Source organism: Myotis yumanensis, unplaced genomic scaffold, assembly GCF_028538775.1.
Source record: "Myotis yumanensis isolate MYYU_CA2020_CCGP unplaced genomic scaffold, mMyoYum1.0.hap1 SCAF_8, whole genome shotgun sequence".
Taxonomy (NCBI): Eukaryota; Metazoa; Chordata; class Mammalia; order Chiroptera; family Vespertilionidae; genus Myotis; species Myotis yumanensis.
The window spans coordinates 13761784-13833872 of record NW_027223759.1 but is presented as its reverse complement, the minus strand read 5'-3'; the positions used below and the strand labels follow the sequence as shown (position 1 = coordinate 13833872).

Here is a 72089-nt window from a genome sequence, read left to right as displayed (position 1 = left end):
GCCCGCGGGCCGTAGTTTGAGGACCCCTGCTCTATCCCTACCTTCTTCTTCCCTCCCTCTCTTCCTCCTTCCCTCCTTCATCCCTTTACTCCCTCTCCTTCCCTCCTTCATCCCTTTACTCCCTCTCTCTTGTCCCTCCTTTTAGTTTATTACTTACACCGTCAGAGGACTTTTAAGGAAATCTTAGGGCCATGAATATCTTACACTATAAACACTTCTCAAATAGATTTCTGTTGTTGCTATTGTTCAGATGCCTCTCTCTTTCTTCCCAAATAAATTTTAAGTTCTTTGAAATAAGGACACACTCAAGGGTCTTCGATTTTTATGAATTTCCCAAAGTGCCCAATATAACAAGGGGCATATAGGAGAGACAGTATGATAAATGTGGGATCAAACTAAAATGCTTATAGCTGGAGAAGGTTGTTGAGATAAATTTGCCCACCCAATATATTTTGTGACTATTCTTGATCTGTCTCCTTCTGTTATATGTATTCAGTTTATCTTCAGAGAACTAAAAATGTTTAAAGTACTCTGGGGAAGAAACCCTGAAATATTGCTAATGTTTTTTGTTTAGCTGTGTTTGGGGTATCAACTGTCATCCTGTGAAGTAACTGATAACATTTTTTTTTATTGTTAAAGGCAGTTCAGGATCAAGCAGTTTTCAGTCTGGACTGTATAATTAGGTGGATAAAGGTGAAAGATGAAGTTCACTAGCTTCCCTTAATAGGAGGTGATTCCAAAGAACCATCTGATGATTTGTATTGTGTTTGGGAAAAGCCCCAATTCTCAGCTTTTGGAGCCAGTGACAATTTTCTTCTTAATGCTCCTCTTTTGAGAGAAAAAAGATTTCATGCCCCTCAGGGAGATGGAGGAAGGGTGGATAACATAAATTCTCAGTCCTCAGATTTTAGGATCACAGCTTCGGCCACCTAACCTAAACCTGTGTAGATGAAAAGGGTTTTTATAGCAGCAGGCAGGTGCCAGAGCGCTAGGACGGTTGCTAAGGATGTCATTATCACTCTGATTGCGGGAATCCGGGAGTTAATTGGCATGACCTCATTTAAGTCCTAGGGGCCAACCTGTTCACAAATTACAAAGAAGACAAAAAGTTGATCTTTTTATAGTGTCAGGAGGCAGCACCTGTTAACATTTAACATAGCATTTGAAACAACCTATAACACTTTATTTATCGACCTGTTATCTTTTCCTCTCACTGTGTCTGCCTTCCTTCTCTTTACTACATAGAAGTAAGGCATGCCCTTCTTACAGTTTTTTCCTTGCTCTATTTTTCCTGTTTCCTGCAGAGGAAGGAGGAAAATTCCCCTCCCCCGCAAAAGCAGCCATTAAACTGAAGAAGGCTCAAGGAAATGAACTGAAATGTCTTGTAGGAAGAAAAATAGCACTGTGAAGATGAAAAAAAGCCCGGGGTAATGGAGATTGATCGCTCGATCTAGCTATGGCCTCAAATAAAACTGATTGAGTTTAACATGTTAGGTTACAGTTAAAAAGCTTAGTTGTTTCAGCCCGGGTAATATAGTTTCAGGTTTTCATAGGGAGCCATTTATTTATTTTTGCATTTGTGAGTCATTTAGTCATTCCCCTGTGAGTGAGAATACATTTATTTTCCAACTCCCTGCTGTTAGGCGTTCTATTAATACCACACTCGTTGAAATAAATGGAGCAGTCGGAATGGTTTCGTGGTGAATTTGTTTTCCAGATTTTTTTTTTAATATTGCTATTTTGGTAAGTTGGCTTTTCAACCTCTCCCGGGGTTGAGAGTCTTAACTTTGCAACCTTTCCTCCTTCTAGCTTCACTCTTGATTGTTGCTTTTGCCTCAATATTGACAACTTGAAGGCCACCTGAAGCCTTCGAAGCCAGGAAATGCATGCTAAAGTCAGGGTGTATGGCAAACACTTTCTAATCCAGCAATAGGATCGTCAAAAATCACGGACAAAGCGACGGGGCTTTAAACACAAGTTTTCTCTCCAAGCTTTTGTACTCTACCCCAAAGGAAAATCCAGCCCGAGAGAGAGGGAAATTGGTTCTACATACAAGGAAGTGGGCAGGGTGGTGTTGTCTAGGATTCTAAAGGGGATTTTCAAATGCACTTGATTGTGCAAGCACGATAAGGTTTGCTCATGCGCCTTTGCAGTGAAGCTGAGCAAAGATAACGTCCTTGTTATTCTGAGCAGCTAATTACTGTCAGTAATTGTTTGTAATGAACACCAGGCTGGATAAAGGCCGGCTTGTGTGGCTGGAGGTGGGGGCGAGGAGGCGGGGAAAAGGGTCCATCGGTTTTGAACCAAGTCCAGTCCCTGGGAGGCTGATGGAAGGAGCCGCAGGAGTGCTCCTTTGGGGACACATTCAGAAAAGCCCCAAAGGAGCATTGGAGGAAAGCACGTGGCTCTAGCTCCACGCTTTCCGGCACTTACAAGGGTCGGCAAACAATCGAATCACTCTTCCCGGGCTCTCATTTCTCCCACTGCACTGATGAGGATGGTGTGGGGAGGGGGGCCTGGGGAGGGGGTGGAAGAGGTGGATGAAGAGGGGGTAGTGGTAGGTGGCCCATCCTCGGGCTGGTGACGGGGAGGGGCTGGTCAAGGACATTCCCTCCCATTGGCTACTGCCACGGAAGCCTTGGGAAAGAACAAAGAAAGAATGACAGGGAAACAGACATGCTGGACACGCGTTGGCAAATGCACACACGCAGCACTTCCAATAGGGAGTCGATAGCTGAAAGGATAATTTATGCCCAGGCTTGCGACACTGAGAGGGAACCCACCCAGAAGTGGGTTTGGGGGGAGGGAAAAGGGATGAAGACAGGGCCTTGCATTTCTAAGCGATATGCCGCTCTCTATGATCTTAAATTATACCTATGCCCCAGGTAGGCATAAAAGGAGGCGTAGCATATGAAACTGACAGATAAGGAAACTGAGGCTCAGAAAAACCAAGGTGTTCGTGTAAGAAACAGTCAAAGCTGTGGAAAATGTTTGTGAGTTTATTTGAGCCAAACTGCAGACAATTGCCAGGAAATCGAATCTCCACGGATTGAGATAACGCTCCAGAGAATGGCAGTTTTGCACCTTGTTTTATACGTTACAATCAAAAGAGAAGACATCAGTGGGTCACATGAAATCCACTGATAGATTAGGGCAGTGATGGCGAACCTATGACACGTGTGTCAGAGGTGACATGCGAACTCATTTTTTTGGTTGATTTTTCTTTGTTAAGTGGCATTTAAATATGTAAAATAAATATCAAAAATATAAGTCTTTGTTTTACTATGGTTGCAAATATCAAAAAATTTCTATATGTGACACGGCACCAGAGTTAAGTTGGGGTTTTTCAAAATGCTGACACGCCGAGCTCAAAAGGTTCGCCATCACTGGATTAGGGAGTCGGGAGAAAGCAAAGTGGAGAAACCTCTGGGATAGGATAAAAGGTAAAATGATAGACACACCCTTCTTTTACACAGGTGGGTGCAGGATAGTTAACAGTCAACAGTTAGCTCAATAACAATGAGGGGATTTGTGGTCTCTGCAGAGTGGTGCCTGTGCTTTGAGGGGTCCAGAGGAAGGAAGATTACCCTGACATTCTGATGGTATTTTATCGTAGATGCAGAAAGACAATAGCCAGGCTCAGTTAAGGTAAAGATTGACTTTTGTCAGGGAAGATACTGGCCTAGGACATGACTATCCACCATTAACTGCTTTTCGTTTAAGTTTTCATTTCAGACCATCCTTTGTGGTTACTTTGGGTCTCTGAGTTTGCAAGGCCTTCCCTGAGCTTACCATGTTAGCATGTGGCCCCTTTTCGTCCACCAGGGACACAGATCAAGTACTACAGCTCAGATATTCAGGGAAGTAAGGACTGCAGCTCAGGTCTGTGTGGTGAGCTGGCGTTCAGTAGCTAGAAGCAGCTCATTGGCGGAGTAGGAGAGATCAGAAGCCCTACGGCTCCCTTCAATTTATTTCATAAAGAGACTCATATCTTGACAAGGCTCTGGACTGTGTCTGATTTCTTTCACTTGTTTTATGAAACCAATAAAGCCAGTGAGACATTTTACTGGCAGTTCCGGTGTATTCTAATTGGCCTGCAGTTGGAATTCCCGTTATAGCCGGGGGCGAAAGCAGCCACTCCAATTCCCTGAAGATAAGTCAGGGGTAGACTGATGAGGAGGAAACAGGACTGGGGTAAAGCCACTTTCAACATCCTAAAGCCACTTTCTTTGATTTGGAAGGAAGCTTTGGCCACCAATTTCCTGCCTACATTCCTAAAAATGTTCACCAAGCTCCCCCCTCCTCTCCCATTTTCATCAATGCACTTGAAATTTCCCATGATCACCTTTCAGGGCCTACCTCACCCAGAGGTGAGCCATCCCCAGAGATGGGGCCCAGTCACATTCCACCTCTGTTCACAGGCCAGGCTGGCTGCTGGCTGGGGAGTCCTAGTGTTTGCCCATCCCAGCCTCCCCCCAGGTTAGTTAATGAAACTGAAAAGGAACTCATAGCCTCTGCTGCCCAGGGCCACGGTGACCTTGCATTATGCCGGGGACAATGAGGGTAGCGTTTGCTGGCTGTGGCTTCCGCAAGCAAATGCCACTGAATACATTTGGAAGGAGCAGGCCTAGTTGGACACTACTATCAATTGGAAAAGGAAGAAAGAAGGGAGAAGAGTTTTATTTCTTCAACTTAGTGCACAGGGTCTGAACTCAGCTAAAGTAGATTTTGAATCTCAGTCAAGTTATTTCACCTCCTTTGTGCCTCAGTTTTTTTATCTGTAAAACAAAACAAAACAAAACAAAACAAAAAAATAAAACAAAACCCCCCACAAAGCACACACAGAATTAGTACCTAATTTACAAGTTTATTATGATGATTCAATTATATTATTTGTGTGAAGCAATTAGCACAGATTTTGAAACATAATTAGTACTTGCCAATGTCAGTTTAACAAGCCTCATTCCCTACATGTAACCTGTATCTTAATTTGTAGAATTTAATATCTTATAGGTAGAGTCATCTTCGGGAAATGAAGAGCAGAAAAAGATTTTGCTTTTGACTTTTGTTGTGGTTGATGTTTTTTTCTAAATACCATCCATTAAGGCAGTTAGAGAAAATGATTGTTGCAAAATGAGAGAAACTTTTATAGAGTCTTACAAATGACTTTCCTATTCGGCTTAACCTTATGATTTGATATAATCAAATGTACTGCCTTGTGAGTGATGGGTTTGTCATAACTAAATAAAGTGCCAATGTTGTTCCCACATCTATAATAATTCATAATAATAAAAATGTAATATGCTAATTACACTGGACAGCCAAATGACCTTCCAGATGTCATTCCGGACATCCTTCTGGATGAAGCTGCGGTGGTGGGGGCTGAGGCAGAGTGGTTAGGGGTGATGAGGCAGGCAGGCAGAATGGTTAGGAGCAACCAGGCAGGCAGGCAGGTGAGCTGTTAGGAGCCAGCGGTCCCAGATTGTGAGAGGGGTGTCCGACTGCCAGTTGAGGATCTGGCCTAAACCAGCAGTCGGACATCCCCAGAAGGGTCCTGGATTGTGAGAGGGTGCAGGCCGCACCCCCGCCCCCCACATGAATTTTGTGTACTGGGCCTCTAGTCTGTAATAATAAAAGCGTAATATGCTAATTAGACTGAGGTGGCCACTGTGGCGAGTGGGGACCAAGACAGTCACTGTGGTGGCGGGGGCCAAGCCCCTTGCACAAATTTCATGCATTGGGCCTCTAGTATTTTTCCTGGCCGGGAATAGGGCCTCTAGTATTTTTAATGTTTAGTAAATATTGTGGTCAAAATGAGTAGGCTCCATTTTGATGGGGTGTGGGACCATCCAGTATTGACTTAGAAATGACTCTATTTACTGCAGGAAGTTAGAGCAAAAATGGGGTATCCTGCCTTCCTGTGGGTGTCTGGGCAGATTTTTCAGAAAAAATCCAGCTGTTGAGATAAGAAACAAGTTCATTTGGCTGTCAGGTGGCAAATAACAGCCATCTCTGGAGGATTAACACAGAGGATCATCAGAAAACAACGTGAGAGGGTGGAGCCTAGGAGTAGAGAATTCAAAGCATTTGGACATCCTGGCAGGTGGGCAAGATCAGGGATGTGTTTGGGGAGACAGCAGGGGGATCTTTGGGGAGACAGATAGCAGGGCCACAGACCCTGGCTTCCCTACTAGGACAATGGGTTGAGATTATAGAGACTCTGGTCTAGGTTCCAGTTCTAGAGAAACTAAATACTAGGCAAGCTATCAAGACAAGAGCTTCCTGCCTGAGGTTAGGAACCAGCTGCCAGCCCTAGAGAGCAGGCAGGGACTAGATCTGAATGACAACATAGCAGCAATAATGCAGTACTTATACAGTACTGACTGTGACCCCAGCAGCAACCTGTATGCTTTAGCTATATTAGTTAGCCCTTACAATAAGCCCATGGGTTGGGTACTATTATCATCATGCCCATTTTTTAGAGGAGGAAACTGAGGCTTAGAGAGTAACTAGCCCAGGAATACACAACAAGTAACAGATTTGGACCCAGGCTGTCCAGCTCCAGCGTCCATACTCAACTATCACAGCAAATGGGCCCTCAGATCAGTTGCTTTTTAAAGATATAGAGACTGAGATGTTGGCCATGGCTGAGCCTACAGGTGAGTATGGAGAGGCCCCAGGGTGAGTGGGACCCAGGGTGTAGGAGTTAGGCTTGGCCTGTGTCCCTTGGAGAAAAGCATCCTAGCTCTTCCCAATAAAGGGCAGATTATATTCCAGATAAGAACTTCCTCCGTTCCAGTTCAGACCTAGGAATTTTGGCTCAGTCCTCAGTCCTTTCTAACCCAGAGATCCCCCAGGAAACCGGATAATTGCTGGCACTGAGCTGTAGAATGTAAGGCTGCTCTAGCAGACAGAGATCCATCTGCCATGTGGCCAGGCCATACTGAAGTTCGAGAGAGAAAGTGAACAGGTTTTTTCTGCTTTCCAATGTATAAATCGTTTTCTTTGAAAAAGAGAACTTAAATTTATTGATGTCTTACTATGTACTTTATATAAATAATTGCTTTTAATATTTACAATGAATTAATTCTCCAGAGCTGCTGTAATAAAATACCACAAACTGGGTGGCTTAGAACAATAGAAAGTTGTTGTCTCTCAGTTCTGGAGGCTGGAAATCTGAAATCAAGGTCATGGCTGGGCTGTCCTCCCTCTGACCTGTAGGGAAGGGTATCTCCTTGCTTCTTCCTAGCTCCTAGTGACTTGCCAGCAATCGTGGGCCTTCCTTGGCTTGTAGATTCATCACTCCAATTCTCCACCTTCACATGGTGTTGTGTCTCTTCACAGCGTCTTCCGTCTGTGTGCAAATTTCCCCCTTTTAAAGGGCACCAGTCCTACTGGGTTAGAACCGATCCTAACGACCTCAACTTAACTTGACTACATCAGCAAAGGCCCTCTTTGCAAATGAAGTCACATTCTGAGGTTCTGAGGGTTACGGGTTTGGGAGGGGTCACTTAGAACAACCCTTTCCAATTGGTACCCCCTCCTCTCTTTGGCAGACAAGGGAAATGAGGCTCAAGGTCACTCAGCTTGGAAGTGGTGGAGAACAAGAATCAAATCAAGTCTAATTCCACGGTCTGCTTTCTTTTTATCCCTGTCATGCTGCCTTCTCAGGAGAGCAAGCAGTTTGTTTGGCTCCTTTAGTGACACAGGATACTTTTTAAGAACCAGTGTGTTTCCTTGATGACATGTCTCAATCTTGCTAGTGACCTGGAAGGCCTGGTGCCTAGTCCATGCTGGTTCTTCGGACGAGCCTCTTGTCTTTGCTGGTGAATACACGTGATGTACTCCCCATGTTATCAAGGGGAGTCTTAGAGAACACGGACTGGGTACCTATAAAGGCAGATGTTGCACCCTGAGAGGTCTCCCCTGCTCAGGAGAATTTCTCACCCTGGATCAACAGCAGGTATCTTACGATATGTTTTACCCTGGAAAGATTTTCTTGTTGTACAAAGACTCGGAACTTGGAGAGAGAATTCCTTATTGGCACCTGCTGCCTCAAAATGAAATGTGTGGCCTGGGGAGATTCACTTAACCTCCCAGCCTCGACCCCTGGGACCTGGAGGCCATGATGGCCGGCTCCTTGGAGGCATCGTTTGGGCGGCTTCGGACATGACTAGAAGACTTTGGCAAATGGAAATGCCGCATTGACGGCAAAAACCTTAACTGAAAATGATTGGTATTTATAGGATGCCATTCTTAGGGACCCTAAATTTCTCATGGCTGATCTCCATTCCCAAGCCTCAGGAATTGGAAGAATTGGCCTGGAATGTTGTTAAAATGTAACTCCTCCTCATCTTCCTTACCATTCTGTTTTCAGTTAGAATCACAGTTTCAGTTCTTGCTGAAAAGTGAACCCTGGGTCAAGGGGGAGGCGTGGGATTATTAACTATTATGCATCTTCTGCATCAAATTCTTCTTTCGATTTCCTGTTTTAAAAATATTTTTGTTGATTTTTTAGAGAGAGAGGAAGGGAGAGGGAGAGAGATAAACGCCGATGATCCTACCAGGGATTGAGCCTGCAACCAGGGCATGTGCCCTGACTGGGAATTGAACTGGGGACCTTTCATTGCATGGGATGATGCCCAACCAACTGAGCCACACAGAGCAGGGCTCAATTTCCTTCTTTGGTAAAATGTCTGCAGCATCCAGCCTCCTCTCCTATAGTCTCCCTGCCTCATCCAAGTTATATAATTACATTGTCTTCACTATCCCTTACTGTCTGGCTTTTGGATACCCATGTAATTATCAGATTAGCTCCCATGTAAAATCCGTGCTTTTGGTTTTCCTTCCAATATGCTAAATATACCTCTAGTGACAAATCGCTGGCAGTGGTGCTTTAAGCAGTCCAGAATAGAATGGAGCCAGATGTAAAGGGCCTCATCTCATTATTATTAGAACCTGGGCAAGAGCTGAAGAGGCCCTTACTCATGTTGAAGATCTGCTTGGAAGAGAACCACATCATAACACTGTTTGCAGCATTGGTCCCCTGTATCTTCATTAATAAACAGCACATTTACAAGTTCTAAATAAAGAGGGCAATGCCATCCCATTACACTAATTGTTTCCTATGAAGAGTAGGAAGATGACTAATTAAAATTATACGAGGTGCCACCTTTGATGCACAGTCTGAACTTCCTATTTGCCCTTCTCGGGGTCTCTATTTGTTTTAAAAGAAGACTGAGAGAAATTTGGAGCTGCCTGACTTGTGTAGGAATGCTTTTAGTCTGCATATCTCATGGCAATCACTCATCTGCAGCAAACTTGTTTCAAAACCAGTAGAATAATTCTCCATCCAGATCAGCACTATTCCATTGCTGCATATAAATGAATGACTAGCCAGGATAATTTATAAGTGGCATTGTTTTCTGCAATTCTAGTTTGCTTCTTGCTGCAGAACTTCTGCAAGAACTTGAAAATATACCTTCTGATCATAGCACTTTTTAAAGTAGAGAGACTTGTTAGAGGAATTCCAATTGCTGTTTATTTATTACCTTAGGTATACAGAATCGAGACAATTCACAAAACACTATCAAACTAGCAAGGCCACTATTTTGTTTTATTATTTTACTAGTGTCCAGGTGCATGAATTCATGCACATTGAAAGGAAATTAATTAGAAGAAATATTTTAATATCACTATTCACATCTTGCTAATGAAAAGAAAATAGGATTCTACCGAGTCTCCTATGTCCCTACTTCAGGACTTCTGTGAGGATCAAATGAAATGAGGCACAGGAAAACGCTTCACAAACATTTGGTTAAACTGTGAAATGTTTGCACCTGGCTATAAAAGCAAGTCAGATTCCTGGGCTGGAGAAACTCCAAGGAGGCTAGTTGCTAAGGAGAGGAAGCGGGGTGTTGCTATGTGACGTCATTACCCGACGCCCACAGTCACCATTTCCAGGCTGCACTGGGCTGTGGGTCGCATTTTGTGCCATGGTGTCTTGGCAGTGTTGGCTGCAATTTGGTGGGGTTTCGCTCTGCGGTGGTGGTGGGGCCTATGTCCCACTTGGGGGAAGCTGAGTATTGGTTTGTCGGAGCCAGGTCTGTGTGCCATTTATTTTTAAATGGCCAGTGCGCATCATGGCAGCTCCTGCACTGAGCGTCTGCCCCCTGGTGGTCAGTGTGCATCATAGCTACTGGTCGGACAGGCTGACCCTTTTATATATATAGATTTCATTTTATTTTGTTTGTTTTCACCTTGGTCCCCACCCCCCATCAGCAATTTTTCAAGAGTGTTTTACATAGATTAGTCTATTCGACCTTTCACATATTTACTTAGTTTATTAGAATTTATTTAGAAGAGTGTATTATATCATGTATGTATGTTTTTTAAAGTTTTATAGATGGGAATGTGCTATAAATCTCATTCTCTTTCTTACTTTTCATCTAACACAGTGTTTTTGACATCTATACATTTTTCTCTATATACATTCAGTTCATTGTTTCTTAGTCCTATAGATTATTCCAATACATGCATATACCATTTATGGCTCTTGTATGTTTTACTTATTCACCTCCCTAGTGGATGTCTAGTGGATGTATAGATTCTCTAGTGGATATTTGATTGCTCTCAACATTTTGGTACCACAACTAATGCGCCAACAATCCTGTATCACCATGGATCTCCGAGCAAGAGACGCTCTAGATGTATTCCCAGTAGAATTTCTGAGTTGTGAGGGCATACACCTACTTTATTCCACTTCCAGATTACTATACAGTGCTTGTACCAACTTATAATTTCATCACCAGTGAGGGTAAAACTTCCCCACATCCTTGCCAGCACTTTCTAATTTTTTTGCTAATCTGGAGGGTGTAAAATAGTACCTCATTTTTTAAAATGTGCATTTCTCTGATTACTAATGAGTATGTATAGCTTTCATATACTTCGTAGCTGTTTCCATCTCTCCCATCTATTCATGCCCATTGCCCTTGCTTTCTTCTTTTTCTTCTTATTTTCTTCTTTGGATATCTTCTCTTCTTATTTGCAAAGTTTTTTAAAAAAATATATATTTTAGATATCAATGCCACATCACTTTTTCAAGTACTCCCCCCCGCCCCCAATATTTTGCTCATTTGTCTATGGAAAATGGAAGTCTGTAATTTAGATTTGGTCAAATCCACCAAGTTGTTTCTACTAGCAGATTTTCATTAGCGATCCTTATATAAAATCCTTGCTTGACATTTTTCCTTCAGCTGTGTTCATTCATTCTGCTATTCAATATACCCATTGAGTTCTTGATATTCTAACTCTAAGAGATCTCCAACTGGATGTTTGGAGGCAGCAGTGGGTGAGCAGAGATCTGCTAAGACAATATGTGGGAGAGAAAGCTGTCCCCGGTCATTCCCTCTCCTTGACTTCTGACCTGCCTTCCAAGGATGTTCTTACCACTTTCGGTCTTCCCAAGGACTATTTGCAGTTAGTGGTAAATTATTAAGGTTTGTATTCCTTTAGCTTCTTCTTTAAAAAAATATTTTTATTGATTTCAGAGGGGGAGGGAGAGGGAGAGAGAGAGATGGAAACATCAATGATGAGAGAGAATCATCCATCGGCCACCTCCTGCATGCCCCACACTGGGGATTGAGACTGAACTGTGACCTCCTGGTTCATAGGTTAATGCTCAACCACTGAGCCATGCCAGCTGGGCTCCTTTAGCTGCTGCTTCTTTTTTTTTAATCCTCACCCAATGATTTTTTTTCCATTGATTTTTAGAGAGAGTGGAAGAGAGAGGGAAAGTCAGAAAAAAATATTGATGTGAGAGAAACACATTGATTGGTTGCCTCCTGCATTGAGCTGGACCAGGGAGGAGCCTGCAACTGAGGTATGTGCTCTTGACTGAAATCAAACCCAGAACCCTTTGGTCTGCAGGCTGACGCTCTATCCACTGAGCCAAACTGTCTAGGGCTCCTTTAGCTTCTTAATCTCTCATGTCACATCTCCCAGGTTGAGTTGCAGAGGGGAGATTAGGGCAGCCAATAATTTGTGCTAACTCACTGTCTTGTCCAGACTGTTAAACACAAATTATCATTCTTTTTTTATTCTAGAGCCCTCATTCTTTTTTTATTCTAGAGCCCTCAGTGAGTAATCTCATTAATAGTCTTTTTCTTCTACATGTAAATTGAGAGTGATAATGTTCTTAATTTTATAGGAATCTTGAGAAAATTAAAATCTTATGAAAATTATAAAATTACTATAGGCCTGGTGCATGAATTTGTGCACTGGTGGGGGGGGTCCCTCAGCCTGGCCAGCAATCTGGGCTGATTAGGACCAATAGGGGTGGACAGCCGTGGGGAGGGACTGCAGAAGGTTGGCTATGGGAGCGCACTGATCACCAGGGGGTAGCTCCTGCATTGAGCATCCGCCCCCTGGTGGTCAGTGCATCATCATAACAACTGGTCGACCGGTCGATTGGTCATAACAGTTGCTTAGGCTTTTATATATATACTAGAGGCCAGGTGCATGACATTTGTGCACTGGGGGTGGGGGGGATCCCTCAGCCTGGCCTGTGCCCTCTCACAGTCCGGGACCCCTCAGGGAGTGGGTCTAAGATGACAGTTGGACATCCCCCGAGGGGTCCTTAGTGCTGCCACGGAGGCGGGAGAGGCTCCCGGCGCTGCACTCACCAGCCATGAGCCCGGCTAATGGCTGAGCGGCGCTCCTCCTGCATTGAGTGTCTGCACCCTGGTGGTCAGTGCGCATCATAGCGACCAGTCCTTCCGCCATTTGGTTGATTTGCATATTAGGGTTTTATTATATAGGATAGATTTTACAACACCTAGAGATGGCCCTAATTTTTAAAATTCCCAAAAATTTGTTGTCCTGATGCTAAAACACTAGAAAAATAGGTTTTATTCTGGTTCTTGGTCTCATTTTCATGTCTGGAGAAGTGATTCTGACCTAGGGATCTTCCATGGGAAGCATATAAGTCATGGCTTGTATGGGTTTAATTTATGGATCTGCCACTTATCTCCAGGGCCTAGCACAGTTTCTGGCAGATGATAAATCTTCAATAAATGTGTATTAAACAAAAAGTACTTAGCATCTCTCAACCTCAGTTTTCTTCTCTTAAAAAATGGGGATAATAAATTTCTAACATAAAGCTTGGCAAAGAGTATGTGTTCAATAAATATTAGTTCCTTTTTCTACTTCCCATTCCTGTGGTCTCAGCCACTATGTTACCCAAGTAGCTTGTTATCTGGGTACCCAAGAAAATCTGTTCTAACTTGCTGTTATTACCTCATAATATTACCTATATTAGCTATTCTTAGAGCAAGTAGGATGATTTCCTCCAGCTGTTATTCATACAATAATTTCCTAAAGAGTAAATTATGAATGAACTCAAATTACAAAATGCATCCTAGAGTCTGAATCAGGTTATAAGATACATTAAAGCTAATGAAATACTTAATTTGGAACAGGTTTTGGAATCTGCAAAGCTAAGGAATTGGCAGGGTCTGAGACAGCATTCAAAATTCATTTCATTCATAATTTCCTAATGTTGCCTTTTGAAGGGACACTGATGAAAAATGTCAAATGGAAATCTAACCTGGTCTTATTTTTTTGTTAAGTGATATATCTTGTTTGCTTTTGACATCAGAATTGGCTTGGTTACTGAGACTATCATCCAGGGTACAGAATGCAAAAAGGCAAATGCTGGAGAAGGTCAAGACTTGACTTTTCTTTAAGCGATTTGGTGGCTAATTAAAAGATTCCACTGTAAATTTTTTTCTCCCCCAGATGTTTCCAAAGCAATATAAGGGAGAAATGAGAGCAAAGCCAGAACTATTTAAAACAAGTCATCCATATCCTTGGCTCATTTAGATCTTTGTCTTAACATTATTGCCTTCAGTTCATCTTAGGGTCTTGAGGTCGTGTATTAAAGTTTGTGGATGTAAGCAAAAGGAATGGATTCTAGCTAACATAATGGGAATTTATAAAGGGCAAGAGTACCATTGAGGAAGGCTCATAGAATTGAAGGGAAAACTGAGGAAATGGACTAAAGGTGGGGAAAGGAATCAGTCTGCTTTAGAATTCTCAGTTTTGAGATTTATTCAGCCAACTCACCTGCTTCTGTGGCCAGGATGGGTGTGTGCCACCCTCAAGGTATTTAGGAGGGAGGCTCCAGTTGACCTGGCTTTAGTGAAGTTTTCATCACTAATCTAGGGGAAGGTGAAGAGCCTTCCTTCACAGTCCCACCCACACTATATACCTTGGAGTAGGGAATTGGGATTTTATTACCAAAAGGCAGTGGGATGGATTCTGGATAATAAAAAACAGAACAATTATCCACTATATATTATTCCAAAATGCAATTAAAAGAAGAGTCTTTTATATCAGAAAGCTTCAGATATAGAGTCCATTCATGAATTTAAAATTCAAATGTTAACAAGTCATGACTTACATTTAGTGTTCTCTTATTTGAATTATTGGGAATAATTTGAGAAAGTGCCAAAATATTTATAGATTGGATTAAAGATGGGAGTAATTTCCCTGAAGAAGAATTTCGGGTGGAGATAAAGGGTAGTAGTTGCTATGGTGAACAAGTTGACCTGCTGAGTTTGCCTATTAACCTACTTTATAATCAACTCTGAGTAATTCAATTTACCCAGCCTTGCAAATCATAAATAAGTAAATAGGCCTGCAAAAATTCTGACGGGCCTGCAAACGTGCTTGGCTGTCATCCTTATTGCCAATACTCCCCTGGATCCCTATGGCTTCTCTTATGGACACACTAAGACAGTGATGGCGAACCTTTTGAGCTCGGCGTGTCAGCATTTTGAAAAATCCTAACTTAACTCTGGTGCCGTGTCACATATAGAAATTTTTTGATATTTGCAACCATAGTAAAACAAAGATTTATATTTTTGATATTTATTTTATATATTTAAATGCCATTTAACAAGAAAAATCAACCAAAAAAATGAGTTCGCGTGTCACCTCTGACACGCGTGTCATAGGTTGGCCATCACTGCACTAAGAACATAAAAGCTTTGATCTACTCATGCCTACTTGAACATCTGTCCTACATGGCTTCCAGGGGACCAACCCCTCTACTGACACTCCCAACAAACAGAAATGGGGGCGTGTAGAGGGAGGGAAGCAATTGTTTTCTCATGAGGCTTAGCATAATTTCCACCCAGAGCGTGTGGCAGGAGGTGATTTTTGCAAATAAATTAACCTCTGTGCTCTTCAGGGTCAATAATACTTCCTCACTTTACTGGGAATTTGAATTATTGACTGTCTTGTGTCTTCATTCCCTAGAAGCTAAATGGAAGAAATTAATGTTTTGGAAGTAGTTTTTTTTAAAAAAGAACTGGTTTCTATCTTTCTAACAATTAGTATTTTACTAGTATTATTTAACCCATCCTTGACCATTTTGCAGAATGAGGCAATGCCTGAAATAACTAATCCCATTTTCTAGTTAGGCACAGAGAAGGGAAGTGTCTGACTTTGAGAACATGAATATTTCAGGATATTCATAGACCCTTTTGCACAAACTGGCCCAGCATAAGATACACGAAGTTTCCTCTACTTCACCATCTACTTTCCCTGGCAGCTAATTTCTGAGACTGTAGAGAGGCTGTCTTGAAAACTGATCACATGATGATTTTCTAAGGCCCATTTTAACTAGTTATGCCTTTACAACCCAACTAAAATATTTGGAGCACTCCAAAAGGGAGAAAGCAAATGATCAGACATCGCAGTGTTTATCTGAGAGCCTTGATACTGATTTAACTCAAGAAAAACATATTTTAGAAGGCCATGATTGAACTCTTTGTTGAAATAGCATCAACAAAATACCGTTACAAATTGTTGAACAAAGCCTGGTGATGCAGAATAAGAAGTGGGAGGCTTGGAATTCTGGATCAAAATTCCAGCTCTATGTCTTGCTAGCTGTGAGCAAATTACATATTTCCTCTTAAAGGAGCAGTTTCCTCATCTATAAAATAAGGAGACTACATGCATAGTGCCGGTGTTGCGGTAAAAATGAGATAAGGCTAATGCATGCAATGAACTTGTGAACTCCCTGCATACAATATGAGTTCAATAAATGATAGCAATTAGACAAGAGAACAAGTCTAGTATGCAGTTAAAATGCTTTGGGATTTAATATCTGGCGGGGGAGGGTGGGTGGGAGGTACCAATTAACCAAAGACTTTGTATACATAGATGCATAATCCATGGATACAGACAATAGAGTTGCGAAGGCCTGGGGCGGGGGGCCGAGGGCAGGATAGAGGGGGCCAATGGGGGGGGGGGAGGGGGAAAGGGGACATATGTAATACTTTCAACAATAAAGATTTTTAAAAATTTGCTCTTTTACAGGAAGTAGGTCACCGAATTATTTTTCTTTTGGTGAAGGGCGGATGGGTTCAAAGCAAATTTCAAGTTCATCAAACGCCCTAAGGCAACTCTAGGAAAGGGAAGCTTTTTCCCTCCTTTGCAAGGTCAGCCTCTTTTTATCCCCGCCCCCAATTCCTCCCCACTCCCACACCCACTTCTCCTTTATACTTTTTGTTACTTCATAGCTTTCCCTAGAGCCTGTGTTTTATGCTTTCTTTTCCACCCATCCAGGAAAAATAGCTTATCTGGTGATATTTCTCATTCACTAAAGAAAGTGCTAAGTCCAACAGCAATAGAGTCTGAAGAGGTGACACTCCTCCCGTCATGAGAGACACTGGCTAAATAGCCATCACACTAACTTTAAGTATAGATTATTATTATTATTGGGCTTTCAGCACCTTGGCTGAGTGCCCAGCATGTCCTTGCTAAGTCAGGGTCACAAAAAAAGGCTAATTTTCTGCCACAACTCAATAAGACATGGGGTCTGCAGGATGAATATGGCCTTAGCATTTGGAATCCTGAAATAATGGCACTCCAAATTAAATTAAAAATGGGTTAGATTGCTTTTCAGTCAGAGGCACTGCTATTACCCTGTACCTTTCTTCTTGCTCCTTCCCAAAATCCTGATTGATTTCACTGCTGCTGGATCTGATAACATCTGTCCCATTGTTCGGAGGAATTTTAGATGCTCACAAAGACTAATGAATTAATGGAGGGAGGTTGGAGACACAGAAAATGAGGTGACTTCAATATATATGCACACACATCCCTAACAGGGTTTGCTGCTGTGGTGGACACTTTCCTTGATCAAACCGGAGCAGAATTTTTTGTTCAGTAGTCACTTTCTAGGTGAATGTGTTTAGTCAGGACATGAGACCAGTGGCCCTTGGGCGACTCAGCTCATTTGCCCCACAGCGACCACCATGCCCACACAAACCATTTTGATAATTAAATTCCCAGAAAACCTGTTCTGAATCACCCAATAATTGACTAACTTTGTATTTGGATGCCGTTGCTGACAAGCATGAAGAACTACACAACAATGCTTTCAGTTTCACCATGGTTTTATTACCTTATTGGACCACCAGGGACCTGGTACACCCCAGGGGGGAAACTTTTCAATTCAATTAACCTGCAGACATTTAGCTTAAAGAGTCGTAAATAATGGACAAATACTCCCCTTCCCCTTATGTGTCTCTTATGGAGAATTACAACTACTGCTAATATAATAATAGAAATCCCAAATAAAGTTACACAGCCAGGGAGGTGCTCCGAAAATGAGGAGAGTGAAGGGAGGAGCTACAGAGGGTGAGTTGGGCCGTCTGAACACTAGACACAGTGAAATGGGGTTCTCCTTTGCTTTAAGCTACTAACCTGGAGGCAGGGAAGAGGGAATTATCTCCTTTCACGGGTAGGATTTCAGGAGCCTCAGGAAGGGGACCCGGCTCTGAGCAGCCTCCTTATTATCCAGCACACGGAGCCTTTAACCAGAAACAAAGCCATTCTTTTCTATTGTTACATAAAAGGCTTGGAATGTGAAATCTCCCTGGTGAGGCTGGGGATGATGTAAGCTCATTACCAAGGAGAGGCAAATGGCTGATGTCACATCCTCTCATGAGAGCTGGTTTTGATGATGAAAAGAGGAGAGAAAAGCCTGGGCTTAAAGAGGCTTGGGGAGGGAAGCAGGGTCCAGGGTTTGTCGTGCTTCACAGTTTCACCTACGGCTGTTTTGTTGGGGAAATATCCCTCCATCAAGAAGGCTACTGGTATGCAGTTCAGTTTTTACTGTGTGCCAGGTTCTGTGAGAACTTTCCCTCACAGTGTCTCATAATTATCACAACACTGCTGCAGAACAAGAGTCTCAGTCTCCCTTTGCTAGAGAAGAAATTGAAGCTGGTATGAATAAATTCATTCATTCCAGACCACCTGGCTTCTAAATGGCAGAGCAAGGATAGGATGCAAGGTCAGCCGGATTCCAAAACCCACCATGAGAGCTCACGATAGAGCTTGATCTTAAGTTTGGGGATAATGTTTTTTTCTAAAATACAAACCAAGTCAAAATTTTGCTATTAACCTTGAAGCATTTTGGTGAAAGGAATCAGGAGGAGTAAGTCCATTTTATAGGTGAGATTGAAAATGCTTCTACTACAAAGGAGAAAGTAACTAGCATTCAGTGTTCTGATGCTATACCCATTGCCTAGTTGACCTCTTCCTTTGAGTCTCCCTAAGGAACCTTACTCAATCTGTGCAAAGCTGAACCCTTCATCTTTGATCAGCCCATTACCCATACCCCTTTCTTGTCCTGCCTAACCTATTCCCTCTAATATATTTCCTTCTTGATCACTGGATACCATCATTCACCTTTAGTCACTTAAGACAGGAATCTAGAAGTCCGTCTGTAGTTCTCGCTCCACTGTGTCTCCTTATCTGCCCCCCCAAGTCTAATCAATCCAACTGAGTATACTTTCCAAATTTCTCTCAAATCAGTTTCCCTTTCTCCATCTCCTTGGTTCGTGCCCCAGTGATCTATCCTCTGTGGTAATGCTATAATCCTAAGTGAACTGACCACTCTGTATCCTACCCTTGAGCATGCTTCCCAGTCATGCTCAAATTGATGACAGATTGTTTTCTCTAAAACCCAAAGCCTGGCACATAGAAAATGCTGAATGAATGAATGAATGAATGATAAACAACAAATTAAAAACAAGTCTACTCTCAAGGACAAATATTAGAATAGCAACAAATCAACTAGAAAATATACAAGCCTTTGTATTCCTTTAACTTGAGGTTAGATATATACACAGTGAGATATAAATCTTAAGTGTAAAGTTCAACCAGTTTTATCAAAATATACACCAATGTAAACAGCACCTCAATCAAGATATAGAACATTTCCATCATACTGGAAATTTCCTTCAGGCCTTTCCCTGGTGATTATTGCTACTGAGCATTTTTTTTCACATGCTTAGTGGCCTTTCACATATCTGCTTTTGTGAAATTCTGTTCATGTTTTTGCCTATTTTTAAATTTGAATGTAATTGTGGGTTTGTAGGAGATTTTTATAAGGATGCGACTTTTGTCAGTTAAAATTAATACGGATATATTTTTCCAGGCTTGCATTTTTGCTTACTGAATTGTAGTGTTTGAAAAGGAGAACAATTTGAATTTTGACGAAGTCCATCTGATCTTTTAATTTTTTCTTTTATGGTTGGTGCTTTTTGTGTCTTGTCTAAAGTCTTTGCTGACTCCAGGATTCAATCATACTCCTGTTTCCTTCTAGAAATTTGAAATTGTAGGTGTTATAAATTATAGTCACTTAAAATTAATTTTGAGTGTGGTGAGAGGCAGGGGAGTGTCAGTTCTGTTTTTCTTTTTGTTTTCCCACATGGATATCCAGCATCATTTGTTGAAAATACTTTCTTTCCCTATTGAATTGCCTTGCTGCCCCAGTTGAAAATCAGCTGATTTTGTGTGTGTCTATGTCTGGACTCTGTTACATTCTACTATCCTGATATCAATCTCACACTGTTGATTAATATACTTTATAGGAAGTTTTAAAACTGGTCGTGCAAGTATTCCAACTTTGTTCTACTCAAACTTGTTTGAACTACTCTACGTCCTTTGGATTTTCTTATATATTAAAAAATATTTTTCTTACCAATTTTCACAAAGAAAATCCAATTGAGACTTTGAGATTGCACAGAAGCTTTAGATTTGGTTGAGGAGAACTGACATCTTAGCTACAGTGATTTTCCCAATCCATGAGCAATGATATATTTTTCCATTTCTATATGTTTTACTTATTTTCTCATAGGTATAAGTCTTCCACTTTTTATTAAATTTATTCTTAGCTATTTGATGTTTTTTATGCCATTTTAAATATTTTTTAAATTTTATTTTCCAATAGAATATTTTATTTTGAATATTTTACATAAACAATCATGTAAATATATGAATCAACTTAGTTTTGCTTTTTTCTGTTCCAATTTTTATGCACTTTATTTATTTTTCCTTCCTTTGGACTTCCAGAGCAATTTAAGAAGTGATGGAATTTGCATGCTCCCAAGTGTTAGAGAGAAGAGAGTCAGTGATTCACCATTGAACATGATGTTAGCTTTAGGCTTTTTGTAGATGCAGGTGTAGATCAGGTGAGAGTTCCCTTATAGTTTTTATCACGAATGAGTGCTAAATTATGTCAAAGTTTCCTGCCTCTATTAAGATGATTAAACAGGTATTCTCTTTTTTTCACCTGTTAATGTGGTGAGTTATATCGAATGATTTTTTTAAATTATTATTTTAGAGAGGGAAAAAGGGAGAAAGAGAGAGAGAGAAACATGGATATGAGAGAGACACATTGATCTGTTGCCTCCTGTATGTGCCATGACCTGGGATCAAACCTACAACCGAGGTATGTGCCCATGACCTTCCAGTGCTCTGGAGAATGCTCCAACAAACTGAGCCACACCAGCCAGGGCTGAATGTTTTTAGTTTTTTTAAATCTTAAACTAGCCTCATGTTTTGGGATAAACCTCATTTGGTCATGATGCATTATTCTTTTTATATTTCAAGAAATTCAATTTGCTAATATTTTATTAGGGAATTTTGCATCCATATGCCTGAGACATATTGACCTGTAATTGTCTTTACTTGTAATAGCTTTGTCAGATTTTCACATCAGAAATATACTGCCATGATTAAATGAGTCGAGGAGTATTTGCTCCTATATTTCTCTCCATTGCCTTAGGAACACATCTTTTATAATTTTTTTTTGTTTTTCTTTTTGTTGTACCAAAGCAGCGATTCTCAAGCCACCTAGAATGCTTGTTAAAACAAAAATTGATGGGCCTTTCCCCCCAAGTTCCTCATTCAGTAAGTCTGGGCAGAGACCAAGAGTTTGCATTTTTAACAAATTCCTAGGGGATGCTGATATAATTATTCTGCACATTTGTTGCTGTTGTAGTTTTCACCACAGTTAAGATGTCATTTCATTGTCTTTTTATGTCAATAGTTTCTGGTGAGATATAATCCATTTTCAAATTATTATCTTGAATTTAAGATATCTTCTTGTTTCTTCTGTCTGCTTTTTAAGATTTTCTCTTTATCTTTTTGGTTTTCAGTAGTTTGCTATGATGTGCTTATATGATCTTTTAAAAAAAGTTTCCTTGGATTTGCCAAGCTTGTTAAATTTATAGAGCGATATTTTCCTTCAAATTGAGGAAACTTTTGTCATTAATTCTGCATAAATATCTTCATATATTCATCTGCCCCATTCTCTCTTCTTTCTTATATCTCCAATTACACATATGTTAGACTGTGTGACATTGTCTTACAAATCAATAAATCCTTGTTCATTTTTTCCGCTCTGTTTTTTCAGATTGGATAATTTCTCTTGATCTGTCTTCCTATTCACTAACTCTTTCTTCTATACTTTTGAATATACTGTTAAACCAATCCAGTGAATTTTTCATTTTAGTATTTGTACTTTTCAGATCTAAAATTTTATTTTATTGTTCTTACAGTTCCTATTTGTCTGTTGAAATTTCCCCCTTTTTTAAATTGATGACCACCTGTTCCTTTAACATATTTAAGCATATTTATAATTTTAAAAATATATTTATAATAGCTGCTTTCATGTTCTTGTCTGTCTTGTCTAGGGTATCAAGGAATCAACTTACTGTTATTGCTTTTGTTCTTTATTATGGGTCACATTTTCCTGCCTTCTCCCTATTTCTTCATTCTGTATTGTATGATGGACTTTGTGGATGATTTGTTGTAGAAACCTGAATTATGTCATCTTTTTTTAAAAGGAATGTTAAGTTTTGTCTGGGAAGCAGTTGAATAACTAGAGGATCTTTTAGGTTCTGTTAGCTTTTGTTTTATATATTTTTTAGGGACAGGTCTATTTTGGTTTTTACTGTAATCTTGTGGGGTGGCCCCTACTCTAGGATATGATCCTTACTTTTCAAGTGTGGTCTTCCAGAGTTCTCAACTGAATGCCCAAGGTGCTCAGTGAGGTCTCTCCATTCTGGATACACCAGAGCTCCAAAGTGTTCTGGCACCGCACAACTTCCTACTTCTCCATTCAGTTCTCAGCCCTGCAGCAGCTGCTCTCTGCTAGACTTTGTTGATTCCTGCTCTGCAAAGTCTCAGCCCAGCCTTCAGTCAAGGACATAGGGTGAAGCACCACACAGACTTCTGGAACATCTCCTTTAGAGCTCCTCTTTTCTAGTACCCAGCCCTGAAGATTTCAAGGACTCAGCAGGGTACTAGAAAATCTCAAGTCTGAAATTCTGATCTCTGCCTTTTCAAATCAGCAACTTGGGCTCTATTTTTCTACATTGTGGAAAAGAAAATGCTCCCCAGCAGAAAGTCATGGATATTCACCTTGTATGTTCCTCTTTCTGTAAGGGATTATAATTGCTTATTGTTCAATGCTTGAAATCAGGTACCTCTTATACTTTAACCATCTTGATTCTTGTTTATGATGGAAGGGCAAATCTGGTACCAGTTACTCCCTTAGGGTTGGGAGCAGAAGTTTGAAAGTTGTTTGTGTCCTTAGTAAAGATTTTATGACTAACTACACATGTGCTTGGTGAAAACAATGCAATAGAAACTCAAGTCTTTTTCACTGCCTCCCCTGCATACACATGTGTACAACAATCATTTGTAAATTTTGAGCCCTGACTACCATTGGGTATTCTTAAGTGGCTAAGACTTTGACATCAATGGTGGTTTAGATTTTTTCATGAGTTTTCATCAATTAAAAAATTGAGAAGTTTGACATTAAAATCTAAAGTTTCTATTTCTTTTTTTTAAATGGGAAAATCTGGTAGCACTCAACAAGTATGGCAACGATAGCCTGGAGCAGAGTAATGGTTTCTGTCTTTAGAGAGGATATTTGTTTTCTGGTCTTCCACAGCCCCAAGCCAGTTCATTTCACTCAGTTATGTTGTCTGTCTGATTCCTATAGCTATTTATGTATGTGGTCTAGAGATGGGAGCCCATAATCTTATACATAAGTAACATGCCCACAGTATCTAACATGATGCCACATTCCTCATGATAGCTTTAGTCCATGAATACACTCATTTTCCCAAGCTCCTTCTAGAGATGCGAATAGCTCACTAAAAGAAAAAAAAAGAAGGAAAGAGGGACCAGAGATATGGGATGGAGTTAAATTTAGCCAGCATACCCTGGTCTTCATGCAGGTAGAAGTTCATCAGTAGGTGGTAAGGAGCCAGTCATGCTGTCTGCTCCCACTTTGAGTCCAAAGTTAAGATATGTTCATGTCTTTCAGCCAACAAACCTCTCTCCTGCTTAAAAGCTTCTCAGATATTACATTCCTGGAAATTCAATTTGGGCCTGCTCTGAGTTTTATACTCACAGTTTTGCTTGAAAATTCAAAGAAATGAAAAACCATAATTGCTTTGATTATGCAACAGGGAAATGGTCTTTGTGTTTTATAATCAAAACGTTGCTTTTTCGTGTGTGTGTGTGTGTGTGTGTGTGTGTGTGTGTTGAGGAATAGTAATGTTAACTAGCATGTTTTAGATATTTACTGTGTACTAGGCACTCTGCTAAGCATTTTATATGCAGGATAAAATTTTATATTTTATTCCTGTAAAGTAGGAATGAATGTTCCCTTCATTTTACAGATGAAAAAGTGAGGCACAGAGACATTAAACACCTGGCTTGAGATCAACTGGCAAGTAAGTAGTGAAGTTGGAATTTGAAATCACTGAATTAAAAATAAAGTATCTAAACCAGTTGTGCCCCTTGACTCCCTGAGTGTGATGGTTATGAGCAAAGGTGTCAGAGTCATGCCACAGAGTCACCCTCCACCACTCCAGCAAGTCCCTGAGTTGCACATCCCAGAGGGTCTTTCAGAGCTAGAGTTGAGCTTGTGTGGTGGCTCTGCTGACTCAAGTATTTACTACGAAAAGGAACCTGTGAAAGTGCATGCCTCTGTAGAGTAGAAGTCAGCAAAACATGCCACAAAATGTCACAATGAAATGTACACACCACACAGGAAGTGACTATCACTCAGTGTGCTCTGCAGCCACTCTGCAGCTCTTCCGTATGCATTGCCCTCACAGCTCTTAGGCTTGGAAAGCAGGCAGGACAGGGGCTTGAACAAACTCCCTTTAGTGTTCCCAGGGCCCAATGCCCCGGAATGACTGGTCTGAGGAGACGAATTAAACTTTGAGGAGTGTCCTGTCATGAAACACTAAAGCTGGAAAGGGCCCAGGGAGCTAATGTTCTCCAGCCCTGTTAGTTTACAAACGGGGCCATGGAAGTCCAGAGATGGGGTCTCACTTCCCTGCAGCTAAGTCAGAGATGGGAGAGTGGAGTGCGGAACCCAGGCCGCATGGCTCTTCAACACAGTGCTCTTTGCCCAGCATCACAGGGCCTCCGCTGGGCAGAGTTTCAGTTGAGCTCAGAGGTGGCTCCACTCCACCTTCTGGCTGCAGGAGCTTAGGGAGAGCAATGCATCATGAAGAAGGAGCTGGCAGTGGGAATACAGTGGTGATTTAATCAAGAACCAAATTACCTAGTTACTAAAAATAGGACTAAATTTCCCCCTTCTATTACTACCCAAACCTGCATAGAAATTTCCAAATTGTCTCCCAAGAGATTGGAAGTAAAGGGAAATGGAGGATATTGTTTTATTTTATTGGTTACTTCTCTGATGATTAGTACAAGGAAGCAGAGAAATGAAAATTATGATGTTCCTGAGGAGGGCACACTGACTAACACCTCTCTTGTTTCAGAGCTCTGACATGGTGCTTTCAGCTCGACACTCTTTCACGAGCAGTAAGTGTCCCATTGTCATAAGTAAGGAACTTACTTATGCAGAAGTGAACTCATTTTCCCAGATGCATATCCACTAAGTTCAGAGGTAGGACCTAGACCCTCTGCATTTTCTGTCACTCCTTCTGTTGTATATGCAACCATCAAATACAACATATCTAAACTTAAGGGAGACATCAAGATAGGAAGGCAAACTTAAAGATGTGTCTGACAGCCAACCCAGCTGGTGTGGCTCAGTGGTTGAGAATCAAATTGTGACCCAGGAGGTCACAGTTCAATTCCCAGTCAGGGCACAGGCCTGGGTTGCAGGCTTGATCCCCAGTGTGGGGTGTGCAGAAGGCAGCCGATCTATGATTCTCTCTCATCATTGATGTTTCTATTTCTCTCTCCCTCTCCCTTCCTCTCTGAAATCAACAAAAATATATTTAAATAAGTAAGTAAGTAAGTAAATAAATAAATAAATAAAGATGTGGCCAGCTGGGATATTATACTCTTAGACAAATATAGGCTGACTAGCTGCAGGACTATGGCTAGTCACTCAACTTCTCTAAGTTTTAGTTTTCTCATCTGCAAAATAACAATAGTAGCTTCCTTGTGGGACTAATGTAAGGCTTGCATGGTTATTCTGACATTGCATCAAGTAGTTTTCATGTCCTAAATGTTCAGAAATGTTAGAGCTTGCTCTCTTCAATATCCTCTGGCAACACTCAAAACATTCAAGAGTAACCAGAACAAAAGATCTGTAAGTGGTTAGGTATCATCCAGGTGTCAGCAGAAGTACCTAACCAGACTGCAGTGTGGTCCCTGACCAGACTTCTCCATGGCACAGGCATCTGCTTCCCTCTTTTTGTGACTTTTCAGATATTCTTATTGGCATCTAGTGAGGCAGAATATGGCTTCAACCTTTCCCAAGCTTCCCTATTAAAGCCTTCAGATAAAACTTGGCCTCTACTAACTTTGATATGCTACTTTATAGTATGTACTAGTATATGGGTTTTAAAGAGAAAATAGTTGAAAAGAATAAAGATTATTATATAGGCCCTTCCTCTGAGGTTATATAGCCTTTGGTACATGCTTATGTCAGCCATGCTGTCAGGTTTTGGAAATAAGAAACAGAGTTCCAAGAGGTTGAGTTGTACATGCCAATGATAAATCATAAACTGTAGTTAAAGATAAGGATGTCTTTTATGGGCTTGTGACCACAGAAATGATCATAAGTGAAAGTATTCAGTAACCTGCCAAAAATTAATATAATGAATTGCAACCAGATTTTGTGGTAGAAGATCTTTCAGTGTGACTGCCCTGCCTCCATTTCGACACCTTTCTAGAGTTGACTGGATCAGAGATGGACAGTGGACCCAAACTGGGCCAGTGAGTTTTCTCCTAGGAGTTTGGACCTAGGTTGGTAACCAATTAGTTGGAAGCCTTAATGCCAGGAGGTGATGTGGTTCTAGGGCTGAGCCCAGGATATTCCACGATGTGCCAAAGAAGCTGGCGTTAAGAGACAAAAAATATAAAGTAGGCACCCGGAGAGAAGTAGAGACAAGTGACCCCCACAGGCACAGAAAAACTGGCAGTAGCCCCCTTGGTCCTTATGAATTGTTCAATCCCTACTTCCCTTCCCCTGGAGCCTCCTGGTTGTTGAGTTTTATGAGATCCATATGGGTCCTTCCAACAAATTCTTATTTTCACTCCTGTGAGTCTGTTTGTTACTTGTACGAAACATCTCTTCACCGAGGCAGTGTCTGTGATGATTAAGTGGTCAAGGTTATTATTCAGCCGCTCTGCAGTGCAAGTGTCTTGTTGGGAAGGATGAGTTTCCGTGCAGCCATCCCTGGGAGCAGGGCCCCTGCCAGGACACAGCTGCAACAGTCTCTCCATTCAAGCTCACCTGCCCTGCGGCTCTATTTTCCCTTCCGTGTACGTGTACTCTCCCCAACTAACCTGGAAGCCCCTTTAGGAAGATAACTCGCCTTATTCATCTTTTCATCCCCTGTAGCACCCGGACTGTGATGCTATTGAATTTGCTGATGGTGTTTATGTAAAATGAAAAAGAAAAAAGATAAACCTTCTACTTCAGTAATTTTTCATTTGAGCTAAACTTCTCTTGCCTGAAGTTAGGAAATAATCACATGTTTTCCTCCTTTCTTTCTTTTCCCCTTCCTTTCTTTCTTTTGTTGTTGTTATCAATCCCTCTTTTCAGCTGTGTGTCAATGAGGAGATAGGTTTATTTAGCCAGTAATTTCCACTGCAGAAAATCTTGGGCCCAGATTGCCCGGCAAAAGCAATATGTTCTGTTTTATTTTTATATTACATTATATTTATTTTAATTGCAGCCTCCATCTGGTCAAAGATAGCATTAGGCACCGTAGATGAAGAAAAGAAACAAAGAGAGATCTAACCATGATAATAACTGACATTATTATTTTTAAAAAATCATCCAGGGGTACTATAACCTCCACGCACATGGCAAAAGACAATAGCCCTCATGTTAGAAAGCTCTGGAAAGAATCTGGAGGAGATGGGAGATGAAGAGAAATGGACTAAATCTGGACTCCTGGGGTCCCCTGAGTAGCCCAGAGTGGATTCTTGCACCCAGCCCATACCTGGAACAGGTTCTAGGACAGTGTGGGCTATGGTGTGAAATGACACATGTAGCCTGTAAGCTCTCTTGAGCACTTACTATTTCCGAAATCATTTCAGCAGAACATTAGTGCAAAGCTTCAATCACATGTTTTAGTAATAAACTTTAGAGTAGAGCCCATGGGAGAGGTCATTATTTTTCACATTTCAGGAAATGTTTCTGTAAAACTCTGCTAGCAATTGGAGGTCTCCCAAATGAAGCTTATATTATGTCAATGATTTAGTAGACCAGAAACCAAATCCTGAAATTGGATGCTTGCCGTGAATGGCCAGGCACTCAGCTTCCAGGTTAGGATGCTGTATGAAGGGTTATCAGGGATGCTTAACCTCCATTCGTGCTTTTAAGTCTGAGCAAATGATGGGACTCAAGGGTTTACACAGGGAAGTTTGCCAAAAACAAGTAGGCGGTGACATTCCCTGACTATAATCCATTCCTCCTCCCACTGCTTGCAGTCTATCACTTAGGATGGTTTATGTTTCAGAAAACAAAAACCCATTTGAAAACTGGCTAAACCAAATCATGGAATTTGTTGGTTCACATATTGATGAATTCAGGGGTATAGGGCTTCCTGTGTGGTTTGCTGCAGAGGCAACATATTCTCAGGGGTTTCACTGATTTAAAAACCTTATTTTTTCCCACCTTTAGTGTCAGATCTTCTCTTCAGGCTGGTCCCAGGCTCAGGTTCCAGAAATGGTTTCACAGCTCTGAACATCACATCCTTTCTCCACACCAGTCAGAAAAAGAGAAAGCATATTTTGTTCTCTAATTAAAGCAAGAAAACATTTCCCCTGAAAGCCCAAGGAAAAGTCTCCTTTCAGTTTATTGGTCCATTTTGGGCTTTAACTCACCTCTAAAACAACCCTTGTGCCTGGGAAGAGGTGGGTGGGCTTTGCAGATTTGCAGGAATGTATCAGGGCTCCCCCTTGGAACAGAGTGGGGTCACTCCCACTGGGAGTGAGGCTTTTCCCCAAAGGAAATCTGGGATGCTGTCATCATGGAAGAGGAGGAAATGGATACAGGCAGTCAAATCCCAGGCATTTACTACAATATTCATAGCCATGACAAGTACCACTGTCCACCCACTTTCACCTGACAGTTACTACTCTTGATGCTAATTTCAACATATTTTGCAGATACAATGAAAGAGTAAATATGGCAATAAAAGGGCAGAGAGGGACAAGTGATATTCAGGTGGGGGACTTGTGTCCTGTGAGGTCTGATAGGAATTACTCTTGAAAGAGCATGCTGGAACAAGGAGGATGGATTTAATTATGAAAATCCAAGAAGGCTGTCCTAGACACAATTGAGACCCCACCCATATTCCTTTAACTGGGCTCAGGGACCTTCCCCCAGCTGCTGTTAGTTGACAGTCATCCCATTCTCCAGGGAGTTAGCTGTTGGCTGATGGGAGCTTCCATGCCCAGGAAGTTAACTCCTTTCTCCCTCCCTGCCCCCAGCCAATCACTGACTGATGAAATACAAAAGTCCCACCCCCTTTCTTAAAGCTAAGGAAAAGCTGTGGTGCAGTTCATTTCCAGAGCCCCCTGTGCCTCTGGCCAAAGTTGGACATTACTGAGACCACGTCCTTGCTCAGCTCTGTCTCCATCCTGATTCCCTTACTCTCTCGTAGCTTCCTTCTGAAGGGCAGCCCCTCAATAAATGACATTACCCAAATCTGTTCTCAGGCTCTGGTTCTAGAGAACCTCACTTAAAACAAGGCCACTGGGTACAGAGCAGGAAAAACACGGCACAAACTAACAAGTGGGAGTTAGGAGCTTTGGTTCAAGATGGGTTTGGGGAACTAATGGATTACATAAATTAGAAGGTGCTAGAAATAATTAGGACTTCGCTGTTTCCAAGTAACAGATCCCCCGCCTCCCCGAAGTGACTTAACTGAAAAAGGGAGGATGTGTCACAAAGAATTGGGGTGCCACAGGGGACCCAAGGGCTGCAGGGGAGCCTCAGCAGAAGGCCACTCACCGTATGGGCAGCAGTTTCTCCTTTGCTCCTCTCATCTCTGCACCTGCTTCACTGTTTTCTCCCCCTCTCCCCAGAACACGAGGGAGGAAAGCACAGTCATGCCAGAGCTCGGAATATTTCTCTCTTGTATCCAGAAGTTTGGACTGGACTCCAGTGTCAATGTTTTGTTCTGAAGGAAGGAATTTGATTGGTCCACTTGTATCATATAAGCCCTGACTAGTCAATTGTATCCAGGAAACAAAGGTTTGGGTTGGACGTAGCATTATACACACACATCCTGGAAGCCTGTCCTGTGGCCACATCAAAGAGAAGAGACAGTTCTCCAAGAAAGGCCATTGGTCAGAGAACATTGTGAGTGTCCACTATGCTAGGGAGAGTAACATGCCCAGAGAGTGTCATTTCATGAACTCTACCAGCTTGAAGGTGATTTCTAGCTCTGTTCTAGTCACAACAGTTATTAATGGTGGAGGCAGTGCACTGATTGAATTCAGGGGACACTTCAAGCTGAGAGGGATAGTTAATATTTAGGTGACAAAACAGGAATATTAAGAGAGTTTGATAGATTTAAATAGTGCCCCAAACAATAAGATTATGGGTAAGGGAATAAATAAAGAATCTTTAATTAGGTTAACAATTTAATTTTTTTATAATAAGATGGGAGAAACATGACTTGACAATGGCCAATGAAAAATAGAATATAGGCATTCTAGTTGACCATGAGCTGGTTGTGGCATGATGTGGCTTGTAGTAAAGGTTTCATCATCTTCATCTGCATTGAACAGAATGTATAGTATTTACATCAGAGTAGGGGCCAGAGGTTTGGGAGAAGGTAGATCCTGCTGTGCTCTGCACTTGTCAGAGGTGTTCTCAGTTCTAGGCTCCCCACTTTGAGCCCTTAGAAACCCACACTCAGGGAGTGGAGGAATGTGTATTTATTTAGCACCTACTCACTGCAGACAAATTTAAAAATGCATTCTCCAGGTTAGATGGGCCATCTGGAAATACAACCGATGAGAAATGGAACCAAGGAGAGGAGAGAAGACCAGGATACCTGGGTTTAGATAGTAAGTTGTCTTACAGAAGAAGAAATGTCTTGTCTCTGCTGTTCAAGGGTGTAAAAGAAGCATGTGAAGTGTTGAGTACAGAGAGGTAGAGAAAAGTTTGTGCTGAATGAGAAGGAGCTTGCTAACGATTAGGGACCTGCTGTATGAGCGAACAGGCTTTCTTCCAAAAGCCTACACAGTCCCTTGAAGTGTCTAAAAAGAGACTAAAGTTTGTCAATTGTAATGCTAACTACCTTGTATTGAATACAGTCATTACTTGGTATCTGCAGGGGATTGATTCCAGGGTCCTCTTCAGATACCAAAATTAGAGGATGCTCATGTTTCTCATATAAAATGGTGTCGTATTTGCATATAACCTACACACATCCTCTGTATACTTTAAATTATCTTGGATTACCTATAATACTTAATACAATGTAAATGCTATGGAAGTAGTTATTACTAGTAGATTGTATTTTTTATGAAATAATGACAAAAAGAATCTGAACATGTTCAGTACAGAGGCAACCATTGTAGGTCTAACTACATAGGGTTAGGGTTTGTTTTTTTTACAGAGTTGTGGTTTTTATTTTTTTGTATAGAGTTCCACTGCTAAAATATTAGAATTTGGACCAGATGACTTAAATGTTGTCCCTAGTCCTGTAAATTTAGGCTTAAAAAACAACAACAGAAGAAAGTGCTTATTGCAGATCTGAGAGCTGACTCAATGCAAACATTACCATCAACAGGAAGCACAAAAGAAACTAGGTCAGTCATATGCTTGTGTAAAAGATGTCTCAATATCTTTCCCACCAATCAACCTGCACTGGCCTGTGAAATGGATCTCTAACTTTCAAGCATTCACAGCAGCAGGTTGTACGTTCTGGAACTGTGTGATCTTGGTTTCCCTTGTGAACCTCACTCTGTACTTCTGTCTGTGATGGAAGAGAAAGAACATCGTCCCATGCGCTGGCCGAGTTTGAAGGAGGTGCTTTAGAGGTTTGCACCATTTTGTACAATGGAGACACCATTTTTGGCGAGTAGCTTGTACAATCCTGGCAACAGCATCTCTGTCTTTCTGGCTGATAGTTACAAGTTTCGATATGGCTAATGCTATGACACTCCTGCCAGATGGCCAGTTAGGAACTATATGGATTCAGCTATGGGAGCTTCAGATAAATGCTTGATTTCTTTGATTGAGACTCAAACATAAAGCCATTTTTTGGAAGATAATGTACTTCTGAAGATTCATAAACATAACTGAAGTAAACAGAAGTGACCAGTGCAGAGACATGCAGCAAGAGGGAGCTGAGCCTGGACCATGGCTTCTCCCCAGGACTAGAATTGGTGTCTCATCAGGGCTGGTCCATGTCTCAGGACTCTAGTTGTGTGTTCTCTCTGGGACACTGTTATCACACAGACTGCAGAGAGGTAACATGCATTTCCTCAGTGATATTCCCAATAACCTGTCTTGTTTATAGAACTCACTGTAACCGTTTCTCAGTTTTCCCGGTCATTCTCATGGCCTCTGTGGTCTCCACCGCATTTCTCCTGTCAAGTGTTCTTTCAAGGGAGTCTGAACGTTGTGTCTTGCGCTGCCCAGAGGAGTCGTTTCACTCCTGCTGTTCCTTGCGTCCACCCGTTTCAAAGTCTTCCCTGCCTCTCTCTCTGCCCCCTCACTTGATTATTGATGTGCTCCTTGAACTTCACCACCCGCATTGAACAGTCCAGTTCTGCCCTCTGTGAATTTTTCTCACTCTCTGCAAAAGGGGAACTTCCTCCTACTGGCCCAGAAAGCAGCCTGGGTTCTGCTGGGAAGGGCTGACATCTTGGAAGAACATCACCCCCACCCTCAACACTAACTTTTATCTGTGAATTTTTGTTTGCTTGTTTGTTTTCTAACTTTTAAAGCATCACGTAGCTGTGGCAGAGGCAGGCATATTTCAAGCGCTATACGCAAAGCCTAGGAACATGACTTCTGTGCAGCTATTGTCTAATCTTTATAGGCACTAAGTGAAGGTCACTCTTTGCATGAGGAAAGAGGATGAAATAAAGAGAGAGTTTCGCTGACGAAAGGATTTGTAGCAAATACCTTGAAGAGTTCCAGTGGAAGAGGGTTAAGGAAGACAAAAAAACAACTAGTTTTCTACAAAGATTAAAGGGAAACCACTTAGGGACTCTGGAGGAGTTCAAAGCCATTTAAAGGCTGGCCTCTTTTTCTTTAAGTATCATTTTCCTTTGCACAGATTTCCCAAGCAATCCACCTGGCTGACCTCAAGGCTCTCTCCATGTGGAGGTCTCTGGCAAAGTCCAAGGAGCTGTAAACAAAAATTATATAAATAAGAGCCCTAGAAACAGAGGTTCAGCTCCCAACAAGCTACAAACACAGCCAGGAAAGTATGTGACACTTCTGAGGAGTCATTGCAGTCCTCCTGGCCCCGATCTTCCTGGGTTTGATCCTTCCTATCAAAGTGCCTGAGTAAACCTCAGTCAATAGCCTCTTTCAGGGGGAAGATATTTGCCTACCTTCTCTCTCATTCCTTGGTCCCTCAGTCTGTCCTAAGATGTCATTGTCAGGTCTTGGGAATTCCAGTATCTGTCTGCCTCACTAGTAATGCAATCAGCACGAAGACATTTCCTACGTGTGTGTGTGTGTGTGTGTGTGTGTGAGAGAGAGAGAGAGAGAGAGAGAGAGAGAGACAGTGATTCTGCCAATAGCCAGTATTCTCCTTCCTGCCCCTCCTCCCTATCACCCACCTCGCCATCCCCCTGGCTGCCTCAGAACAGCCCTGCCTCTCGAGGGAGAGACTGATTGGCTATGCTCTTCACCCTGAACAAGGAGACCTTTCATTTAAAAAGGAAGAATGTTTTCTATTCCCCTGAATTGGAATAATGAAATATTTCTTGTAAACCTGGAAATTAAAATGCAGACAATACACGTCCTCCAATTTCCTTTTATTGGTCTTCAAAGGTGAGCCCAGGAACAGTGGTAAATATGGATCAGGATAGCTGTTGGCCTGGAAGCATTGAAACTCCACCAACAGCAGCACCAAGAGTGGCTGCCTGGCACCTGGAAGGGCCCCTCCCATTTCCCCCGCACCCTCCGCTCACTTCCATCTCTCACCCTGTTTACAGTGACTTTGAGGCTGGGAAGAAGCATTTTGAGGTGACACTCGAGCGGCTGTGTGGTCTGGAATGCATTATAGTGTTATGTCTCAATTACAATATTCTTTGGTGGATGCGGAGGGCAGGCACAGCCTGGATCCAGCCTTAGAGTGCACTGCCACCTCCTGGAAAACCCTCTGCACACGAGGCCTGCGTCCTGGCCCCTCCGATGCCACCAGTGGGAAAACAAAGCCTTGGTCAGGGCCTGTCTTTAGCACCGAATATCTGGGTGCACAGAGCCATCCTCTCTGGCCCCTTCTGATTGGAATGTGCCAACTCCTGCAGGAAACCAAAAGGAGTTGAAGTTGTCATTTTAATTAAAAACAAGTCACTAGCCCTGGCTGGTTTGGCTCAGTGGATAGAGTGTCGGTCCTGGGTTCGATCCAGTCAAGGGCACATGCCTGGGTTGTGGGCTCAATCCCCAGTAGCGGGGCATGCAGGAGGCAGCCAACCAGTGATTCTCTCTCATCATTGATGTTTCTAACTCTCTCTCCCTCTCCCTTCCTCTCTGAAATCAATAAAAATATATTTAAAAATAAGTAAAATTAAAAACCGGTAATAAGGTTGGGGAGGCCACTGGTGGCAAACACTGCTCTCTGTAAGTGAGCGCCTGGCACAGTGCATTATGCCCTCAGGATCTTCCGAAGGAGCCACAACCTATTCATACCATTAGGGATGGGACTGAGGACCTTGGGGCAGAAGTCACCTGCTCAGGCTGAGCCCCAGAGAGGAGACCCCCCTGAGCTCTTTGGCCCCTTTGCTCTGGAGCAATTGTTTACTGAGATTCCACCTTACAGGCGAGTTGGGGTCACTAAGGAGGTGTCTTCAGAAAGTATCAATTATACAGAAAAGCACCTCTGAGTTTCCATTTAAACTCACAGCATATAAAGGCCTGTGCCTGACTGTCTGAGAGGCTCAGTGGGTTTTCTGAAAAACAACTCTACTGATTAGAGCGGGTTCATTGTTGAGTTTTGGCTGGAACAAAATACATTGGGGCAGCTATCCCCCTCATCGCCATGAACAAGATGGCATAAGGGATTGCTTTACCAACAGCTTGCTTTGAAATACGGAGTAAATGATGGATTATCTGCATACAGACAAATAAGAAACATTGTCATTAACTGACTTCATTGATTTCAGCTAATTAACTGAATTGCTTACATTCAACTCGTGTCCCACTAAATCAGCAGTCCTTATCTTTTGGAAGACATTTTGAAAAATCTAAAAATTGATGGATCCTTTCCCCCAGAAAAGTGCATACACCTTGTGGGTGTGATTCAATACAGTCCGTGGGGCTTCATCACCATCATCGCCAAAGCCAAAGAGATCTTATCAGCACTCAATTAAAAAATGACTTTGGCAAGCTAGCCTGCGTTTAAAGTTTGGAGCCTCCTGGTTATTTTGAGGCAAAGTAGGGGCCACGGGAATATTTGCAAATGAGCTGACCCTTGGGTTGGTACCAACAAGGAATGGCCAAGTGTATTTCCCCCGCTCTCCCACTCCCTGGCCTCATATTGAAAGCAGGTTTGAATGTTCATCCTTTAAAAATCCCAGCTTTGCAGAGGCACACATCTGGAAAGCTCTGATAAGACCCTGCTTTGGCCTGGCTCCGGGAAAACAAAGGGTCTGCATGGCACCTGCTTGGACGTGTGTGTTCTTTGTCCTTACCCCTGGAGAGCAGCCCTAATAAACGTGATTGGGAAACACAGCCTTCCACATGGCAGGGAAATCAGACATCCCTCTTCTGGCAGGCCCTGCTGGTGCCTCCAGGGACTGTGGTTTATGGAATAAGGTGCAAATCTCATGGCACGAAAGTGAGATGAATCGTATGAACTGCATCAACATCGTATAATAAAGACACACAGGACTGGTTCCCGGGGTTCAGGCTTCCAACCCAACATGGTGTCTTTGGCCCCTTATTTTCACCTTAATCATCAGTTCCTGGAAGGAAGCCGTTTGCCTTCCCTCCCTAGTCTGTTGGCAGAGGCTGTGTGGTCACACGCACAGTTTCTGATTTGAGGTTCCAAACAAGTTTTCACCCTCCAGCTCTCCTTCTGCCTGGGACACCTCAGCAGGTCCCAGGGAACTCACTCTGGTTTCTTTCTCTGAAAGTGATAGAAATGCTGCAGTCTCATATTTATATAGTAATTTTCTTATTTTTTGTTTCTTTGGAATTTCACCAATTTAAAACTCATTTCTCTCAGCAGATGGGAAAATTGAAGCACTCGGAGATAAAAATAATGAACATAAACCTGGCACACAGTAATAACAATAACAGGTAAGTGGTGATTGGTTCTTGTGTATCAGTCTGTTTAGCTCGGCATATGCATTGTCTCATTCACTCTTCTCAACAACCCTATAAAAAGGTACAATTAAGATCCTTTCTTTTCAGATTATTTGAGAGAAGGTTCCCAAATTGAAAGAAGATCCAATGAGCTATTGCTGCAATAGGGCTGTGTAACAGACAACTGTGAGCTCTCAGCAGCACATGACAGCAGCACATTCAGGCCATGCGTCTCTGGGCCTGCAGGAGGTTGACTGACTAAGCCTGACTCAGCGAGGGTGATTCTGTTCCTTGTGTCTTCCATTCTTTTTGGACTAGGGGCTGGGTATGGTATGTTCTTCCTATGGCGGTGGTAGAGATGAAAGTAGCAAACTGAAACACATGAGGCTACTTAAGTCTTAGGCACACAGGGACACTTCCACCTGTATAAAAATCAGCCAAAGCAAGTCACATGGGTCAGCCCAAAGTCAAGCATGAAATCATGGCAAAGTGGACATAGGAAAGGGTGAAGAGCTAGAACCCAAACTAGCAAGGTTGGAATTTGAACCAAAGTAGCCTGGCTTTAAAACCCAAGTTCTTATCTATGTTGTATCATGGCAACTTAACAAAGGGCCACTATTGTTGCCTTAAAAACTCAGCTTGTCCCTCCAAAGGCTGAGTGGATTAATGTAGACAAACAAATGTGCAAACTATTAATGAGATGACATGATGGAAGAATAAGAAATTGGGCAGAGAAGGCGGTTGCAACTGTAGCAATACATTACAGTGACCAATGTTCACTATTTACAGAGAGAATACTTGCTCATATTTTAGGTCGCGATTTCAGAGCACATGAGCAGAATATCCCACTTAGTCTTCTGAGCATCTATACTGACGTGTCAAATATTCTGAGATTCAAAATCATTTTTAAGTAGTAATTTGGGCAGTGTATCCCATTGGAGCCGTGAAGCCCTACCGGTTTAGCTCAGTGAATAGAGCATCGGCCTATGGACTGAAGGGTCCCGGGTTCGATTCTGATCAAAGGCACATGCCCGGGTTGTGGGCTTGGTCCCCAGAAGGGGGCATGCAGGAGGCAGCCAATCAATGATTCTCTCTCATCATTGATGTTTCTATCTCTCCCTCTCCCTCTCCCTTCCTCTTTGAAATCAATAAAAATATATAAAAGTAAAAATAGTGAAGTCCTTGAGCTCAGTGGTTCTCTCCTGTAACATAACTCACTGCATTTGCAGATATTACCTGGGCTCTTGGTATCACCTGCTTTGAACTTGGGAGCAAGAGGAACCAATATAAACATGCTGATGCTCATGCTGCTTCCTGGACTATGAATAATAAGGTCCTTTGTCTCTGACTCAGGAGTCTCATGTCTTCTAACATCCATGAAACAGCAACAAGCTAACTTCTTAGCTTTAAAGTGGGGTGAAGTTGAATCTCAGAAAGCCACAACACAGAATACTCTCAAGAATATGTTAGTTGCAACAGTTGTGAAATTCTCCCAAACCATTACTGTTTAAGACCAAGAAGTTGAAAACATCCATAAGAAAGATCAGTATGGTCATTCATCACCTACCTATCTTTGCTTTGAGGATCGTATCACAGGAAGTAAAAAAAACATGCCATGGTCCTTAGTTTCCCATATCTATAGCCTTGTGAAGTCCCCCAAGAAAGTTATGATGTGTCCTAGCCTCTTGAAAGAATCCATGTGGGAGGTTGTAGGTAAGCTGATCACTTGCATTTCCATCTGTTCTCTTCCAACTTTATTTGGCCATAGGCCTAGTCTTTAGACACGAATTAAGCTTTGTAAATCAGAACTCCTATAGTACTCAGAGGTCCAAATTGTTAAGAGACCGTCTTAGAAACTAAAACACTGGCTAGGTTAAAACTCATAACCGGAATCTCTAGGCACAGCTCCCTGTTTTCTTCTTCAACATGACATTGGTGGCCACACTACTTTTTTCTCTCCTGGCAGACCATTGAAGGAACCCAACCCTTTTCTCCTGACAATGCTATGGTTGTGGAGTTGGCATTTTTATGTAAATAGCTGGTCTCTGATTCATTAAGCCTCATTGCCCCTGACATTTTCCTTTCTGACCCTATCAGCCACACACGGCAAAGTGCGAAGAAATAAAGAAGACAAAGAAAGGCAATAAAAGGGTTACAACAAGAAGTATATTGTGACTGTGACCAGCAAGGAAATTTGGAAATGGGTGACTGAACACCCAAGGATGCCCTGTCAGTCAGTCACAGCTACAACATTTGTTCAAAGCCTGACAAGTGCTTAGCACCATTTCAAGGTGTCACATAGGGATGCATAGGAAATGATGCTACATTAAGAATACTTGCGGTTTAATAGGACAAGATAGCACAATTAAATGCCTGTGTACCTGTAAATACACAATCTGGCCCTTGCTCACCTCTCTAATTACTCATCATTTCTCTCATAGCACCTGTCACAAGCTTCAATGTTTAGTTTATTTACTTGTGTTCGAGATTATTATGGCCTCCTGAGCTGCAACAGTGTGTCCATTCCAATTATTTATGGCTACCACCCCCATTGGGATAGAAATTCCAAGAGGACAGGAACTATGTCCACCTTATTCACCACTATAACCCCAGAGCTTAACAAAATCTACTTAGTAGATTCTAAAAATTTTTGTTTGAATAAGTAAATAAAAAAGCAACAACCAGCAACAGCTATATAGAAGGATTATATAACTTACTTTCTTATTATATAACTTATCTTTTGTTTTGAAGGCACAAGCAAATTTTCAAATAATTTAGATAAGGGAAAAAAAATCTCTAAACCTCAGGGAAGCTGCCCTGAAACTGACCACAGATGTATAAGTGAACACAGCCAAGATCAGCAAAGCTGACCCTAACTGACCTATAGATTCACGAGCCATTGAGTTTTAGTGTGGTTTGGTTTGCAGCATTACTGTCGCAATAACTAACTAATATTATACTCTTTTTAAGTAATAAGAAATTAATGACGAGCAAACCAAACATTACAATTCAAACATGACTTATCTTTATTGAAATAGAAAACATTTTTAGTTAAATTATTTGGTTCCTCTATGGCCACAGACAAACACATTCTCTGCAACCATATCAAGTTATAGGGGCTGAGCAGGCCTGGGTGGGATGTACTTAGAAAAGAGACCTGAAGGACATCAGCAGGCTCAGCACCAAGGTGGTCGATGTCACCCTTCCAGCACTGTTTGAGGACCAGTATTTCTCATATACGTCATCCAGGATGGAGAGCACAGCCGCCATGGTCTCCTCACAGGTGGCTTGAATCTGAGCTTCTGGCAGATCAAATTCGTATCTACCAGTGTCTCTCAGCTCAAATGTGTATGAGAAGGGGATCCCAATGTCGCGAGCCCAGTCTCTTGAAGACCCTGATGTGGCATCTACAAATGAAACCGTGAAGGCAGAGTTAAAGATTGTACAGTGAAAGCACAGATTTCTATAAGCCATTTCCGGGATAAAGGTTCAATCCAAAAAAACAAACAACTCCATGTGAGGGTGTCATGGATAGCTGTCTTCTCCCTCTCCTTGACATTAAGCCCCCGTAGGTCAGTGATTACATCTTGTTTGACCTCTCTGTCTCCCTACCCTCTACCCTCCCCACAGCACCTAGGATTATGCCTGGTACATAGCAAAGGTTTGGTTAAAGTTTCTGAGCTGCATCAAAGAATGAACCATCTAATATGTTAAGACAAGAGTAAACCGACATATAAAGGAACAGGAACAAAATGACCATCAGGAAAATATTATGCAAATACTATCTAGGTGGTCCTCTGGTGGGTGGAGGAGGAGGGTGGCGGTGGGAAAAACCAGTGCACACTTCTTTCAACTAAATTCTTTCCTTTTTTAGATCTTTTCTCCAGGCCCCACCTGCTCTGTTTTCTTTGCCTGATGGGCTCTTTGGGAACTGAATCAACTGACCAAGCATCACTGGAAAACATTCTTCCTGTTAACTCCTGTGTCTTCTCCCTGCCAGCTCTTTTTAACTGAAGCCAGGGGGGGTTCTGGTCTTAGCCAGCATATTAAGTTTTTCTTTGAGTTCACACCTTATCCCTAGAGAATATAATTCTGGATTGGAACAGACTCCCTTTTATCTTGGGACATTTTGATTTGTAGAAATTCCTGTTGAGGAACTCTTCTCTCCCTCTTCCGTTCATTCCACTCCCCAAAGTCCACTGACTTCTTTTGTGCCTCAGAGACTATTGAAGAAGCGAGAAAAAAAGATACTTACATAAAATATCTACACTCGATCCAACTCTATAATTGGTTCCATGCTTTGCTTTCAGTGCATTTGCTGCCTTCTGTCCAACTTGTATCTGGAGGTGGGAAATGCAGAGACAGATATCTGGTGTTAAAAGTAAAATAAAAAATCCATAGGGTTTGGTATTTTGTCCAAATCCATCTTGAGAGCTCCAGACAATCTTTCTCACTTCCGGTTGGACATCTATACCTAGGTAGTCTGCTGGTACTTCAGACTCAACACACTCAAACCCAGTAAGTGAGGGATTTTCATATTTCTGGCTTATCATGTTCCTCCAAACACATGTAAAATCATCTTTGACTCTTCTTTTTTTAAATAGTAACTGCCAAGTTTTATTACCAGTGCCATCATCTTATATCAGTCCCATTACCTCTGAAATGGACTATGACAATAGTCTTCTAAGGTGGTTGATTAAGGCCCTGGCATGTATGTGGGAGGATGGAGTTTGGGATAGGATACAGGGTTGGTATGGGAAGAGTTCAAATGGAAAGAATGTCAGTACCTAAAACATTAGAATTCTTATAGCTATTCTAATTTCAGAGCAGTTTAAAACAGGGCTATATATAGTCATGTTTCCCCTACATAATGATTGCCAAGTTGTCTATCATGCAGCATAATATTTATCATGATTTCTACACATTTTTGGTTTTGTAAATATATAGAGATTAATTACCAGACTTGGTAGTTGTAAATAATAGTAGAAGTGGAAACCTCCTTGAACAGTTGGCTTGATTCTGTGTCTGTGTGCACTTTGTCAAAGCTTACTCATAAGAACCTAAAACCACTGCTAGCCAGCTTCAGTTAGGTTGAGAAAAGGTGGGAAATTTTTTACACTGTCTTTTTATTGAAAATTCTTGAGATAAGTGTTCATGCTAATTCTTCAGCACCTGAGACTGTAAGAGGTACATAATTAACTCAGTGTGCCAATTTCTGCACGTAGTACTAAAAGGTTGTCTGTAATTCCAAGCTTACTAGTAGCATTAGTTACCTTCCAGTAATGGTGATCTCAGGGCCACAGGGCCCCAGGGCCCTCCTGCCTTCTTGCCCCCTCTAGCCTATGGCCAGAGGGCTCTAACCAGATGGTTAATCAGCAGCACAAACCTTGCAAAATGGTCACGTAGTATCTGTTTTGATGAACCAAGAAGGGAATGAAATTCCCTAGAAAAATACTGGGGTATAATGGGCCTCTTTTTCTCTGCTAGTGCAAGGCCTGTCCCATCAAAGATCTATAATGGCCTGTCTTTGGTGGTTCATTTGTGTTTGTCACAGATCTCTTTCAGTAGAAAGTAGACAGCCATGACAAATTTCACAGAAACTGGAGAATACGGAGGGTTCTGGGCTTCTCATCTGAAAACTCTGTTTCTGCAGACCTCTTAAAGGAAGAAATGGAACTTCTAGGGCCAAGAAGTGAGGAAGAAATAGGACATAGTGGAATAAGAATCTAAATGGATACAATTCGTAGAAGTTGTAGACATTTCTGAGCCAGGGTGAGGCAGTCAGATGAATGTGACCTCTGGAGTCTGAGAGGTGTGTTCCAGCCCTGGCCCCACCATTCACTATCTATAGGAGCTCTAGGAACAGAACTAACTCAAGGTCTCAATTTCCACATCTCCAAAGTGAACTTATTATATTGTCGTGAGGGTCAGATGGGAGAATGGCTGTAAAATCTCTTTGTAAATTGTAAAGTCCAAGACAAATGTTCATTATTCCCACATCTTGCAAAATCTATATATATAAAAGGCTAATATGCAAAGTGTCCCCTTGGGAGTTCCACAGGGATACCAGGAGTTATATCACTCGCTATGACATGTGCTGACCACCAGGGGGCGGTGCAGAAGAAAGAAGGCCCCTGCAGGCAGCCAGAAGGCCCCAGCCGGCAACTGGAAGGCCCCAATCAGTCCTGATTGCTGGCCAGGCCTAGCGACCCTACCCGTGCATGAATTTCATGTACCGGGCCTCTAGTGATCACATAATACAACTGTCCAAAAATGTTGAAAAATATTGGAGTACTGCTAGATATTTTTGACTCCTGGGGGAAAGGCTCCCGTCAGCAAGGCTCTATAGCGGTTTTTCTTTTTTCTGCCCAGAGGTGTTTTATGGGCCATGCTCCAGTGGGAGAGGGACAGGATGTGTGAGAGAACTCATGGGTGCCCAGGCCTCTGTGGTCTTAAGAATAGAATAAGCTTAGTTCCCATCCATCCTGGCATTTATTGATAATGGATAATTTATTTAAAAAAAATAAAAAAGATAAGCATAAAATAACAAGTGGTGATCAGAATGTGGAAAATTTGGAACCCTTGCACATTGTTGATGGGAATGGAAAATGGTGTCACTGCTATGGAAACCAGTTTGACGGTTCCTCAAAAAATTAAAAATAGAATTACCATATGCTGCATCCACTTCTGGTTATATACCCAAAAAGACTGAAAGGGAGATTTCAGGAGATATTGTACTCCTATCTTCATAGTAGCATTTTTCAAAATAGCCAAAAAGTGAAAACAATTCAGATGTCCATTGATCACAAATCATTTGTCTAATGAACTAAGAAAATGTGATCTATACATACAATATAATATTATTCAGCCTTAAAAAGGAAGTAAATTTTGACACATGATACAACATACAACATGAACATCATGCCAAGTGAAATAAACCAGTCACAAAAAGACTGATAATGTACGATTCCATGGAGATGAGATAGCTAGAGCAATCAAACTCACAGAAAAAGAAAGAAGCATGGTGATTTCCAGGGGCAAAAGGTCAGGGACTGTTGTTTAATGGTATAGAGTTTCAATTACGCAAGATAAAAAGTTTCAGAGATAAAACGTTGCATAATAATGTGAATACATAACTGCTTAAAAGTTAAGATAGTAAGTTTTATGTTATATGTATTTTATTACAATGAAAGATGAAAAAATAATTTTTAAAACAGATATAAATATTACAATCCTCAATTTACTCTCCCTTGGCCTTTGTCTGTTGTCCTCAGGTTCACCAAAGAGCGAAGAGCCTAGTTCTTTTCAGCAATTCCACCCACTGATGGTCAGGTAAACACAGCTCAGAGAAGGACCGGGGTGAGATGAAGCTCACGTTCCCTGCCCGGGCCTGGGTTCCACTGGCACGTCCCCTTACAATACTCCTAGGCAAGTACTACAAGCATTCATTCAGAAGAAAATAAAGCATTGTGTTTAGCAGAGAAGAGCGCAGATATTATTTAGCCATGTTATTTTAGATACACCATATTCCACTCACAGCTGGCGAGTTCTTTAAAGCACGGTTCAAAAGCCATAATTGCTGAACGGAGCTTCAAGAGAATTGACAACAATGAGAGCACGTTCCTGCAGATTATTAACATAATCATCTCATTTATATTATAGACAAATACCTAAGATGTCTCCCAACTTGACATTTTGTGAAACAGGTAGTTAATTAATGAAAGTAAAGCAGCATTTAACCTGAAACCTTCCCGGCAGGCGGCTAGCAAGGTGTAAAAAGCAGGAGAGATAAAATAAGAAAGAACAGAGAGAACAAGCAGGGCTGGAGCCAAAAATCTAGGAAACAGAAATCAGGGAGAGGAAAGCAGGGGTTCTACCGAGGTTTCTCGTCTAAAGCCTTCGGTGCGCAGGCCTTACCAGTTCTTTGTAGTTACTGGGTTTATTTTTGGTGTAGCCATAAGGCATGAGAATGAGCTGCCCATAAGAGTGCATGGTCAGGAAGCACACAATGTCCTCTTTCTTGCTCTCTATAAAGCTGGAAACAGCTTTAGTTTCAGGTTCAGACACTGGTTCTGTCCCGCAGAATGTTAAATCTTGGCAGTCCTTAGATGCGCCAATACCTGGAATATACAGGGAACCACAAAGAAGGCATCATGATCTGTTTAGAGTCCACAGAGGGTAAGGAGTCATCCTTACTCAGGGCACCTGAGGGTGGACTTGGGGCTTGATCTTGCTTGTCTCAGTTAGTTCCGGTTAAATGAGTCAACTTGGATCGTCATTCAAGGAGGAGCTCAGAAAGGCAGAAGGGCTGACATTTGGGTTTGAAAGTCAGCCCCATGCTTACGTGGCCTGGGAAGAAAGATGTAAAATGGAATGGCATTTTCGGTCATCGTGAACTTAAACTTGAGCTGGGTCACAAAACAAATGGTTGGGAACCAGTTCTCAGGTTCCTAAGGTCAGACTCTGACATAGTCTTGTTGGCCTAAGTTTCTCTCTCACTGTCTTACTGCTTTGAGTCTCCTTAGAGCTATTTTGCAAGTCCTATGTGGCATCTCATTTAATGCCCATAGGACAACAACCTACCGATAGGATGCTATTACTACGGGCCACATTTTAAATAAGAGGAAACTCAAACAGGGGAATGAAGCAATTTTTCCAAGATTGCACAGTCACTAAGTCTGAATTTTAACTCTTGTCATTTGGTTTTTAATCCGGACTGCTCTTAACCATTCCTACCTCGTTATTTCCTTCCAATTCATTGGGCATGTTGAGATTCAGAAACCTGAAAATGCCTTCAGGAGAACAAAATGTTGACCTTGCTTACGTCTGCCCTCCTGCTGTAAAATAAACTGCAAGGTCCATTCTCTGCTTTTTCTTCTCTTTATGATAATTCATATATTTTGAAACAAAGCAACGGGTTTCAAACGTAGTCACACTGGTGTAGGCCTTCCTTGCCCTCAGTTAGCCAATCTCCCTTAAAGAAAGTCCTGTACTTGAATGTTGCTGCTTTTTAACATCATCCCTTTAGAGGGAACACACAGGACAGGAATCCCAGCAACCTTAGCTGTCTCTTTTCAAAAGTTATATCTCTAGTAATTCACCTCTTTCATGGCTTCTCCATTTTTTCTTCACCAATTTATCTACTAAACATATACTTACTACACCAGGATACATTGAAATTTCGGTTGAGATCTGTCCCAAAACATGTGCCATTGTTATGGGATGAACGGGATTTCCTCCAAAGCCGATCCTGTGCAGAGGAACATAGGATGTTGCCATTCTAAGGTCTCATAAATCACAGTGTTAGTAATGATGGGTGGTCCTCATATATGAAAAACCATCCCTGGGATTGTCTGGAAGAACTTGCCTTTAGCATGATGAAGCTTGCACGTGTAAAGTTTAGTCTTACAGATAGGCTACCAACCCCCAGTAACAGGAATATTGTACATCTCCAAATTGGAGGGAGTCGTTTAGCTTTTTCCTCACGAGCAGATTAGCAGTGTTTGGTGGATGTGAACAGAGAATCATTTTTTAGGCCCAAGTGATACAGGATGAGAGGGAAATAGCTCGGCAGATGGAGCAAGGCTGTTCCAGATGTGTCAGCATCGGTCTCTGCAAGGCTTGGGAGGCAGGAGGCTGATGTGTGGAGATGAGGTTAGACACGTTTTGCCAGACAAGCTCAGAGGGGAGGGCTTCATTCACATACTGGGTGAAAGGCTATTGCAGATATGGGGGTCCCATGAGGGGCATTGAGGGAGTGTAGGAGGCTGGGCAGGAATGAATATTCTCTAGAAACAGAGGCTCTTATTTGTGGAGTAAATTTGCTTTAGAAGCATTATAAAGAAGTTGTCCACTAAATGAAAAGCTTTATGAAAAGTTTGCCCCCAGTGTGAATGATCACAATGAAAAATGAAGGCTGGGTTAGTATTACACATCATTTGTGTCCCTTGTGCTCCTAGAGGTGGAGACAGAGTGATGTAGGAATTTTATACCAATATAAACCCAATCACGTGCCAAGCAACTCACAAACTTCAAGGAGATGGAGTTAGAGAAAATTTGTCTGGTTGGAAAACTGGGAATATGTCAAAACAAAATGTGTTGGATTTCAACTCTAAAAAGGCTTCTTCAGTGGACCTTAGATAGTTAGTTGGCTTAAATATCTTAGGTTGAGTTTTATCTCAAACAGCATTTCTTTCCTCCCGTGGCCACAAAACCTTTTATAACTGCAACGACTAAGGTCAGAAAAATGAACCTGAGTCAATATCTAGTTTATGAAGTCTTCCCAGGACCAAACTCGATGTACTCACCGTTGTCCAAGTGTAGATATAGCCATCTATGTTAAGCACTGGAAGCACGTAGAAGTCCAGGTTCTTAAGGAGCCTTCTTATCCTTGAGTTGTCTTGATAGTTTTGTAGAATCTGGAAATGTAAGAGAGAAAAATTTGGAAACATCCTAGAAAGAGGTCTTTTCTCTTTTAATTTTTAAAGTGATTTCAATGTAATCATAAGAGATGACCACAACCTCTACTCTCCAATCAGCCTCAGTAGCCTCTTGGTTATGGTGGTGGTTCTCAAACATCAGTGTACATCATAATCGCCTGGAGGACTTGTTAAAACACAGATTTCCTAGCTCCACACCCATCCACTCCCCACCCCTAATTCACTATGTCTGAGGTGGAGCCTGAGAAGTGGATTTTCTAACAAGATCCCAGGTATGTGGATGCTGTTGGCCTAGGAACCACTTGAGAACTTGTTGTGCGTTAAATTCCTTATGTTTGGGTTTCTGAAAAGACTGACAAAACATATATATTACTTTTATTTATTTTTTTATTTTAATAATTTTTTTCTTTATTAGTTAAGGTATTACATATGTGTCCTTATCCCCCCAATGCCCGCCAACCCTCCCCACTCATGCCCTCACCCCCTGGGTGTCTGTGTCCATTGGATATGCATGCATACAAGTCCTTTGGTTGATCTCTCCCCCTTACCCCCATCCTCCCCTACCTTCCTTCTGAGGTTTGATGGTCTGATCGATGCTTCTCTGTCTATATTACTTTTAAAGGTTCTTTATTCCCTTCAAGGGAGGGGTATAGGTAATAAGCAAAATTTCATTGGGCTAGGTATTTTTCATATGCTAATCTCTTAATCCACACAACAGACCCCTGAAATAGTCATTTTACACTCCCTTTCACAGGTGAAGAAGTAGGAGTTCTAGTGTTAGAAAATTTGCCCAATTCTATTTGAAAAGGCAGAGCCAGGATCACTCATCTCTGACTTCCAAGACGTAGTTTCTTCTGCATTTAGATATGTTTGTCTTCCAATAAAAATCATCTTGAATGTACTGGAAAGAAATCAGAATACCTCACTTTTCAGCGAAGATACTCATTAATTCCATTTCCCTTGGGGAGAAGGAGTAGCTCAGTAGAGAGTTGCCATGCCAACATGTGAATGAAGCAGGCTTTCTACATAGCCAAGACATGACAGGTATTTTGTGGGGTAGTTAACCATTATGAGGAAGCGAAAGACACTTACTTCTCTCACAAACCATTGGCAAAAAGCAGGGGCAATCCATTCCCTGGCGTGAATTCCACAGTCCATCCACATGATCTTCTTGGGGTTATTGGATGGTTGGCTGATCTGGAGGGAACATCGGTGCTCTATTACCAAACAGTCACTTACGATTGTAAGCCACTGTGCAAAGTTATCAGGTTTTTATTCCCTTTCTTACTCCACTGCGTGGTTTCAAGCATGAGGCAAGGATGCTGGCAGAGGTACACGCAATATGACTCTTCCTCGGCGACTCTTGCTCTCCTGTCTGTGACCTTGGCCGTTGTGCTTAGGACCACGTGCTGAGTCCTCATGTCCCCCACCAAAAGCCAGATAGGGGAGCTGGAGACTGGGTTATCCCCGTGGCTATGCTGTTATCTGGCTGTGTGACCTTGTACAAGTTACTTCACCTCAATGGGTTTTGGTTTCCTCCATTATAAAATGAAAGAACCAAAACTAAAGATTTTCTATGATGTTTAAATGTTTTTCAAAAGAACACTATATATTTTAAAAACTCAAGATACACATGAAAGGTGAACGGGCTCTGGCTGACGTATGAGTCGGGGATTTCCCCGTACAGAGTCTGTCCTCTCCCAACTCTCTGCAGGCATGGAGGTAAGCAGGCCTTCACAGAGCCAGCCCTCAACCAAATGTCTGAGGCCCTGTCCAGCTCCATAACCGAGGATTCTAAGTCCCTCGGTCTTAGTGGGAATGAGGGAGGCCGAGCATGGAGGCCACAAAGGACTAAGCCCTTCTCTTTCGGGGCCTTACTATTTGCAAGTTCTCCTCCACGGTCCCACCCAACCATTCCAAATTCTCTTTACCCTGGAACTTGATTCCAACCAGATAATTAATGCCTTTACGAGGTTTGAATTTTAAAAGCCCGTTTGGGTGGAAAAGGCAGTCTTTCTGCATTGCCTCACTTAATCTTGTCTACATTTCTGACTAGAGCTGCTGAATAGTAAACAAATATCGCTGGATTCGGTGGGAGAGACCCCTCTTCCTCGGTGAGGCAGTTCTCAGCCTTCTCACTCACCTTCAAATAATACATGGGCCGCGTCTCATAGGTCATTCCTAGGAAATGCTGTGTCACCACTTCCGGGTACTTCTCGCTTATCAGGCTCATCCACTGATAGATCTGAAACAGCCAGGGAGGACTGCAGCTATCAATCAGAAGATTGTTTGCGCACCTCTAATTAAGATAACGGCTTCTCTCATTAAGATACCTCATTCTGTACTTTTTGTTCTACATTACAACAGTTGTGTGTTAAACAAGCTAGACTATGAAACCAATAAATTATTACCTACCCTCTCCCATTTTCTTTAAAGTACTACTCTGCCATAAGTCTTAAGATACTCGATTGAACCTTACAAAGAAGTTACTGAGAACTTCAGAAACACTGTAGCAACCACACCTCCTTCAAAGGGCCAGGCGACTTAGCTTCCATGTGACACCCAATCATGCCAGAAATTTAAGGTCAGGCTTATTTTGTGGGATTTTCTTCAGTCTTTACGGATCTCAACAATATCCTTTGCTAATGTCTGTGGTTCCAAGTTTAGAGAAGAGTTGGATAAGACCTTCATAGAACATGCCAACAGAAGTTTCTAAATCAAGCTCAAGTTAATCATTTAGATTAAACTGGGCAGACCTGAATAGATGTTGATTTAATGACAAGTTTTACACCGTGCTTAGAAAAGAAGGGTCTTACATATTTGCCTGTAAGTCAGTAACTTGGGATTCTATAAAAGCGACTGGAATTCACAAATATAAGTCATTAAAAAGTCATCACAGTCATCAGGATGTGATAGGATACCTCTTATACTTTAAAATCTTTCTTGTACTATTTGAAAAAATGTCTGGAAAATATTAGTGTATTCCCAGATATTGCAAAAATAGTGGTAAAGCCTGTTTGGAGGGCAACTTGTACATTCATATAAAAATTTAGATGTGCGTATCCTTTAATCCAGCAATTCTGTTTTTTAAAGTGTAGACTTCAAAAAAGTTTTGCATAGTGTCACATATACTCCCCCCCCCAACACACACACACACACACACACACACACACACACACACACACATTTGAATGTATAGTAGCTAATGTTTTACTGTAACTAGTTTTGGAAATCACCAAACTTATCTTAGTAGCAATATAAAGATTTCTTTGAAAAAAGTTTTCTTCTCTAAAGAACTGCTGAGTCTGCCCCTTGCATCCCACAAGAAATATCACATTTTCAGCTAATCATGAGTCAGAAGGCTTCTCCACCCCACACCCCCACACCCATACACACATTGCCCTGCCCTGCTTAAGCTGGCTAAGAATTGACAAGGGAGAGTAAGAGTTAATTCTGGTCCATGTTCACACTAGCAAAACTGGTGGGTGTGTTCTCTTCTTCCTTTTGCTTTTTGTTATTGATTTGCCTTTTTCTTTCAGAGTACCAGGATCTATAGCTTCAATGGTGGTAGTTGGTGTGTGTGTGGGGCGGGGGGGGCGGGGAGATGGGCGCTAATGTTTGGGAATTCCTTGACCACAAGGCCCAAGCAAATCTCAATCTCATATTTTGAGCCTCTCTAGTCAATGGATATGAACAGTGAACCATCCTCACCCATCCTAAAGTAGGTTGTGCCCACCACCAACCCCTGCCAGGTATCCTGGCTCACCTCCCCCATGGGGTGGTATCTGTTATAGGGATAGGTCTCCAGGCTGCTCCATGGAGTTGCTGTCTTGTCCACAACCTCTTGTCTGTGTTGTGCTTGCGACCTGCAAAGGGAAGAAAGGCAGACAGAAATCAGGGAAGAAACTGGGATATCATGAGGGGTGGAAGGTTGGTAGAAAAAGTAGTAGAAAGCATTGCAGGACATCTGGAGGATAAAAGCCATTTATCTCCTGAAGGTAAATACTATGATCCCAGGTTCCTGGTGTTTTTCCTTTCTTTCTACAGATTTTGTTAACATGGGCTAAATTATATTTTTATTATATCCTAGAAAATAGGCATGAAACATTCATTAGTCTAATTTTTAAGATTGTGTACCTGTGATTTGAACTAGGAAGAGGGCAAAATGATATTTGCATGATCAGGCCCCTAGAAAATAATTTTAGTGGTTTTTTGGGAACGGGGAGAGGAGAGGGAACGAAGCAAATGAGAAGGATATCTTTTTGGGCCTCGCCTTCCTCACTCCTGGCACTGGCTGTCCTGCCTGTCATGTCCTCCGGGGAAATGAAGTCATTGGCGATGCTTTCCCTACAGTGTTGGGACCGGGGTGGTCAATGTCAGAGCAACCTGTTTCTTCCTTCATACAGTTCAGCAATCGTTTGGGTGTTTATCACAGTTGTCCTCTCGGTGGTAGGAGAGGAGAACCCTGAAAAGCAGGGCTGGTACCTGGTGAATTCCTGTTTCCGTGGGGCTAGCATTCCCTGGCAATTTCACACTATAGAAGGGACAAAGTAAAGGTAATTGGACACCCACAACACCAACATTTGGCTTTCCTCCAGCAAACGTCTGCAAAATATGTGCGTTTGTTGTTTCCTAAGCCCAGCATTGAATGACAGGGTCCATGTAATATGCAGAAAAGTAAACTGGAATTTAAGTGAAGATTTCTGATATTAAAAGTGCTTATCACTTTTACGTGAAATGAAACACAATAATTTAACAGCACAAATCCACATACTTAGTTCAGGCAGTGTCTAAATTGTATATATAGAGAAGGCAGTTCCCCATTTCTTTGCAATTTCTTGGGTGATGCATAATACATGTAGAGAGGGAAGGACAAAGATAGCTAATCCCCCAAATTATCACTAGTCTCATCTCACCTATGTAATGAAAAGATTATTGTACTTTGTGTATTCTTTTTGAATAAGAATTAATAAATGTCTAAGAGAAAATGATCCTTTGGGATACATTATTAATAAATACTGAAGATCAAAGAATGTCTGATGAAATTTTGACTGGAATGTATAAAGAAGCAAAAAAAAACACCCACCACCATTAATGAATATTGAGGCAAATTTTGTATTTTACATACTTAGTAAGGAATGGTTTCATAAGTCTTTCATTAGCAAAGTATTTTCAAACTGTTTTTCCCTGCTTACAAAATTAACATATGCTTATCCAAAAAATTTAGAAAGCATAGAAAGAAAAAAAAGGAGGAGAGAAATAGAAAAGAGAAAAAAATAATCTTCAATAATCATATCTCTGTGTTAAGCACAGTTGATATTTCAACATATTTCCTGTCAGTCTTTTATCTGTGCTATTTTTTTCTTAAACACAGTACAGATTTTATATCTATATTTAATTTTCTATTCACTCTTTTATATTCTGTATTCTACCAGAGACATTACCTCCAACCCATAAAAACTCTTTATAAACATTATATTTAATTACTAATATTTAATTGTAAGTATATTTTACATAGTATTATTTATTTAAATATTAGAGGCCCGTAGCACGAAAATTCATGCAAGAGTAGGCCTTCCTTCCCCGGGATGCCAGCACCGGCTTCCCTCTGGCACCTAGGACCCAGGCATCCCCCCTCTGGCCGCCAGCAGGCATCTGGGACCTGGGCTGGCTTCCTTCAGCCACTTGCAGGCACCAGACCTGGCTGCTTCCCTCTGGCCTTGGCTTCGTCAGGAAGTACGTCCAGAATGATGTCTGGAAGAAGTCCGGTCTAATTAGCATATTACCCTTTTATTATTATAATTATCATCTGTGCTGGATAGTAAAGCTAGTTCATATTTTTGTTTTTTGCTAGTGTAAGTAATGCTGGACTTAATGACTTGTTTCATAAATCATTTTGCTCACTTCTGATGATTTCTTTGAGATACATTCCAAGAAGAATTAGTAGGTCAAAGAGAATGAACATTTTCAAGGCATTTGATTTATACTGCTAAGTCCCAATGATTTCTACTTTTATTGGAAGTATGTGATATATATGAGATAATCTTAAAACAAAGATTACACAGCTCGTGATCTTTGTTATAGATTTTGTGGAACATCATTATATTAGGCATAGTGAATAAAAAGTTTAAAAATGGCAGCTAATATATATTTTGAGTTGGTAAGAGACATATAAAAATAGACATCATTTTATATTAGCAAATAGGAATGAATATGAAAACAGCCCATTAGGGTCAGGGTATCAGATCTGAAATGTTTTCCTCCCGTGTAGTCACAAGGAGCTGTCCACTGGAAGCTGTCCTCTCTGAGTCCCACTGCCTGAGCTCAAACACTTCCATAATTTAACCTGGGCTTGGCGATTATTATTTTAAATAAATGCTTTACTGCATTTCATTGTAGAATATTTGAAAAATAAAGAATAGTTCGGGGAAAGGAAAAAAATCACCAACAAAGATAACTAACTACCATTTTGGTGCATATTTTTTCTTATATTTTTCTAAGTATTTCATTACATTTTGTATTCTGCATCCTTCCTTTAGCACAAAACATGCATTTTCCTGTGCTATTAAATTTTTTCATAATCATTATTCTAAAGGATTAATATTTCATTCTTATATATGTCAGTACGCATATAACCTCATATGGAACATTTAGGATGTTTCCAAATATTATAATATTTGATAAGATATCTGTAGGGAGCGGCTATAGAGTTAAGCCTCAGACTGACCTGTTGGCAAAGCCACAAACAAGTCCCAGGTTAGAGGGCACAGCCCTCTTAGCATAATTAAGCTTGACCTTATGGCTGCCCCCTCGATCCTAGCTGGGTAGCTAATGGGCTGTGGGAGGTACAGCAAGTGCTGCCAAAACAAGTGAAACTCACAAGAACATTGTAACTATGGTGACCACTACCTTGTTTACCTCTGGCTATAAAATAAAGGCTCAGCTTGCCCTCTGGGTCTCTCTCTGTGGCCTCTGCCAGCCACAGGAGATCCACCTAGACCCAGCTTATTCTCTTTGTCTTTTCTACATCCTTCGCCGCCCCCCCTCAGGCTCACCGAACCCTTGGCTGTGCTGGCCTGGCACAGATATCTATATATATAAAAGCCAAATATGCAAATTATCCCCACAGGAGTTCGACTGGGAGACCAATTGCTCTCTATGACATGTGCTAACTACCAGGGGGCGGCATAAAATGAAGGAAGGCCCCTGGCCAGCAGCTAGATGGCCCTGATTGCTGGCCAGGCCTAGGGACCCTACCCATGCACCAATTTCATGCATCGGGCCTGTAGTTTATATTATAAGTAAGGCCACATCTCAGTGCATAAATTCTTTCCATACTTTTATTTTTTCAGTCTACGGTAGATTTGCAGAAGCAGGAATACTAGGTCAACAAATGTGTACGTTTTAAGGCTCTTGATATGTTTAAGAAGGATGGTTTTTTTTCTGTCAAAGCCTTGTGAAAACTGTAAGTCTTTGTCTATAAATTATCTATAGTAATAAAAGCATAGTATGCTAATTAGACTGGACAGCCAAACGACCTTCCGGACATCCTTTTGGATGACCTTCTGGATGAAGCCCGGGCTGCAAGGGCTGAGGCAAGCCGCTGTAGCTGCCAGGGCCGAGCCCCTTGCACGAATTTCATGCATTGGGCCTCTAATAAAGAACTAATCTTAGAAGGAAAGATAAATGCAGTATCTATATGAAACCAAGTAAACTGATGGAAAAAATAAGAAGGCAATGTTCAAACAGATTTTGACATCACAAAAAAATTCTTGACTCTCTAATACCTGAAATAAAATTGTCTATGAACCTAAGGGCTAAGTTGAGGTCAGAGAGATGGTCTTGGCAAAAAAAACTTGTTCTGTGAGAGTAAGTTTAGTGCAAGATTATTTTAACCATGAAAGAAAAGAGGAAACACTTTATAACTACACAATCTTTGATGAGTTTACCAAATGAACAAAATACTGGGTTATGTATGAACAAGGGAAATAATAATTTATATGAAAACTATACCACACACACAAAGTTTTAAAATATATATTTACAGAAGTTATGATTCATTATGAATAAGAAAAGAACAGAAAAATGTGCATGAATGCATAGTTTATAAACTAATAAAATGAGTAATAAACAAGACAAAATATTTAACGTTATTAAATCAACAAAATGTAAAATAGGTCATCTGTTGGTATTTTAACTTATTAAATTGGCAAACACTTACAAAGCACTTTTATAAAATGTTGCTGGAAGTGTAGACTGATACAACTTTTCTAGAAGGCAATTTGGCAATGTGCAGCAAGATTCTTACAATTTTCTCAGCTCTTGACCCAGTAATTACAATTTTTATAATTTATATTAAGAAAATATTCAGTTTTGCAAAAAAAAAAATTGCTATAGCTGAATACTTAAAATGGTATTATTTGTGAAAATAAAGTAGAAATCAAATAAATATTCTATAGGGTAATAATGATGGAATACTATTTTCAATTATAATGTGTTTTAAATAAATTATAAATGTCATAGGAAAATTTTTATCATACAATTTAACTGAAAAATTTTGGTAATAGTATTATATACATAAATAGCTAGATAGCTATTCAGAAATATTAACAGTAACCATCTCTTAGTGAAATATTTGGTAGTTTTAGACATTTTAAGCATTTTTTCTTATTAATTACAATAATGTAATTTATTAATGAGAAACTATGTAAATGAAGGACATAGAATTTTTTACTCTAATTCCCTTTTCCCAATCACAAAACATGATATTTCTATTGGTATTTAGCATACATTGTGCTAGGAAATGTTTATTAGATATTTATTCATTTATTCAAAGATTATTAGAATAATGTTTAATGATGAAAGTTTAGTGTTCTTTATTATTTTCATCTTATAGTGGTGTGTTGGGGTAGGGAGAGGGGATAATCCAGCTGTATTTATCTCGAAAAAAAGTTTCCATTCAGACCATCCTAATATATAAAGAGCCAGGGTCCGTCACGACCTAGAAGACCAAACACCAGGCTAGGGTCCCGGCCGGCGCGGTGGAAGTCAGTCCTGGGTCCTGGCTGCCCTCAGTGGCAGGAGGGAGGTGTGGGAACGGAGCCATGCTGCCATTGGACTGGCTGCTGGGTCCCTCCCCCCACCTGCAGGCTCCAGGGAACCAGAGCCATGCTGCAATGGGACTGGACCCTACCCGAGGGGTCCAGGATTGTGAGAACATGCAGGCTGGGCTGAGAGACCCCCCGACTGGGCCTCTAGTCTAAATCATAATAGTCAGTCCCTCTTCCCACTTCCCACTCACCTATCATATCCCAGCCCTTTAGGTACCAGCATCCCCAAGAGGTAAAGGGTCCCAAGTAGAGGCTTCATTCTTCTGCAGACAGAGCTAGTATATTCTGGGCCTCTTTCACAAGTCAATGGATCAAGTGTCTCTAAGACTGCATCTAGGGATTGGCTCCCACAATAAAGATAAGATAAGTGGATGTCTCAGCAGAAACATATGTGAGCAATGGCTTCATTAACTCCATCATGTCCTGTGACAGGCCAGCTCAGCCAAGAGTTCGGTGAGCCTGAGGGGAGGCGGCAAAGGATTTAGAAAAGACAGGCAAAAAGAATAAGCTGGATCTAGGTGAATCTCCTGTGCCTGGCTGGGGCCAGAGAGAGGAACCCAGACAGCAAGCTGAGTCTTTATTTTATAGCCAGAGGTAAACAAGGTAGTGGTCACCATAGTTACAATGTTCTTGTGAGTTTCACTTGTTTTGACAGCACTTGCTGCACCTCCCACAGCCCATTAGCTACCCAGATAAGATCTAAGGCTCTTCATAAGGTCAAGCTTAATTATGCTAAGAGGGCTGTTCCCTCTAAGCTGGGGCTTGTTTGTGGCTTTGTCAACAGGTCAGTCCGAGGCTTAACCCTATAGCCGCTCCCTACATTTCACCCTTCTTTTATTTTTAAGCTACTATAATGAAAGTAAAACTTAAGTATCAAGAACAAAACTCTGGCTATTAAAACAATAACAAAACGATGCCAATGCAAAACCCAAACTACAGACATGTTAACATTTTAAAACTTAAACATTAAGAACAAAGCCCTGGCTGTTAACAAAACAATGCCAATGCAACACAGCAATAAGAGAGAAATCAAACTACAGTAACATTTTTTTACTAAATGAAAGTTTCTTTTGCTGATTTACACTCAAAGTCCTCAGACTTGGCTGCTCAGAACATTAGAGAAGACTGGCAGCTAACCAATGCTAGCATAGCCAGAAACATGGTTGAGGGAGTAGCTTCCACTTCCTGCTTTTCTACCATCTGCTGGGCCTCAGTTGTTAACTTCTTCAGCTGACCCCACGTTGGCACCTCAGTCCCTTGTGTAGCCTTTGTTTCTTCTTTTTCTGCTTTGCTGTCACCGGGGCAACTCTCAGTCTTTTGAACAATGGGACAAGGAGCTTCTCTGGGTCCATTGTGATGACGCTCATAATGCGCTGGTACCCAAATTGGCTGCTCTGTTCCTTCTGGAAAGACACAAAACACAACCTCTTCCCCACATCTTTACTGAATCTGGTAAAACTCTTTTCTGGTTTATGGATCCTTCCACCGGGCTAACCCAGCAGAGGCTATTGCACTGGAGGTCTGATGCCTTTCAGCTGCTGTACAACCCTCTGCATTATAATTCAAAAAGTTTAACATATAACATTCTTCTCCCCTTTTTTTATAGTTGCATTTTAAGAGTAGGATTGGCACTTTCCGCTATTGCCTGAGTCTTGATCTATCACCCCAGGAAGAACTTGCCAATCCTGCGCTTCCCGGGGTGGCATGATAAAGGCTTATTGAGTCACCTGGCCTAGTTTGCCACAGTTAAAGCATCCACCTTTCTTTTTCTGCTGACCAGCGAGTAACCTCTCCTTTAATGTGGCAGCTAATACTGTTCCTTGAACATAGGTTGGTCCAGTGTCAGCACAAACTCGAATAAAATACTTCCATAATAAGTAGTCTCCAGGTGATAGACAAACCTTTGCAACAATAGTAAGCCTCTGGTAACCTTCCACTATCCGTCTTAGTTCCCCTGCCACATTCATCCATTCCCTTTCAGGAGTGGGCTCTAGGCAGTCCCAGGACCATAGGGACCATAGACTGAAAGTAGAGAGAGGAATTTTCCCTGGGCCTTCAACTATATAACGACCTCTAAGTTGTTTTCCTACCTTCTCCCATGTCTCTACATTTACCTTTCCTTCCTCAGGAAACCATGGGCAGGTTTTACTTACAAAATCCAACAAATCAAAAAGCTGTTGAAACCTCACAGAACAGCCCCGTGGTTGGAACATAGCCTTAAGCATTGATACCTATAAATTCTTTTCCTGTGATCCTGAATTTCCCGTGTTTTTACAATAACCTTCCAGGGGAGAGATGATGGAGACTTAAGGCTAGCCAGTCCTGGTGAAATGCTGAGACATGGTCACACTGAGAATTTATTTTAGAAGCAGACCCAACAAATGTTCTTATGGAATGAATATGAAAATGTGAGAAAATTAAGAAACTCAAGAACAACACTTTGATTTGGCAGGCAAGAAATGGAGTGAATTGTGGTGAATTTTTTATGAAATAGGGAAAATCGAGGAATGAGTGGGTTGAGGGGATGAAAAGTCAAGAATTAGTCTGAGATGTGCCGCACCCTTTTGTGGCGGGAGTTCAGGACCTGGAGGAGGGGCCGACACACAAATGAAAATGCTATACAAGAAATATGAGCTTAGAAGGCAATGGGGGGGGGGGGGGCAGGTAGAGATCTCTCTCTTGGAGAGGCACACTGAAACCTGGCCATATCTGCTTTTTATTCAGTTTTAGATACACATCTTGCCCTCAGTAAAGCACAGCAAACAGGTAGCAGACAGACCATCTCTAAGGTTAATAAAGATCAGTAAAGATCAGTAAGGTTCAGTGAACATTTACTTTGAGGCTATCAGGTCATGAAATTGCTTCGAGCCACCACTATCTCAACACAGTCCTGCTAACGCCCAAGGTCCATCAGCCTTCCGTCTTCCTTGGTGCACTCTTATGACGGTTTTGGGAAAGTGGTGGCATTCCGCGGAGATGCTTATTAGACACCAGAGGATTGTCAAGGGGGCAGCAACTCTAGCAGACTGGCACTCAGAGGGAAGTGGATCAAGGCACATAAATGTGTGGCTTCAGAATGTAAGAGATGGTGCTTGAAGCCACAAGAAGGAGCTCATCTAGGTTGTGAGCTCATCCAGAAGGAAAGAGCAAAGACTGATCTTTGAGTCATTCTCACATTTAGAGGTCTTGGCAGAAGAATGGGCTTGAGAAATGGAAATTGAGAAGGAACAGCCAGTGAGGTAGGTGGAGAAGTAAGAGACTGTTGTGACCCAGAAGCAAAGTGAGGAAAGCATTTAAGAAAGTGAAAGTTACCAACGGGGCCAAATATGGTGAAGTGGAGTCAGATGACTAGCAATCTTACCCAACAGAATAGAGGTTCCTGGAGACCTTGAAAAGAACAGCTTAACTCAGCATGTGGCAGGTGGTAGGGACCAAAGCCTGACTGGAGTTGGTTAATGAAGGAAAGGGAAGTGAGAGAGTGGAGTCAGTGAGGATAGAAAACTCCATCCGCATAAGTGAATGACACCTTAAAGGAAACTGTATTGTTATGATCTTCCACCATCTCCTTGGGATACCGTCCATTTGGAAGTCTTGAATTTGAATTTTGAGGATGTTCAGAACCGGGGTAAAATGCAACACTCACAGAGCAGTATTTGTAACTCCGAAGGGAGTTTTAATGGAGCTGTGGGTTCCATAGAGGGAGAGTGGAACAGAAGAGTTGAAGGTGCTTTCTCTTCGTTCTCCTGTGAATGAAAAGGGGACCAAGATGGACTCAGGGCAGAGCAATGTATGGGCAGTTTAAATACAAAGCAAGGTTAGAATAGCCCCCTCCCACCACGCCCCGCTTAAAGACAAGTAATCCCATACAGCTATTCTAAAGAAAATAACATAAATAAAAATAAGAACTATCTGAAAATGCACGGTCAAATCATACAAATAGTTAGTAGAAACCTGCAAATAACTTTTTAAGTATGCTGTGAGGAAATTGGGCATTACTACACAGGGTTTTCCTAACAGTCACTGAAAATTGGATTTTCTTCAAACCCCATGTCCAATTTCACTGAACTGTGAGGTCTCCTGCCAGCCAACTGTCCAAAGATTATCTCTCTGCCAGCTTATGGAATGCGAGCAGCAACCTGGAGAACTCGGGGCCAATGAACTGGAACCATGAGCTCTTCACTAACAAGGGTGAATTATCATCACATCTTTCCTGGTGATTAGCTTATTCTTTATTGTCATGTTTTATAGCTTTCTAGTTAGTCATCTCAACACAGTTTATTCACAATAATCATGTTTTTTGTTATTCCCGTTTTATAGTTCCTATAGCAATAAAATTTATTCTCAACTAGATTATTATAATATTCAAGTACTAATGGGATTCTTGTTTTTATTTGATTGTGTTTTAAAACCATACCAATAAAATTTACTCCCAAAAATATTACTGCGAGGTTTATGTTCTCTAAACTACTTGATAGAATGCCTACAAACACATGTGGTTCTTTAAGCCACACGAGTGAAGGTTTGCCAAAATGTAAACATTGTTCTAGAAAAAAAAGTGGGGGGGGGGTGTCCGAATTGGTTCCTATTAAGGTGAAACCCATGTTTTTTGACAGAGTGGATAATAGGGTGAAAGAAATAAAAGGGCCTTAGAGACTGCTGACTTAGAGGAAGATTAAATTCGATTTGGCAGGAATATTTGTTTGAAAAATCAACCTCTTTTAATTACCTGCCAAGCCCTAGACAATTCCACCATCTTTGCCCTCCACAATAATATGCTCTCTCAATGATGCCCATGACTTCTCATGGCTGGTGTCCATATCAGTTGGAGAGAGGCTGCTATGAAATATTATTACCAAAGGCCAGGGTCATTTTGAGACAAAGTTTCAGCAACTTAAGAGTTGGAAGGCACACAGCCAAGCCAGCTCACCACCTCTGCTGCTCCTTAGCTGTTCTCATTGACCCTGAACTCAAGGACATTGCAGTAAACTTCATCATTTGCCATGTACCTTTTATACCTGGAATATTGAGTCAAAGAGGTAGGACCTGAATTATAGTCATTATAGTCCTTCTAGGGGAGCAAAGTATCAATAAGACTCAAGAAAGAGATGTGTCAGGCTGGCAGAGATTAGGGTGTGGTGAAGAGCTTGGACTCAGATTCATAATAAGTTGGCTTGTGACAAGCAGGGATGGAAGCAGATGGGTTGGAGGTAACAGGCTCTTTGTCATTCAGAGATTACGGCTTTAGTGGAAGAAGATGCAAAATCTAAATTTGGTTTCTGACACTGCACCAAGGATAGGCTCCTGTTCTGACAGAAGCTACAGAGATGGCTGCTACCATCTCAGGCAATAAATGAGTGGATTCGTGGATGCATGGGTGGATGTATGAATCTCTGTCACGCTCCTGTAAGATGGCATAAATCCATTGGCTAGATCTAGCCTCTCACATATATTGCCAGGCACTTGGATTTCTGTGCACATCTGTTCCCTTTGCCCAGCTGTGGCAGCTATGGGAGTGCCCCCACTGAGACCTACTTTTAAGAAAGAAACTGATGACTTTCTCTGGCCATTGGTGTCTTCAGATTCTGACTCAATATTCAGGCTGAGACTAGGGGCTACCTGGACATCCTCCAATGACTGAGCACAGAATTGGTGGAGTGCAAGGGCTCACCATCGTACTCAGGCAGGATTCTCCTCTGAGCAATCTTCTTGGACATGCATCACAGTCTGAGGCTCTTCCAACCCAATTCTTCTCTCTCCCCCCTCTCTTTAACAGATGTCAGCCCTGTATCATGGTCTGAAGGTTCTCTTTGCCTCCTCCTGCTTCCTCTCCCTTTTATCTCTCACAAGGACTACCCCCTGTAAATCTCTTTCACTTCCAACTCCGTCTTAGCATCTGCTACTCAGATGATTCAGCCAACACACTAAACAGACTCAGGGCAAAGGAAAATAAGTGAATATGATTGGCCTTGAGTCAGAGGGATCTTTCTAGACTTTGTGGACAATTAGATGCAAAAACAAAACTGAGCTTTGGAAGAACAGGGTTAATCCTACATGGCCAGGCCCATGACAGGTTCCAAAACACAGCCAGAAAACTGTAGAAAATCACACACTAGATAAATAGCACACTATATTAGTTGGCTAAAAAAAAAAAAAAAAAAAAAAAAAAAAGTGGTTTCTATCTCATTGCTTGTTTGCCCTGTCTACTGTGTTCCCAGGACTATGTGTCAGGGTCCACAACCTTTCGTGAAGATGATAAACTTTGCTCTTTGTTTTTCTGTGCTAAAATATTTTCTATTTAGATCATCAGGGGAAGGAAGAGGAACAGGGAAGAAATACATGCTCTCAAGTGCCAGGAGTGCAGGTAGGAGGGTAAGGCGACTGAAAAGGTACCAGAGAGGAGTTTGGATTTCTTCCAGAAACCACAGAAACCCCAGAAACCTGCCTACAGTGGGGAGATGGGCATAGAACCAAGGTGTGGGAAGGGAATTGGCTTGGGAATTAGCCCTTTGAATACTTTTCCATCTCTTGCCCAGTTGGATAATAGTTCATTCAGCGTCAGCCACCATAAAGTTTTCAAAAAGAACACTTCTGATTCATTGCCCTGGAAAACTTGATAAAGAGGATTATTATTTTGGGCTCCTTCTATTGGTCTCTGAAAAATATTTAAAGGGAAGGCAAAAGATAGAGAAACAACCTAAGGGTCTTCATCAACAGATGAATGGATAAGAAAGATACATATATACAGTAGGTCCTCAGGTTACGTCGGAGATTCGTTCCTATAGCACGACATAATGCGATTTCACCATAAGTCGGAACCCACCTACATAAGCACTTACGTCACTCACATGGAGCACATACACAGCAGTAATGAAGTGAAACAGTAAAAACAATTTAAAAGAAAGATTACAATTCCTGACCTTTACTTGTGGTAAATCTTATATAATAAAGCAGTAGTATGCAAATTGACCATCACACCCTCACACAAATGGCCGCCCCATGTGGTCACAAGATGGCAGCCCCCATGTCGTCACAATATGGCCACCACAAGATGGCCAGCAGGGGAGGGCAGTTGTGGGCAATCAGGCCAGCAGGGAGGGCAGTTGGGGGTGACCATGCCTGCAGGAGCAGTTGGGGGGGGGACCATGCCTGCAGGGGAGGCAGTTAGGGGCGACTGGGCTGGCAGGGGAGGGCAGTTGGGGGCGTCCAAGCTGGCAGGAGAGCAGTTAGGCATTGATCAGGCTGGCAGGGGAGTGGTTAGGAGGTGATCAGGCTTGTAGGCAGAAGTGGTTAGGGGCAATCAGGTAAGCAGGCAGGCAAGTGGTTGGGAGCCAATAGTCCCAGATTGGAGAGGGTGCAGGCTGGGCTGAGGGACACCCCCCAGTGCATGAATTTTGTGCACTGGGCCTCTAGTAAATAATAAAAAACATAAAGCACATATGCACATACGTCTAAATGACGGAACCTTTTTTTTAGATATAAATGGGAAATGGCGATGTAACCACAAAACGATGTATGTCGAGTCTGACGTAACCTGAGGATTGTATATATATATATATATATACATATATATATACTACATGGATGGACCTTGAGAGTATTATGCTAAATGAAATAAGTCCTAGAGATTAAGACCAATATGTATGACCTCACTTGTATGTGGCATTTCTCCCTTTGGCATCTCTAAAAGCCAAACTCAAAGAAACAGAATAGACTGATGGTTACCAGGGGGTTGGGAGTGGGGGAAATTGGGGAGATATTGGTCAAAAGGAACAAACTTCCAATTAAAAGACAAATACCTGATTATGTCCACCATGGTGACTATAGTTAATAATAGTGCATTTTCTACTTTAATGTTACTAAGAGAGTAGATCTTGAATGTTTTCACCACAAAAAAGAAATGGTAATTATGTGACATGATGGAGGTGCCATGGCACTAATCATTTTACAATATACACATGTACCAAAACATTGTTCACTACAGACTTACACAATATTGTATGTCAATTGTATCCAGATAAAACTGGGAAAACAACATAAAGGAAAGGCAACACAATTAGAGCAGGCTTCCTTCTTTGGGTCTTTCCCCAGGTTCATTCCCCTACACCTTCTCATTTCTGTGTACTATATTTAGCAAGATCATTAAAGATTATTACCTTCATCATCAGAACCTCGGTGCAATGTGAGATGGGCCAAGTGCAGAGCACAGGGTTAGAAATTAGAAGCCTTGGGTTCCACCATTTACCAGCCAAGTGATTTGGGCCAAACCTCGCCTGTCTTTCTTCAAAAACAATTATACCTGTCTAGCCTCCCACTCAGACTTGTGGAGCATATTAAATGAAATAATGCATGTGAAATCCCTCTGAAGATTGTTTTAAAAAAACATTAAAATATATGGTGTAATTATCACTGACACTAATAACAAGGATCTGTAACTAGATTATAGTTCTCCACAGGATTATTCCTATATAATAACCACACTACAGAGAAGAGAAAAACCAAACTTCCTAAACAGAAAAATGCAGAACTGTTCTTTCTTTTACCAAGAAAAATGTTAATGTGAAGTTCATGAGAGGGTTTACTTAAAGGTGGGTGGGAGGGTGGAGGGTTCTGAGTTTTATATATACTAGAAAAACAGATTTTTGAAGTACAGCATCCGTTGAAAATAAACTATATCTTACCTACTAAAATCAATTGCATATCTATACTAATGATAGCCTAGGTGGTGTCACGCCCTCATGCATCATGCCCTAATGTCATCACAAGATGGCCGTCACAAGATGGCCATGCACACAGTGGAGGCGGTGCCAGGTGGCTGCTCCGCTCGGTGAGGCCTGGGGGTCCCGCAGCTCTGCATGGTGCAGAGGAGGCAAGTCCCGGCAGAGGAGGTGGGTTGTGGCAGTGGAGGGCAGTTGTGGGTGATCAGGCTGGCAGGGCAGGGCAGTTGGGGGCAATCAGGCCAGCAGAGGAGCAGTTAGGCATCAATCAGGCCAGCAGGGGAGTGGTTAGGGGGCAATCAGGTTGGCAGGCAGAAGTGGTTAGGGGCAATCAGGCAGGCAAGCAGGCAAGTGGTTAGGAGTTAGTGATCCCAGATTGTGAGAGGGATGTCCGACTGCCAGTTTAGGCTCGATCCTGCCAGGCCTAAACCGGCATTTGGACATTCCCCGAGGGGTGAAGAGGGTGCGGGCCGGGCTGAGAAACACCTCCCCCCCCCCCCCAGCATAAATTTTGTGCACTGGGCCTCTAATTTATATATATAAAAGCCTAAGCAACAAAATGACCAAATGACTGGTCAACCAGTAGCTATGATGAGCACTGACCACCAGGGGGCAGATGCTTAACGCAGCAGCAGGTGCAGCTGGGCTATGATGAGCAGGAGCAGCTCCCAGGCCTGATTCAGGCTCCTTCCCAGCTGCCTGCTGCTTCCCGCACTGCTATATCCCTTGGGCAGTCTGACATTCCCCCAAGGGGTCCCGGATTGGGAAAGGGCATAGGCCAAGCTAAGGGACCCCCCCCCCCCCCCAGTGCACAAATTCATGCACCGGCCTCTAATAATCTATATAATCTTAACTTTCTGTTTATAAAATAAGAACATTTTCCAAGTTTCTTGGGATAAATTCCTAGAAGTGAGATCACTGGGTCAAATGGGAGTTCCATTTTTAGTTTTTTGAGGAAACTTCATACTATCCTCACAGTGGTTGGACCAGTCTGTGTTCCCACCAGCAGTGCACGAGGGTTCCTTTTTCTCCGCATCCTTGCCAGCACTTGTCATTTGTTGATTTGTTGATGATAGCCAACCTGACAGGTGTGAGATGGTACCGCACTGTCGTTTTGATTTGCATCTCTCAGATGACTAGTGACTTTGAGCATGTTTTCGTATATCTCTTGGCCTTCCTTATGTCCTCTTTTGAAAAGTGTCTATTTGCTTTTGTTAGCATTTCCTTAGCAGCGGTTCTCAACCTGTGGGTCGTGAACAATGAAAATACATCCTGCATATCAGATATTTACATTACTATTCATAACAGTAGCAAAATTACAGTTATGAAGTAGCAAAGAAAATAATTTTGTGGTTGGGGGTCACCACAACATGAGGAACTGTATTAAAGGGTTGCGGCATTAGGAAGGTTGAGAACCAGAGGAACGCCTTGTTATTATTGTATCTGTTCTTCTCCTAGCCTGGGGCAATCTTCTCTGAGATGACCAAATAGCCAGCTCACTCTCCATTTGTCTGAATGGTAGAAACTTTGATTCCCAGTCCTTAGAACAGAGCTGGGCATATAGTAGGCATTTGGTAAATATATAGTGAATGAATGAATTCTATATTCGTAATTATACAATGTAATGGTAACATTAAAAGCTATTCACAGACCACCCATCCCTAATCAAAAACTTTGCCTCATTCTTTTAGCAGCAAGTTACCGAAATCCCTCTAGGCAAATCACTTAGTCTCTCTGAGCCTTTTGTTTCTTCATCTATAAAACAAGAATGAAAATACTTCCTTTAAGGGGTCACTTTGAGAGTTCAATTAAATCCAAGGGCATATGTAAATTGCATAGCACACTAGTTCCCTAACTTGGTTTCATTTTAGAATCACCTGGGAAGTTTTTCCTGAGCCTCCCCAGACCAATTACATTACAATTTCTGAAAATGGGGTCCAGGCATCAGCATTTTTATATTTCTGCAGTTGTGACTAATGGGTGGTCAGGTTTGAGACCCTCTAGCACCCATTGCCTCCTAAGTTAGGGATGCCAAGTAAGATTTAGCCTTGATTGTCATTTTCCTATCCAGACCTTGTCACAGAGCAGATCTCTCTGAGCAGGCCATGCTGATTTCCACCCTCTCTTCCCTCAGGTTGTGTCTTACCTCTCAAAGCAAGTTCTGTCTTCATCTTCTCTGGGTTGTCTAAAGTCCCAGCTCTGAAATTATACCTTTTCTCTGAAACTACTTTAACCCTGATCTCCTCCTCTCAGATCCAAGGACAATCTGAAGTCGCTATTATAATATCCACTGCTTGCCCCATTCTGTCAGGTTTGGTTTGCAACCATTTTGTGTGTGTCAAATTGGCATATCTCCCCTGCCTCCAGCCCAGTACTGTGGACATTCCACAATAGACACTGAAAAGGATACTTTTTTAAAAGCATAAAATCAAGACTTTATATAAGCTGAATACAAGTCAAGATTTTATTTAATCCATTAATTAATGAGAGATCCAATAAGATGGTGCAACCAGTTCAAAGAAGAAGTCAAAGAAACACATATAGGCAACAAGAAATGTTGACATAAATGTACAAAAACATGCAAAATTCATCATTTGTATTCCATCCTTTTAGGACAAGAATCATTTGAATTATTACTTATTTTCTATTATTTACAAAATTATACACTAGATCCAAACAATGAAAGACAGAGTTAACCATGAAGAGTGCTCTGGACAGTGGATAGTTTTTCCATTGTATAGGCCCTATAATCTTTGTAGTCAATTACATAGCCTTTCACAAATTTTCCTGACAGCACTCAGTATTTTTATGGTCTACTGATTATTGGGACAGATAGCGGGTAAGATAAAAATCAAGCAAGAAGATTTGCTTAGTTAGAAATTTGAGTAAGATTAATTCAGCTAATGATATCTTCAAATAACTGTAGCCAAGGTGAAGCTCACGTCCAAGCTTTACTTACAGTAGCCCTGACTGGTGAAATATCTGTACAAATTTTACCGATAAGGAGGTCAAACTTCCAATGTTGCTTGGAAAGTTTTCATCATCAAGCTTGCCAAGCTGGGAAGGAGAGGGAATGTGCACTAAGAAGCTCATGCAAGCCTGTGAAAGAGAAGAAGAAACATTACAGAAGGAATTTTAATGAATGTTCTTTAGGTACTTGTTTATATAACACCTCACTTTAATTTCCCATTGACCCCGAATGGTAGTTACTTTTATCCCTGTTTTTGCCATGAAGAAATTGAAATTCAGATGGATAATTAAGGCAAAATTTTATGCTTAGTGATGTGATGATTTGATTATTGTCCATCTTTGCCTTTAAACTCTTAGCTCCATGAGGGCAGGATTCTGCTTCTTTCTGTTCATCACTGTATTCCCAGTGCTTAGCACAATGTCAGGCCCAGAAAAGGCACTCACTAATTGTTGAATTAATAACTGTATGAACAGTCACCAGTTTCTTCTTGTCCCCTACAGTTTTATCCGTCTATTGTTTTGTTTTGGTTGGGCTTTTTGTTTTGCCTTGTTTTATTGCTGGTTTGATAAGATTGCATCATAGAAATGGGAGGGAGAAGATAGGCACTGAACAGGAAATAGGACCTTTGCAGAGCATTTCCCCATGATTGCATTTAATCCTCATAATCTTTGAGGTAGATATTATTTTTCTGATTTTATGGAGATGAAACCGAGACTTAAGGATATAATACAAAACACCACTCGGAAGTAGTAAAGCGACTTTGAACCCAGATTTGCCTTTTACTGCTCGACTTGGCATTGGAGACCTTGCTCAGTCAGCAGGCTGAGAAGTCATCTCCCATATGACCTTAGCGAGTCTTTGGGCCTCCGTTTCCTCCTCTACACAATGAAACCTAGAAACCAGCATTAATGTGCATGTCTTTAATCACTAATACTGACATAACGTTTCCACGTGGTGATCTATTCTCTGTGGTTAAGCCATCAGTCTCCTTTGCCAGTTATTGCTGCAGGGTTAAAATAACCACAAGTCCCACCAATTCACTGATTCCACATGCTTTGGTAGCTTCCACTGGATGCTGACTATTTGGCTCTGTCGTTCATAGAACAGTAGGCAATATGATGCAAGCAGTGACATGAAAAACACTTACACTTTGTTGTTTGCCCTCTGGCTGCTCTTGGAACCTTTCTGCCACACATAATTAAACCTTGATGAGACTTTCAGAAGATGAGAGCAGGTGCCCCCAGTGCTCTAGCCGACAACTAGCCAAGCCTCAGAGGCAGGACCGCCTAGCTGACTCCAGATGCCTGAGTAAACTGGCAGAGATCAGCAATAGGACCATTGAGCCAGTCCAACTTGCCAATCCATGGACTCCCATGCTAAACGAGTGATTATAATTGCAAACCACTACATTTTGAGTATCTACTATATATATATGTGTGTATATATATATATATATATATACACACACACACATAAATATATATACACACTAGAGGCCAAGTGCACAAAATTCGTGCACTCGGGGAGCAGGGAGTCTCTCAGCCCAGCCTGTACCCTCTTGCAGACATCTCAGGGGATGTCTGACTGACAGCTTAGGCCCGATACCCCTGGGGAGTGTGCCTAAGCCAGCAGTCAGACATCCTTAGTGCTGCTGCAGAGACGGGAGAGGCTCCCGCCACTGCCACTGCACTTGCCAGCCGTGAGCCCGGCTTCTGGCACACTGACCACCAAGGGGAAGCTCCTGTGTTGAGCATCTGCTCCCTGGTGGTCAGTGTGCATCATAGTGACCTGCTGTTCTGCTGTTCAGTCAATTTGCATATTAGCCTTTTATTATATAAGATTACTTCTTTATTATTAACAGTGCGTTTTTATTATATGTTGATCCTGTAATTTCTCACTTTGAGAGAAAAGTGTAATATTTCTTAGATTTACTCTATTAAATGATATAAAATGTGTAATTTAACAGACATATACCTTCTCTTCATAGGTGGAAGAAATATACTCTTTGATTTTCTTCTAATTTTGACACCATTTAGCCCAGTAATTCATTTGGAATTTAATGAAATTTTAAGAATGAGGCATGGATTTAATTATTTTTCTCCAGTTTAATATCCAATTGTGACATCCGTTCTCATTTAATAACTTCTTTCTCAATTGTTATATTGCTCTTTTATTTCTAGGTATTAATTTCATATAATGTTATTAGTTATATTCTCTTGCAGTCTATGAACTATTTCTTCTTTATATAATAAATACCATATTTTTATTGCAAATTTATCATTCATTAGTATAATATATAGAATATTAAATTTATGAAAGTTGTTTATTTATAGTATTGTAATTAATGAAGGCTCTTTATGTACCACAGAGAGTTTCTCTGCAATATTTCCATTGCCTTTGTATCTTCTTTCTGGCTCCTCCACCATTCTGCTTTCTCTTTTAGTTATTTGTGTCATTCTGATCATTCTCTACCTGACAAACTCCTCGAGAGCAGAAATAGTATGTATTTTTCCTTTGTTCAGTGTTTCCACAGCGTAGATGTTAAGTTCTTATTTGTTACAGTGATATGAATTGTCCCAACAGACGTTGAGTTCTTAATGTGTCTTCCTGAACTTGTGAGTGTTCTGTGTTCATAACGTTTCCCAAACTGTACAAATCTCTTCTTGCCCTGCCTGGTATTATATAAATGGAATATCTGCAAAATAGAAAGTTGAGTAGTTTTCTTAAAAAATCACTATTAAAACAGATATGTACATTTAACCGATTGGGATGTCAATGGAAATAGGTTCTAATGATTAGCAAAATAAATGAATGCCAGACCATATTCAATGCCAAACTGCTGACCAATACTCTCACGTGCCAGGCCCAGGTTATGCAGAGAGGGTTTCAGTACGGTCTCTCTTTTTGAAACCAAGATAATAATAGTGACCAAAAGCTTTAATGGAGAGATTCAAATCTCATTTCAACCACTTTAAAGAAAAGTTATCTGTAGGAATTTAATGTCAGCATTACCCTTTAAAAATACAGTTCTAATGTCTGTCCCCTTCCCCCACTCACAAATCTGTTTTTAAGTAGAATCTATTTGTTGTCTAAGGGTTTTTTGTTTTTTCCTCTCCTTCTTCTTGATGATGGGAGGTTCCCACTGGATTTTGAGGAATGCACTGAGAAGTAGAATTTAAAGACCAGGAGCACATTAGGACCTGCCAAGGTCCCGTTCCAGCCCTACCTCAACGCTAATGCTTCCCATAAACACTCCACTCCCATGACCTCACCCCAGACCTTTGCCTCATTTTGGCATGAGCCACCTCTCAAATCCTGTCCAATTCCACCCTCATGAAGTTTTGTATCAATAAAGCTCTTGCCAGAGCCCTTAACATTGTCACTGCATGCTACACCCAACCCAACTTTCTAATCACTCTGGATCATTCATTTCATCCACCTCCTTTCCTTCTCTACTCTGGCTTCTGAAAAGCTATGTGAGAAATCTCACAACTGCCATATGGCTGATGCTTATTCAACTAGTATTTTTTAAAATATAATTTTATTAATTTCAGAGAGGAAGGGAGAGGGAGAGAGAGATAGAAGCATCAATGATGAGAATCACTGATTGGCTGCCTTCTGCATGCCCCCTACTGGGGATCAAGCCCACAACCCAGGCATGTGCCCTGAACAGGAATCGAACTGTGACCTCCTGGTTCATAGGTTGACGCTCAACCACTGAGTCATCGTGGCTGGGCATTCAAATAGTATTGATTGAGCACTTATTATGCATAAAAACAGTAGAGGAAACTATGCAAGACCCAGAAGAATGCAACAGTAAATAAAAGGCAGCATTCACTCCTTCTCACTTCTGATGGGGTGGGTGACAATATTGTTATGAGGGAAATACAGAGTGCCACGGAAGCCTACAGAAAGGCACCTAACTCAGAAAGTCAGGGGGTCAGGGAAAGCTATGCCACTTCAAACTCATGGTCTTCAACTCCAGTGGGGCTTTTGGCACCACTCAGCAATCCTTTAGTTGCCTATTCAAACACAATTTTCCTAAATGAATGGTTAAGCTCTCATGGCTCTCCTCAAGTCCCCCGTACACTCTTATCTTACTCATCTCTCTGACTGCACTGAGGAAGTCCAGTCTATGTTTACAAATTCGCTTCCATCTTCACTCCTCCTCTCCTGATGCAGTAGAAAAGTGGCCCTTCTCTTTATCCCATTTCTCCACCATTGCCCCTCAGTTCATCTGGGAAGAGGACCTTGGCAAATTTATTTATTTTCTCCTTCACGTATATTTTCTTATACTCAAGCTCTTCCTCTTAATTACTTAATCCATGGCTAATAAACATATACAAGTCTCTCTTATACACAAAGAATTTATAAATTTAAAAATAAAGCAACCCAAATGCTCTGTCTTAACCCAACCTCCAGATTAAATCCAAATTGTGCCAGATAAAACTCTCATTAGTTTACAAAAATTTTTCAGATGTCATATTAAAATGTATACTTGAAATTTATGTAATGTTATTGGTC

The 72089-nt window shown here is 41.5% G+C and overlaps 1 protein-coding gene across 1 annotated transcript; it reads right to left on the bottom strand.

Moving 5' to 3' along the window:
* Window positions 1-39358: 39358 nt before the first annotated feature.
* Window positions 39359-56139, bottom strand: CPO (carboxypeptidase O). Its single transcript, XM_070423290.1, has 9 exons — window positions 56072-56139; window positions 50537-50636; window positions 48914-49015; window positions 47863-47967; window positions 46639-46749; window positions 45491-45581; window positions 44249-44451; window positions 40587-40671; window positions 39359-39738 (listed from the first exon to the last, which is right to left on the bottom strand). The coding sequence occupies exons 1-9, from the start codon at window positions 56137-56139 to the stop codon at window positions 39476-39478; spliced, it is 1128 nt and encodes a 375-aa protein (XP_070279391.1). The 3' UTR covers window positions 39359-39475.
* Between the last annotated feature and the right edge of the window lie 15950 nt (window positions 56140-72089).

What these genes read in the sequence shown, in the direction of transcription:
- CPO (XM_070423290.1), bottom strand. Translation starts at nt 56,139, where the DNA reads ATGAAGCCTCTACTTGGGACCCTTTACCTCTTGGGGATGCTGGTACCT. An exon ending in AAAGGGCTGGGATATGATAG is followed by an intron (nt 50,637 to 56,071) that starts GTGAGTGGGAAG and finishes TTCCCTTTGCAG; the next exon opens with GTCGCAAGCACAACACAGAC. An exon ending in TTTCAATGTATCCTGGTGTA is followed by an intron (nt 44,452 to 45,490) that starts GTAAGTATATGT and finishes TGTATATTCCAG; the next exon opens with GTATTGGCGCATCTAAGGAC.